Source organism: Jaculus jaculus, chromosome 5 (assembly GCF_020740685.1).
Source record: "Jaculus jaculus isolate mJacJac1 chromosome 5, mJacJac1.mat.Y.cur, whole genome shotgun sequence".
NCBI lineage: Eukaryota > Metazoa > Chordata > Mammalia > Rodentia > Dipodidae > Jaculus > Jaculus jaculus.
In genome coordinates, this window is record NC_059106.1 from 43,556,852 (window position 1) to 43,627,753 (window position 70,902).

Sequence of the window (70,902 nt, forward strand, 5' to 3'; positions counted from 1 at the left end):
CCCATGAGGTAATATCGTCAGCATTTATTGTTAATTTACATTCTTTCTTTATTTACTTATTTTTATTGAGACAGAGGGGTAGAGAGAGAAAGATGGAGAGAGGGAGAGACAGAAAGAGAGAGAGGGAGAGAGGGAGAGAGAATGGGCATGTTAGGTCCTCCTGTCAGTGAAAATGAACTCCAGATGCATGTGTTTCTTTGTACATCTGGCTTTACGTGGTTACTTGGGAATTGAATCTGGGTCTTTAGGTTTTGCATGCAAGCATCTTTAACAACTGAGCCATCTCTCCAGACCCTGCTTCATTTTGTTTTTAAGAGATAGCGAGAGTGTGTCTGGGGGTGGTGGAGCCTGGAGATTGGGGTAGGGGGTTGGAATCGGCATGCCAGAGCTTCAGCCTCTGCAAACTCCAGATACTTGCGCCACCTAGTGCACATATGCAGCCTTGCATTTTCATTACCTTTGTGTGTCTGGATTATGTGGGCTCTGCAGAGAGGTGGAACATGGGTACTTGGGCTTCACAGGCAAGTGTCTTAACTGCTAAGCCATCTCTCCATCCCCTTGCTTCATTTTGTTTTCCAAGGTAGGGTCTCACTCTAGCTCAGGCAACCCCGGAATTCACTATGTAGTCAGTCTCGGGGTGGCCTTGAACTCATGGTGATGCTCCTACCTCTGCCCCTGAGTGCTGGGATTAAAGGCATGTGCCACCACACCCAGCCCCTGCTTCATTAAAAAAAATGTATTTATTGGGCTGGAGAGATGGCTTAATGGTTAAAGCACTTGCCTGCAAAGACTAACAAGCCGGTTCACTTTCCTAGTACCCATGTAAAGCCAGATGCACACTGGTGCACGTATCTGGAGTTTGCAGTGGCAGGAGGTCCTGGTGCACCCATTCTCTCTCTGTCTCTCTCTGCTTGCAAATAAATAAATAAAAATATTTTTTTTCCTCAATTTTTATTAATATTTTCCATGATTATAAAAAAATTACCCATGGTAATACCCTCCCTCCCCCTTTCCCCTTTGAAATTCCATTCTCCATCATATTCCCTCCCCATCTTAATCAGTCTCTCTTTTATTTTGATGTCATGATCTTTTCCTTCTCTTATGAGGGTCTTGTGTAGGTAGTGTCAGGCACTATGAGGTCATGGATACCCAGGCCATTTTATGTCTGGAGGGAGCATGTTGTAAGGAGTCCTACCCAAAAATATTTTTAAATGTATTTATTTATTTGCATGTGTGTGTATGTATGTATGTGTGTGTGTGTGTGTGTGTTTGCACATGTGTGCCAAGGACTCCTGCTTCAAATAAATGCCAGATGTTTTTGCCACGTTTTGCATGTGGCTTATGTTGCTGACTTGATAATTAAACAGGGTCCAGCAGGCTTTGTAAGCAAGAGCCTTTAACCAATGAGCCATCTTCCCAGCTTCTCTCCTCACTATTTTTTCTTTTCTTTCTTTTTTTTTTTAAATATTTATTTTATTTATTTATATGAGAGAGAAAGAAAGAGAGAATCGGCATTCCAGGGCCTCTAGCCATTGCAAAATATGCATGTGCCCCCATGTGCATCTGGCTTATGTGGGTTCTGGGGAATGGAACCTGGCTTCTTAGGTTTTTCAGGAAAGTGATTTAACTGCTAAGCCATCTCTTGAGCCCATCTCCCCACTATTTTCTTTTTTTTTTTTTAAATATTTTATTTATTTATTATTTGAAAGAGAGGGAGAGGCAGATAGGGAGATAGAGAGAAGGGTGCTCTAGGGCCTCTAGACACTGCAAACGAACTCCAGACACATGTGCCACCTTGTGCATCTGGCTTACATGGGTGCTGGAAATTCTAACCTGGATCCTTTGGCTTTGCAGGCAAGTGCCTTAACCAGCAAGCCATCTCACCAGCCCCTCCCCACTATTTTCGTAGGATAGTGAAACTGCTCAGAAGTTTCTCCAGTGGACTTCTCTGTGTCTCATTGGCTCTGAATGACATGGCTACTTTCATCTACAAGAGGAACAGAGAAGGCTGGGGCAAGGGGGCCATTGGCCAGCTTCGGTGCCTGTCACAGTTGAGGAAATGAATTGGAGGAGGTTGATCAGCAAAAAGATGAAATTTAATAGAAGGAACCAAGAATGTCTAACAAGTAAAGGCTCAAAATTAGGAAACTCCTAAGAAGATGACTCACTCACTCACTCATTCATTCATTTACTAATTCATGGTTTGTATAGGATTATTTTTTTTTTAATTTAAACTCACAGATTATAATTTTTCTTTTTCTCGTCTTTGTTAAATTTTGGTGTCAAAGATAGATCGGCCTTGTAAAATGAGTTCTGTTCTGGCAAGCCTCTCCAGACAAGCATGTAACGGTAAACATTAGGCACGTTGGGCTCTGTGGCGCCTCTCCCCCCAAACCGCACCCCGCACACTGTTGTGACTGCCCTGGGCAGCTTCTGCTGAATGAGCCTGACCACAGACAGTACGTAAAGGATGGGCCAGCCACATCTGGCCCACAAGCTACGGTTTACCCAGCCCTGTCTGGGTTATGGTTTTTTCTTTTCTTTCTCTTTTTTTTTTTTTTTGTAAGTTTAGGGGCATTTGTATTTTTTTTAAATTTTTTAAAATTTATTTATTTGAGAGCGACAGATACAGAGAGAAATACAGATAGAGGGAGAGAGAGAGAATGGGTGCTCCAGGGCTTCCAGCCTCTGCATACGAACTCCAGACACGTGCGCCCCCTTGTGCATCTGGCTAACGTGGGTCCTGGGGAACCGAGCCTCGAACTGGGATCCTTAGGCTTCATAGGCAAGCGCTTAACCGCTAAACCATCTCTCCAGCCCGGCATTTGTATTTTAAATGCTTGGGAAAACTTGGACTCAATACATTATGGTGTGTGTGTGTGTGTGTGTGTGTGTGTGTGTGTGTGTAAGCTTATGTGTGTGTGCAGATACGTGTGCATGCCAGAAGACATCTTCAAGGTATCTGTGTTCCACTTTCTTTGAGGCAGGGTCTCTTGTCCCAGCAAACAGGTTGCCAGATTGCAAACAAATGTCACCCTAGCTGTCCCGCACGCTGCGGGTTCTGCTGGCTGCCTCCCATTGTCACAGGCACACTGGGATCACAGATGCATGTGCCGCTTTGTAGCTAGCTTTTTTGTTTGTTTGTTTGTTTTTCGAGGTAGGGTCTCACTCTAGCCCCTGACCTGGAATTCACTATGGAGTCTCAGGGTGGCCTTGAACTCACGGAGATCCTCCTACCTCTGCCTCCCGAGTGCTGGGATTAAAAGCATGCGCCACCACTCCCAGCTTAACTTTTTTTTGAGAGAGGGAGAAAAAGAGAAAATGGGTGCACAAGGGCCTTCAGCTGCTGTGAACAAACTCCAGATGCATGCGCCCCCTTGTGGTGCATGTCTGGCATTGTGTGCTTGCATCACTGGGCTTACATGGGACCTGAAGATTTGAACATGAATTCTTAGGCCTGGCAGGCAAGCCCCTAAGTGCTAAGTTATCTCTCCAGCCCTCATTGTGTTTTTTTTTTTTTCTTTTTTTTGTTTTTCAAGGTAGGTTCTCACTCCAGCCCATACTGGAAGGTATCCCACTCCTGACACTGAAATTTTTCTAGTAACAATCTATGGCTTCTGGGCACAACATTATCTGCCCCCATAAGGTACTTCTGCCCAAACTCTCTCTCTCTCTTCTTTTTTAGCCAGACAGGCCGAATGACTGAACAAGTCCAACAGTGGCATGTCTGCTCTGGGAGAAACCAGTTGCTCTCTAATTGGACTGAAGGCCTACTCTATGGGAGGGAATACGTGCCTGGTACTGAAAACCTAAACAAAAGCCTATGGCAGGGGAGGTCATAGCCTTAAGGGTATAAAGCCTGCTCTTGTCTGGATCAATACATAAAGATAAACCAAATTGCCCTGCAAGCACTACACTTAATGTTCATACTCATATATTAATGCTACTCTCACTTCTGCTTAGAGAAGCTTTTCTTCTCAGATGGTGATGACCACTGGGATGACCCAAAAGGCAACATAGTGCTGAGAGGAAGGGACGGAGAAGTGTCCAGCACTGAAACATCTCACACCCTCCAAGGCTCAGGGTCCATTGTGAAAGAGGTAGTGGAAAGAATATAAGAGCCAAAGGAAGGGTACCACTCCTTACATACAACTGTCTGGACAGAATTTGGCCTCAATATCCAAGACCTCGCAGTGCCTAGCAATACCTACATAAGACCCTCATAATAGGAGAAAAAGATGATGACATCAAATTAAAAGAGAGCCTAATGGAGAGAGGGAGGGGGTATGACGGAGAGCAGAATTATGAAGGGGAAAGTGTGTGTGGGGGAGGAAAATACCATGGTTTGTTGTCTGTAAGTATAGAAGTTTTCAATAAAAATTATATATATTAAAAAATTATAACTTTATTGTGCTAGACTGTTTTTGCACAAGTGGAAAATAAAGGTTTTCAACTTAAATATATCAATCATAAACTAGGTGTGGTGGCACACACCTTTTATCCCAACACTCAAGAGGCAGAGGTAGGAGGATTGCCTTGAGTTTGAGGCCACCCTGAGAATACATAGTGAATTCCAGGTCAGTCTGAGCTAGAATGAGACCTCTACCTTGAAAAAAAAAAAGTGATACACACACATACATCTCTCATATTCTTCATTTTCATATCAATATAGGGTTTTGTGTAAGCCCAAAGCAAAGGGATCTTTCTCTTTTTATTTATTTATTTACCTATTTTGTTATTTATTTGTAAGCAGGGAGACAGAGAGAGACTGATATAGAGAGAATGGATGTGACAGGGCCTCCTGCCACTGCAAATGAACTCCAGATGCATGCACCACTTTGTGCATCTGGCTTTACATGGGTATTGGGGAATTCAACCCAGGCCATCTTGCAAGCAAGTGCCTTTAGCTGCTGACCCATCTCCCCAGCCCCTTTTTATTGAAAATTTTTGTTTCCTGAGATAGTGTTTCACTCTAGCCAAGGCTGACCTGGAATTCACTATGTAGTCCCAGGCTGGCCTCAAACTCATGGCAATTTTCCTCCCTCTGCCTCCTGAGTTCTGGGATTAAAGGTATGCACTGCCATGCCCAGCAAAAGGGCTCTTTTTTTTTTCTTTTCTCTCTTTTTAATTAAACAAAAAAAAAAATATATATATTTAATATATATAATATAAAATATATATATATATATATATATATATATGAGAGAGAGGGAGAGAGACAGACAATGGGCATGCCAGGGCCTCCAGCCACGGCAAACAAACTCCAGTGCATGTGCTCCTTTGTGCAACTGGTTTAAGTGGGTTCTGGGGAATCACACCAGGGTCCTTTGGATTTTCAACTAACAACTAAGCCATCTCTCCAGCCCTCTTTTTAATTTTTTAAAACTTTTTAATTTTTTTATTTTTTGGTTTTTTTGAGGTAGGGTTTTACTCTAGTCCAGGCTGACCTGGAATTCACTATGTAGTTTCAGGGTGGCCTCGAACTCATGATGATCCTCCTACCTCTGCCTCCCGAGTGCTGGGATTAAAGGTGTGCGCCACCACTCCTGGCTCCAGCTAACTTTTTAAATTTTTTAAACCTTTTTTTGAGGTAGGGTTTCACTCCAGCCCAGGCTGGCCTCAAGCTCGGGGCAATCCTCTTACCTCTGCCTCCCAAGTACTGGGATTAAAAGCATGTACTATGCCTGGCTCTTTTCTTTTAATAATTAAAAAAAATATTTTTAAGACAGGCATGGTGGTACATGCCTTTAATTCGCGCACTTGGGAGGCAGAGGTAGGAGGCTTGCTGTCAGTTTGAGGCCAGCCTGGAACTAAAGAGTGATTTCCAGGTCAGCCTGGGCTAGAGTAAGACCCTACCTTAAAAAAAAAAAGCAAAAAATATTTTCATTTCTTTATTTGAGAGAGACAGATATATATACACGGAGAGAGAGAGAGAGAGACAGAGAGGGAGGGAGAGAGAGAGCGAGCAAGCATATGGACGCACCAGGCCTTGTATCACTGCAAACAAACTCCAGACAAATGAGCCATGTGTATCTGGCTTTGTGTGGGTACTGGGGAATTGAATCCAGGCTGACAGGCTTTTCAAGCAAGCACCTTTAAACACTGAGCAATCGCTCTAGGCCTCTTTTTTATTTTTGAGATTTGGTCTCTATGTTTTTCAGGCTGGTCTCCATTTCCTGGGCTCAGTTGACACACCAACCTTAGCCTCCAAGGAGCTGGAGACCAGAGGCTCATGCCATCCAAAGCGCTCATGGATTTTATTTTTTCAGGATACTGTTTCTATTGATGAGGCTTGTCTGTGTGGCAAAACGTGACCCTATTCAGAAGCCAACAGCTATTGCTTTCTTGAGTGACAAGGGCCACATTCAAGGAGTGCTGGTCCCACAGATTTATCATGTTGGGCCTTGGAGCCCCTTTCTTGGTTCTTTGCCCTTTTTCAGGTCCCTAGGTGCTTTGCTCTGTTTCAGTCCAGTCAGCAGATAGTCTTCATAGCACCATGGCCATTATGAGCTTAGAAAACTACCTGATATCAGGTGACCTCTGTCATTCATTTTTGTTTCTCTACAGTGTCTGCACCCTCAAGACATCATTGAGCTGTCATTTCACCATCTGAAGACTGAATCCAATTTCCAGCAATTCTTGGTAATTTAATGGTTGTTCCCTCTATCTTTTTTGGGGGTTGAATAATTGTCTGGCTCTCCTGGAACTTGAGGCTGTTACCTACTAGGACAAATGAGGTTTGCAGACATGATGGAGTTATGGGTCTGTGATGGGAAGATTACCGGGACGATCAGGTTGACCCGCATTGTGATCCTTGGGCAACCTTTATCAGACACAGGCAGGAGATCAAGGAAGAATGTGATAGGTGGGGTGAAGGAGAACAGAGATTGCAGCAATTTGAGGGTGAGGTCACAAGCCCAGGAGTGCAGGGGACTAGATTGTTTGCCCAAAGCCTCTAGAAAATACCAGCCTTATTAACACCTTGAAACTAATTTTTGATTTTGACTTCCTCATCTGTTAGAGAATGAGTCTCACTATGGAGTCTCAAGGTGGCCTTGAACTCATGGCAATCCTCCTACCTCTGCCTCCTAAGTGCTGGGATTAAAGGCGTGTGCCACCATGCCCAGCGAGTTTGTGGCAACTTCCCAGTGGAGTCAGAAAATCAATATAGGCCTCTACTTCCATGATTTGTTACTTGGGCGTAAGGGAAGGGATCTGAAATGGACTGCTAGTGGCTGTGGTGACGCACACCTTTAATCCCAGCGCTCTGGAGGCAGAGGTAGGAGGATCGCTGCGAGTTCGAGGCCACCCTGAGATTCCATAGTGAATTCCAGGTCAGCCTGTCTAAAGTGAGAGCTTACAAAAAAAAAAAAAAAAAAAAAAAAAAAAAAAAAGAAAAGAAAAGAAAAAGAAATGGACTACTGTTCAGAGAGAAGTGGAGAGGATGAGATGCACTCAGGGGCATAGCAACACATGGGCTTTGAGAAGAAACAGCGGCTCCAGCCAGAAGGAGAGGTCAGGGAGCACCCAGTCCCTAAGGCAGGACTGTACTTACAGGTTTGCTTGGAGAAGGAGTGTGAAAAGCAGGGAAGGCTGACATATATATATATATGTATGTATATGTTTGAATCCTATGCTGTATATACCTAAATAAAGAGTGGAGTCCCATCCAACTTATGGGTTGGGACATTTTTTGATGTGTGTTACTGGTGCCCACAAGGAAGAAAGGTGGTCTTTTTATTGATGTGTACGATGTATGTAATATGTGGGGGTGTGTGAACAAGTGCAGTGTATGGGCAGATGTGTATACCGTGTACACATGCATACAGAGGTCAGAAGAAGACATCAGGTGACCTTTATCACTTTTCTGCCTTATTTCCCTGAGACAGAATGTTTCACTGAACTTGGAGTTCCCAGTTTTTCCCTTAGGCTGGCTGAACAGAGAGGTCCCGCGATCCTGGTGTTTCTATCCTACAAAGCATGGCGGTTTCAGCCTTCAGTGCTCAGCTTTTTATGTGGGTGCTTGGGGTGGAAGTCAGGTCCTCATGCTTGTGTGGCAGGTGTTTTACCCATGAAGCCATCTCCCCACTCCCTTCTCGTTTTCCTTCTTCTTTTCCGAAGTAGGGTCTCGCTGTAGCCCAGGCTGACCTGGAATTCACCATGTAGTCTCAAGCTGGCCTCAAACTCACAGGGATCCTCCTACCTCTGCCTCCTGAGTGCTGGGATTAATGGTGTGGGTCACCATGCCTGTCCCCTTCTTCTTCTTCTTTTTTTTTTTTTTTTTTTGAGACAGGGTCTCAACTGGCCTCAAATTCCCTATGCTCCCTGAGTAGTTGAGGTTGACCTTGAACTCCTGATCATCACGCCTGCATTTCCCAAGTGTTGGGATTCTAGGCAGGTGCAACCATGTCTGGCAAGAAGGCAGGATTTGATGGAAGAAATAGCTGCTGGTACACACCCCTATGCAATAGGTGCTCAGTTGTAAGAGGACGTGGGAGACTGGTCTGCTCTCCGCCGGCACAGCTCATCAGCAGAGACAGTGGAGGAAAGAGAGAGCAAAGCTCCCTGATCAGCAAGAGACTCTGGCTCAAGTAAGAATGGGTGGAGGAGGGATGGAGCAGGACACCCAACATTTCCCTCCAGCCACTGTGGGCGAGCACACCTCTCTACAGGTGAGTGCGCGGGGTGTTGCATGGGCACACACGCGTGCATACATCACACTGTATTACTTATACACACAAACAAATAATAATAATAATAATAAAGGAAAGCAGGCGTCAAAGCACAGTGGATTAAAGATCTTGGTGGTGGACTGGAGAGATGGCTTAGAGATAAAGGCGTCTGCCTGCAAAACCAAAGGATCCGGGTTCAACTCTCCAGGACCCACGTAAGCCAGATGCACAAGGGGGCGCATGCATCTGGAGTTAGTTTGCAGTGGTTAGAGGCCCTGGAGCACCCATTCTCACTCTCTCTCTTTCTCTCTCTCAAATAAATAAGTAAATAATATATATATATAAAGATCTTGGTGGTTAGATAGGATTGAGCCATGTAGAAAACTCCCTTGTGTAGAATGACTCACTCGTCAGGATTTCAGAGAGCTATCTTCCCACATGGGACACACAATGGTCTGTCTGTGTGCCGTACGGCCACAATAGACATATTCTTGTGTTGTCAGATTCCGTCTTCTGTGCCCATCCTGTGTGAACCTCACCTGCCTCCCTGCTCACCTGGGTTGGCCACACCTCCTGAGCAGGTGGCGTCTCTGTTGACTTGGGCCCATCATCACTTCCCTGCTCTCCTGGGATGACCATGCTGCATGGTCCTCTTTGTCAGCCTCAGCGGGCCTTGCCACGGAGCAGCGGTAGAACCCAAGAAAAACAAGAGCTTCTTTCTCGCTCTTGACCTTGTGTTGCGTTGATGATGATCTACTTGTCAGCTCAGATCAGAGCCTTTCAAATCATGAGCACAAGAAAAACCGGAGCTGGGATACAAATCAGCCTTGATGAGCTGCGGGGGGTGGTGTTTGGATGAAGACAGAGGGAAGACATACTCTGAAACAACATGTCCCACAAATGCACAAAGAAAGACCTCTCCTAGTCAAAGTAAATGGAAAATTTTAAGGTCACAGAAGAGAATGAGTCAGAAATTAGGCAACAAAATTAACATTACCTGATTCTGTGTGGATTATGTCATTGGGAGTGTGCTACCATGAAGAGGGAGGGGACCCTGACTCTCATAATATGCCCTCTTTAGCAGATGGCTCTTCCGTTCCAAGGGCTGATCTGCTCCCCTTATTAATGTAATTGCTCCATTTAACAGCATCACCTGGTTGTGTTAGTGGGCAGCCCGGACTCTTACTTGAGTCAAAGACACAGAGAAATTCGTGGAGCTTTGGAACCAATGGATGGTGGGTGGCAGCAGAGCGTTTGGCTGTGGCTGTTGTAGTTACATATTCTCCAATGTAACCACGTGCAGCCTGCAAGGAGATGCTTGGGGGCAATAAAAGCATCCCACAGGGCTGGAGAGATGGTTTAGCGGTTAAGCGCTTGCCTGTGAAGCCTAAGGACCCCGGTTCGAGGCTCGGTTCCCCAGGTCCCACGTTAGCCAGATGCACAAGGGGGCGCATGTGTCTGGAGTTCGTTTGCAGAGGCTGGAAGCCCTGGCGCGCCCATTCTCTCTCTCTCTCTCTGCCTCTTTCTCTCTCTGTCACTCTCAAATAAATAAATAAAAATGAACAAAAAACTAAAAAAAAAAAAAAAAAAAAAGCATCCCACAATGTTATCCTTAGGGTGGCAGAACCCCATGGAGGATGGATGGTGCTGGGGAGCCCCCAGGAGTGGTGAATGGGTTCCCTTTTCCCACTTCCTGGAGCCCTCCTGCCTCAGTGACTGCTGTTTCCTCGGCCTCTCTCCCCCTCTCGCAGCCTTGCCCTCCCCTAGCTGACTTGCACTGCAGTCTCCCCAGGCACCTTCAGCATCTGTCTATCTGCAGCTTCTGACTGTTTCTTTTCCAAAGCAGATTTCCAAGAAAAAGTGCACATGGCCCATTTTGTGCCTGCTTGACTCTTGCCTGAGCCAGACCCAGAGAAATCACAGCAGAGCCTGATTAATGCCTGGCTTGTCTAAGGGTTGGTAGCATTTTTATTTCTTTTTCTTTCTTCCTCTCTCTCTCTCTCTCTCTCTCTCTCTCTCTCTGTGCATGCCACTGTGCTCATGTGGTGGTCAGAGGATAACCTCCGTACATCAGTCCCTGCCTTCCATCTTTTTTTTTTTTTTTTTTAATGGGTGCACTAGGTCCTCTACTTACTGCAAACGAACTCCAGACACATGCACTACTTTGTGCATCTGGCTTTATGTGGGTCCTGGGGAATTGAACTCAGGTCATTAGGCTTTGCAGACAAGCGCCTTAACCACTAAGCCATCTCTCCAGCCCTTTCCATTTTGTCTGGGACAGGGTTTTCCTTCGTGTTTGCCACTGCAAATGCCAGATTAGCTGCTCTGTGAGCTTCAGGATTCTCTTAACCCCTGCCACCCATTGTGGTAAACGCACTGGGATTATAGACACTTGCATCACTTTGCCCAGGTTTTATTGTGGGTTCTGGGGGTCTTATTCTGGTTGTCAGGCTTGCCCAGCTTTTAACCACTGAGCCCCCTTCTCAGCTCCTCCTCCTCTTCTTCCTCTTCTTCTTTTTTTTTGAGATAGGGTCCCACTCTGTAGTCTAGGCTGGCCTGAAACTTGTGGCAATCCTCCTGCCTCAGCCTACCAAGTATGATGAGATCTATATGCTCCTCAGCAGAGATGGGGGTTTATAGGGTCTACAAGATTCCCTTTGTGCAGGGCTGGGGGCTTAGGAGACAAGATTACCCTAGCAAGGACTGCAGAGTGGTCTCAGATTTGTGCAAGCATGGGAAAGTTCCCCGAGCTAGAGAACAAGTAATTTTTTTCATTTTTAAAAAAATATTATTTATTTGAGAGAGAGAAAGAGAGGGAGGGAGGGAGGGAGAGAAGGGGCACACCAGGGCCTCTAGCCACTGCAAACAAACTCCAGATGCATGTACCACCTAGAACAAGTAATTTTTTTTTTTTTTCAAGGTACGGTCTCACTCTGGTCCAGGCTGACCTGGAATTAACTGTGTACTCTCAGGGTGGCCTCGAATTCATGGTGATCCTCCTAGCTGTGCCTCTTGAGCGCTGGGATTAAAGGTGTGTGCCACCACACCTGGCACAAGTAATTTTTTTTTGTTTTTGTTTTTATTTATTTATTTGACAGCGACAGACAGAGAAAGAAAGAGAGAGAGGAATGGGCATGTCAGGGCTTCCAGCCACTGGAAACGAAATCCAGATGTGTGCGCGCCATTTTGCATCTGGCTAACGTGGGTCCTGAGGAATTGAGCCTCGAACTGGGGTCCTTAGGTTTCACAGGCAAGCGCTTAACTGCTAAGCCATCTCTCCAACCCACAAGTAATTTTTTAAAAGAAGTATTTGTTTATGTATTTATTAGAGGGGGAAGAATGGATATGCCAGGGCCTCTTGCTGCTGCAAACGAACTCCAGACACATGCACTGTTTTGCGCATCTGCTTTATGTGGGTAGTGGGGAATTGAACCTGGGCCAACAAGCTTTGCAAGCAAAGTACCTTATCTGCTGAGCCATCTCCTCAGACCCTTACATCATTTTTTAAAATCTCTCATTCTCTCACTTATTTTACTAGCACAGTGACAATGCTAAGTCACTTCCTTGACCACGAAATGATAGGTCCAAAAACAATGTCATTTTCCACATGCTGGGCCCTCCTCTAAGTATTACATACAATGTGCTGCTGCAGCTCCAGGAGGAGGCGCCGCTATGAACTCCTCTTCCAGGTGGGGAGACAGGCTTGGAGGAATTGGGTAACTCGCCTAAGGTCAGATGGCAGAGCTGGACTCTGAACGGGGCAGTCAGCCTCAGGGTCCTTGTTCATGACTTCCTCTGGGAGTCCTTTAACTCCTGATTTTCACTGGGATCTTTGCAGCAGCTGGTGTTCCCTAATTAAATAGCAGCAGGGAGCCCTTTGAAGTCGTCAAGACCCACCTTACTTTTACATCCTTGATGTGACCGCATGCCACTTTGGTATAACCTCAGACTAGGGGACGAGGAGCAATAAGATAAAGGATGCCAGCGGCGAGGGGACTCTGCCGGAATGGATCACTCCTTCTGTCTCTGGCTAGTGTGGCCGACACCGGGCAGGAAACCTGCCTGCCCTTCCTTACCTCTCTGAAGGGCATGGGAAATGATGGCCCGTCAGCAGGCGTAAATGCCAGTTTCTCCTTCGCTAGCCACGTGGATGAGCGAGGATTAGGTTGGGTGTGTACAAGTGCGCTGCAGCTGTCAGAACCAAGGTCTGCAGAAACAGGCGCACCTGTGCCACCTCCGCCTCCGATGGCCCCGAGGCATGTGTGGGAATGTGGCACACAGGCTGGGCTCCAAGGTCGAGGGTTGACTTAGGGCGAGGATAAACACATCACGGCCCCTAAGCCGGTATCTTCCATTTCTTGCCCCAAGAGAGAAATGCCAGGCCATTTCCCCAGGGGCAGGGCTAGGGGGCAGCCCCGCGTTGGCAGTCATGATTTCTGTGTCGACTCTGAGACAGGCAGAACATACCGGGTGGCATCTGGCAGGGTCTTCTTGGTGTTTCCCCTGCACAGCCAAGAGAAAGGGCAGAGGAAATACCATTGTCCAGGAAGCCCCTGCTTCCGGCTGTTGTGTGCCTTGGGCTCTGGACAACCCTGGACATCACTCATCCCCCGTGTCCACAATGGCTGCACTGTGCAGCCCTTCAGCTGAGTTTCCTAAGATGTTGAACAACCAGACATGGGCTAATTGGTTATGGTAATGCCTCGGGAGGAGATGAGGCACGTGCGCAGGGCACCAAGTCAGAAGGGCCATTGTGGGGAGGATGTTATTTATTGTTCAGTGGGTGCAGCAGAGGGTGGATCAGCCAGCTGGACGTTGTAAATTGTTATTTACGGTTTCCTGAGCTTTTAAAAAGAAGTGCTGCCCCAGCACCTGTCCTCCATCCAGACCTGCAGCACTGGCCATGAGGGCTCTGGTGACCCTGGCATCTGTGCTCCTTCTGGGCGCTCAGGCCCATGGCTGGTCCTACTCAGGTAAGTTGCCACCTATGCAGGTCTCCCAGGGTCCCCTGGCATTTGGCTGTAGGGTGGTAAGGCAGCCCACCCATGTTGGGTGTGGGGGTCTCTGTTGGGGTCTGCCTGCTCCGTTGGGGGGAGTTCAGATGCCTCCTTTTCACCATCTCCGAATGAATGGAGGACAAACAGAACGGAAGCCCTGATGAAGGTAAAGAGGAGGTAACATCTCTTTCTAGGAAGCTGCGACCCTTGCTGGCAGCTTTCAAACCTTTCCCGGCCAGTGCCGGCTGCTTTGAGAGCCCACTGGGGGCTTCTGACTGTGAAGGTGTTTGCTTTATTGGTCTGTGTAAGTGACAGATGAGGCTTCTAGAAAGGCTCTCCTGTGGCTTCAGAGAGGAGACAGGCTCCAGAGAGCCTCCTCCTTGCCAATGCTCCCATTCACATTTACTCAGAACACAGAGACTCCCTAAAACCCACTGACCTTCAGAGGGCCACCTAGTGCCCATGCAAACTTTCCAAGGAGAACTTGAAAACCCTCCCGTTTGGTACGGGTCTGGACCATTTGTGAGCCAGACAGGGAGCTCATGCCATGGTGCTTGTTGGCACCCACTGTGTGGCGGTGGAGGGACTCCTGCCTGCATGCCCACAGAATGGGCCCTAGGGAATGCTGTAGGCTGGTGCAGGAGGCAGGACCAACCCAGGACTGAGCCTGTTCTGCATGCCCTGTGTACCTCAGGCCCGTCTGGACACGCATCCCCGGCGGATGGTAAGTTTGCAGGGGGGACAAGAGAATGAGGGACATTACCGTGGGGCTCTGAACGTCCACATCCGGAGGGTGGCTCTAGCGACTCCCTCTGTTCTCTGCCCTTGCCTGGCAAGATGGGCTTTCTGCATCATCCAGCCAGCCTCACTGGGGAGGGTTCAGACGTTGTTGTGTGATGTGGCTTTCAGAGAAAAACAACTGTTGCCAATCTTTCTCAGAAGCAGCTGTGACAGTTCACGAGAGGCTCTTGAGTTTGGGTCTGCTGATGTTCCCCCATCAAAGGAGAGCTGTGGGGAGGGTCTTAGGTGCCCTTGGTCAGCTGTAGGCCATGGTGCACAGTGCATGCAGAGGGTGGAGGACCAAGAGACGGAGACCTCCATCTATGCAGCTATGGGAAGCCTACAGCTGCTTTAGGGTCTCTAGGCTCCATGAGTAACCCCTTATACACGCAATGTAAGGAAGCCCCCCAAAACTCCTTGGTCTGCCAGGTTGAACTTTGGTGGAATAGTACTTTATCTTGTCAGCATGTCCCCAGTGAAGTTCATCTTGAGGGTTTCTACACATCCACTAGAGGCCCCAAGAACATGGAGTGGCTTTTGCAAGTTCCTCCTTAGAAGACTTGTGAATTGTGCCCCCCCATTTTTTTTCGAGGCAGAGTCTCACTCTAGCTCAGGCTGACCTGGAATTCACTCTGTAGTCTCTGGGTGGCTTCGAACTCTCGGTGATCCTCCTACCTCTGCCTCCCGAGTGATGGGATTAAAGGCGTGCACCACCATGCCCTGCTCCCCCACCCTTTTTTTTATTATTCAGTGCTGAGAATGGAACGCGGAGCCTTGTGCATGCTAAGCAAGTGCTCTACCACAAAACTATTGTCCAAATTCCTGTCACGATATTGATAGGCCCTCAGGCCCAAACATTGATCCAAGGAGGGGCTGTGCCTACAAATCTCTTGTCTTTAGCTTGGCATCTTGCCTCTAGGAAGGAATTGTTTAAAAACTAGTTTGAATTATTAAGGAGTGAGAAGAACAGAAAATAGATTTTTCTATTGATTGCAAACCAATAAGCCCCAATCCAAGCCTTATTCCTCACCCCAAAACTACCCATGCAGGGGTACCATGTAAACTGGTGAGTAAAGACCTTTGGTGCTGTGGGACCGCCATCATCGGTAGTGACTGGCTTCTGTCATTACTCTGGCCCTAGGCTTGTTAGCCAGCTCCAAAAAGACAAATGTAAAAAAAAGAGAGAATTTTCCCTTCCTCCCTCCCTCCCTCCCTCCCTCCCTCCCTCCCTCCCTCCCTCCCTCCCTCCCCCCCCCCTCCCTCCCCCCCCCTCCCTCCCTCCCTCCCTCCCTCCCTCCCTCCCTCCCTCCCTCCCTCCCTCCCTTCCTTCCTTCCTTCCTTCCTTCCTTCCTTCCTTTGCCTGTGTTGCCCAATTTGTCCTTAAATTCCTGGGCTCAGTCAGGCCTGGGGTCACAGGTCTGTAATCCCCACACTCAGAAGGCTGAGGCAGGAAGATTGCTGAAAAGTCAAAGCCAGCTTGGGCTATGTAATCAGACCCTGTTTCAAAAAGCCAGACAAAACCAAACATCAGAAAGGAGCCTCTTTTGGCTGTTCATCTCTCCTGAATCTCCAGGTCCCTGCTCTGGGAAGCCCCCCTTCATCTCAGCTCACCTGGGCTGACATGGGGAGGGGACCCCTATTGTCACATGGGCTCCCTACTATTCTCCTGCCTTCCACATGGCAGAAGCTCTTTGCACTTTTTCTCTTTCCTTATTATTTTCTTTTGGTTTTTCTGAAGTCAGGTCTCACTCTAGCTCAGGCTGACCTGGAATTCACTATGTAGTCTCAGGGTAGCCTCGAACTCACGGTGATCCTCCTTCCTCTGCCTCCCTAGTGCTGTGATTAAAGGTGTGCGCCACCACACCCAGCTCTTGATAAAGTTGTTTTTTTTTTTAATTTTCTTGTCTTTTAAAATATTTATTTATTTATTTGACAGAGAAAGAGTGGGGGTGGGGGAGAGAGAATGGGCATGCCAGGGCCTCCAGCAACTGCAAATGAACTCCAGATGCATGCGCCCCCTTGTGTATCTGGCTAACGTGGGTACTGGGGAATCGAACCAGGGTCCTTTGGCTTTGCAGGCAAATGCCTTAACTGCTAAGCCATCCCTTCAGCCTCACCTCTTTAAAAAGATTTTATTTTCATTTATTTATTTATTTAACTTTATTTTATTTTTTGGTTTTTTGAGGTAGGGTTTCACTCTAGCTCAGGCTGTCCTGGAATTAACTATGTAGTATCAGGGTGGCCTCGAGCTCACGGCGGTTCTCCTACCTCTGCCTCCTGAGTGCTAGGGATTAAAGGCGTGTGCCACCATGCCCAGCTTATTTATTTATTTATTAGTGACAGAGAGAGAGAGAGAGAGAGAGAGAGAGAAAGAGAGAGGATGGGCACACTGGGGCCTCTAGCCATTGCAAACCAACTCCAGATGCATGTGCCACCATGTGCATCTTGCTTACATGGGTCCTAGAGAATCAAACCTGGGTCTTTAGGCTTGACAGACATGTGCCTTAACCACTAAGCCATCTCTCCAGCACCCTCCCCCCCTTTTAAAGAAGTCTGATGTGGTGGCACACACCTTTAGTCTCAGCACTAGGGAGGCAGAAGTAGGGGGATCATTGTGATTTGAGGCTAGCCTGGAGTGAGTTCCAGGTCAGTCTGGGCTAGAGGGAGAGCCTACCTTGGGGGGTGGAGGAGAAAGAAAGAAAGAAAGAAAGAAAGAAAGAAAGAAAGAAAGAAAGAAAGAAAGAAGGAGGGAAAGAAAGAAGGAGGGAAAGAAAGATGTTTTCCACTCACTTCTGCTTCCTGAGTAGCTGGGACTTAGAGGCCTGCAACACCAGGCCCAGGAGCCTCTTTTTTTTTTTTGGTTTTTCGAGGTGGGGTCTCATTCTAGCCCAGGCAGACCTGGAATTCACTATGGAGTCTCAGGGTGGCCTCGAACTCATGAAATAAATCCTCCTACCTCTGCCTCCCTAGTGCTGGGATTAAAGGCGTGCACCATCACGCCCGGCAAGGAGTCTAATTTTTAAAAAGTAGCCATTCGAGGTTCTTCTTGAACCTGATGTTTCTTCAGGCCACTGATGTGTCACCTAGGTGGCATATCATTGTGCAAAGCCATCCAGGCGACTGGAGTAATAATACAGGGGATGGGGGAGCAGCATGGGGAGGGGGGGCAGGGCCTCCAGTCAAGGGCTTGGGAGGAAAACTGTGTTATGATGAAAGGAGGAAAAGCCCCCTGAGGTCAGCCAGCAGCGCCAGGTCCGGGCTCCCTGCGGCTCGTTTCTGAGAGGGCAGCCAGCCTGCAGAGGAGACTCCCGCGCTTCCAGAGCAGTGCCTGGTGCCCAGCGCCAGTACGTGCAGCAGGAGGGTTAGAGGACGGAACCAAGGCTCTCCAGGTCAGGTCCTTGGGGTTGATGCCCCTTGGCCCTCCTTCTGGAGTCCTTGCTTCTATTTCCAGAAGACCACTTTGTGGGTGGAAAGGGTCTGGCCCTGGGCTTGGCCAGTTGCTTGCAGAGAGGGCTCCGTTGGGATACCGTTTAAGCTGCGCCCTACTTTCTCCTATTGCAGACGGGGAGCTGAATGAGTTGAGCTGGCCAGAGGAGTACCCTGAATGTGGGGGCCAGAGACAGTCACCCATCAACGTGCAGAGGAGAAGCGTGAAGTTTAACCCACTCTTGAAGCCGCTGAACCTGACGGGCTACGAGAAAGAGGGAGACTTCCCTATGACAAACAATGGCCACACAGGTGAGGCTGGGGAGAGGCTTAGGCCACGGGAGCCCTGGCTCTGCGGAGGAAGGCTGGTCACATGCCCAGCTGCCAGAAATGGTATGCCACAGAGACCCCGGCCCAGGGACAGGTGCCAAAGCTGAAAACCTGGTAACTCTTTCAGAAGTGAGAAGCAACTGTCTAAGCTCAGCTCGCTGCTGGCAAATTCAGCCTGTGATGTTCTCCCTTGAGCCTGCGCGTGCGCCGGCCCACCGGGCAGGACATTCAGCGGACACAAGCAGGAAAGGCAAGAGAGCTGAAGCCATAGTCCCCACCTGTGCTTCTGTTAGACTCAGCCTTGGTTTCCCTGTGTTCTATACCGAGTCTGATTGGCTCAAAGGGAGCCTGCGGTTTCTCAAAGGCTTAAAAAGAGCTCTCGTTTTCTGTTCTCTGCTAGAAAGAGGGTGAATGAAGAGGGGAGGGCACCACTTCAGCAGTCCTGTCTGGACAACTGTAAAATCCACACTGGATGTCCTAATTTCCCAGTGGGTTCATTTCTGAGTCTCCTGTCAACCCTTAGGAAGAGGAGTTTTTATTTAAAAAATTTTTTCTTTTCTTTCTTTTTTTTAATAGTTTTTAAGTATTTTTTAATAGTTTTTAAAAATATTTTAAAATTCATTTATATTTTATTTATTAGAGAGAGAGAGAGAATGGGCACACTAGGGCCTCCAGCCACTGCAAATGAACTCCAGATGCATGCGCCACAGTGTGCATGTGGCTAACATGGGTTCTAGGGAATCAAACATAGGTCCTTTGGCTTTGCAGGCAAATGTCTTAACCGCTACACCATTCCCTCCAGCCCCCTTTTTTTCTTTTCTTCTTCTTGTTTTTTTTTTTTTTTTTTTTTTGGTTTTCAAGGTAGGGTTTCATGCCAGTCTAGGCTGACCTGGAATTCACTATGTAGTCTCAGGGTAGCCTTGAACTCACGGTGATCCTCCTATCTCTGCCTCCAGAGTGCTGGGATTAAAGGCATGCACCACCAAGCCTGGCTATTCTTTTCCATTTCAAGAGAGAGAGTGAGTGAGAATGGGAATGCCAGGGCCACTAGCCACTGCAAACAAACTCCAGGCACATGTGCCACCACGTGCATCTGGCTTGCGTGGGATCTGGATAATTGAACCTGGCAAGCACCTTAACTGCTAAGCCATCTCTCCAGCACCTTCTCCACAGGATCTCTCTTGTTGCAACTGTTTTCAAGCATCTGGATTCCTCTAGCTCTCCCTCTCATTGACATATGTGTATTGGGGTTACAGATGCATGTACAACTTTGCACTTGGTTCTATGTAGGTACTGAGGAATTGAATTTAGGCCAGCAGACTTGTAAGCAATGCCTTTAACCATTCAGTCAACCCCTGAGGAGGAACACTTTTCTTCTTCATCATCATCATCATCATGATGTTCATTGTTTTGTTTTGGAGGCAGGGTCTCAGTGTAGCCCAGCCTGACCTGAAACTTACTCTGTAGTTCAGGCTGACCTTGAACTCATGGTGATCCTTCTACTTAACCTTCCCAGTACTGGGACTAAAGATGTGAACCACCATGCCCTGGATGCTGAAATACTTTTCAGGTATGATTCCTGAGTTCTCAAGAAGCAGAAGGAGAAGCTGGAGAGATGGCTCAGCAGTGAAAGGCACTGCTTGCAAATCCTGATGGCTCCGTTTTCATTCGTTGGCACCCATGCACCAGATGCACACAATGGTACATGCATCTGGAGTTTGTTCTGGTATGCCCACACTTCTTTCTCTCCCCTTATAAATAAATAAAAATAAAAATAAAACAGCAATGACAAGAAGCAAGGACTCACTTAAGGTCACCCAATCTGTAATGCTGAATATATGCTCTACCACCGAGCCATGGTCATAATGCCAAGCTTGCCTTGAGCTCAGTATGCAGCCCAGGTTGAGCTTGAGTCCCTGATCCTCCTGTCTCTACCCTGAATATTGGGGTGACAAATGTCTGCCACCACAGTTGGGTTTTTTTTTTAAATTATTTATTTATTTATTTGAGAATGGCAGACAGAGAGAGAAAGACAGATAGAGGGAGAGAGAGAGAATGGGCGCGCCAGGGCTTCCTGCCTCTGCAAACGAACTCCAGACGTGTGCGCCCCCTTGTGCATCTGGCTAACGTGGGACCTGGGGAACCGAGCCTCGAACCGGGGTCCTTAGGCTTCACAGGCAAGCGCTTAACCGCTAAACCATCTCTCCAGCCCCACAGTTGGTTTTATATCTATTTTACTTAAGATATTTATTTATTTATTTGAGAAACAGTGAGAGAGAAAGAGGCAGGTAGAGTGAGAAAGAGAATGGTCACACCTGGGCCTTTAACAACTACAAATGAACTCCAAACACATGTGCCACCTTGTGCATCTGGCTTTATGTGGGTCCTGGGGAATCTAATCTGGGTCCTTACGGCTTTGCAGGCCAGTGCCTTAACCACTGAGCAATCTTTCCAGACCACACTTTTTTTTTTTTCAAGGTATGGTCTCACTCTAGCTCAGGCTGACCTGGAATTCACTATGTATTCTCAGGGTGGCCTCAAACTCATGGTGACCCTCCTACCTCTGCCTTCTGAGTGCTGGGATTAAAGGCCTGCACAACCATGCCTGGCAAGACCCACACTTAAAAAAAATAGGTATTTGGGGCTTTAAAAATTTATTTTTATTTATTTGAGGTGGGGGAGAAGAGGCAGAGAGATAGAATAGGCATGCCAAGGCCTCTATCTCTGCAAAAAACTCCAAACACATGAACCACTTTGTGCATCTGGCTTACATGGGTCCTGAGAAATCAAACATTGGTCTTTTGGCTTTGCAATCAAGCTCCTTAACTGCTACGCCATCTCTCCAGCCACACTTCCCCCCACTTTTTTTTTTTTTTTTTTTAAGAGATAAAGGTCTCCTTATGTTGCTCAGGCTGGCTTTGAACAGGGTGCAAATAGTCCCCTCTAGACTCAGCCTCCCAAGAGCTGAGGTTACAGACGTGCCTGTATCTTCTATGTTAAGGTGCATAGTCACGTCTTCTGTTCAGGTTTAAATCGGCTTGTTCATTCTTTTTTTCAAAATGTATTTTATTTATTATTTATTTGCAAGCAAAGAGAGAGAGAGAGAGAGAGAGAGAGAGAGAAATGAATGAATATGGCTGCACCAGGGCCTATTGCCACTGCAAACAAATTTCAGATGAATGCCCCACTTTGTGCATCTGGCTTTAAATGGGTACTCGGGAATCAAACCCAGGCTGTCAGGCTTTGCAAGCAAGTGACTTTAACCATTGATGCATTTTCTCTAGCCCCTATTTTACTATTATTTTTAAATATTTTACTTGAGAGAGGGAGAGAAAGAAAGAAGCAGATAGAGTGAGGAGAATGGGTGGCTTCCAACCACTGCAAGGGAACTCCAAATGCATGTGCCACCTTGTGCATCTGGTTTACGTGGGTATTGGGGAATTGAACCTAGGTCCTTAGGCTTCCCGGCAAGTGCCTTAACTGCTAAGCCATCTCTTCAGGCCTACTTTATTTTATTTAAAAATTTTAAAATTTATTTGAGAGATCTAGTCCCCACATTTTATCTTAGCAAGCTTTTCTTAGTCATTCTTTGTTGTCACTATCTAGTTTTAGTTTAGTTCATTGCAAAAGACAGAGTTTTTTCTAAGGTCTGAACCAGTGGGAACTTTAATCACCGAACCCTCTCCCCAGCCCAGGTTTCTGGTCTTCTGAGAACAAACCATGCCACTCCAGGGTGGAGTATGATGATTGGAGATGGTAATGTAGGTTCTGGTTTCTTCTTTTTTTTTCTGAGGTAGGGTCTCACTGTAGTCCAGGCTGACCTGAAATTCACTATGTAGTCTCAGGCGTTAGCAGACTCTAATGGCCTAGAGACCCAGATCCAGGTGTCTGCTTCTCAACCCTTGGTAGCTCATTCTCACACCTGGGTCTGGTTAATCAGTGTGCTGCCCGAGCGTGGCTTATGCCACACAGCTGAGACAATAGAACCATTTGCCCACTATGGGCTGTGAGCAGAGTAAAAGAGAGAATAGAGCTTTATTTATAAAAGGCCTCAGGTGGCCAGGATCACTGAGAACTACAAAAAATTTAATGAAAGCCTCATTTTTTTTTTTTAAATTTTTCTCTTTGTGGTGCTGGGAATTGAAATGAGGGCTGTTGCAGTCAGATTCACATTGCTGGTAGAAATCACCTGACTGAGAGCAGCTTTTGGGGAAAAAGGGCTTATTTTGTTTTATAGACTCAAGGGGATGCTCTACAATGGCAGAGGAAAATGATGGCATAAGCAGAGGGTGGACATCACCTCCTGGCCAACATAAGGTGAACAATAGCCACAGGACTGGCTGTAACACCCAAAAGCTCACCCCCCACAATACACTGCCTCCAGGAGGCATTAGTTCTCAAATCTCCATCAGCTGGGCACCTAGCATTCAGAACACTAAGTTTATGGGGAACACCTGAATCAAACCGCCACAAGGGCCGTGTGCATGGTTTTTTGAGGTAGGGTCTCACTCTAGCCAAAGCTGACCTAGAATTCATTAGGGTGGCCTTGAATTTACGGCGATCCTCCTACCTCTGCCTCCCGAGTGCTGGAATTAAAGGTGTGTGCCACCACGTCTGGCTAGGAGTTTTTAATTGTAATGAAATCCAGCTCATGGATACTTTTTTTCCCCTCTAGATTATGTCTTTGGGGTGTATTTAATGTGCTAGCTCAGTGGTGGAGCAAGTATGAGGCCTTAGGTTTAATCTCTAGCACCGCAACAAACAGTTATCAATCATACCCACAATCCTCTACTCTTTTTTTTTTTTTTTTGAGGTAGGGTCTCTTGCTGTAGCCCAGGGTGACGGGGAACTCACTATGTAGTTGTTTCAGGCTGGCCTTGAACTCACAGTGTTCCTTCTACCTCTTCTTCCTAAGTACTGGGATTAAAGGCATGCACCACCATGCCCAGCTCTCATCTAAAATTTCTCTGAAGGGTTTGTGTTTTTTGGGTCTCACTCTAGTTCAGGGTAACCTGGATCTCACTCTGTAGCCTAGGCTGGCTTTGAACTCCTACCTCAGCATTTCTAGTGCTGGGATTGAAAGTGCATACCACCATGCCCACTCTCTCTCTGAAGAGTTTAATTAATGGTTTTGCATTTTACATTTAGTCTATGGATTATTTTGAGTTTTCTTTTTTGGAAGAATATAAGGTCTCTGTCATCCTTCTCTTCCTCCTTTTTGGTATGCATGTGAGTGCATGTGTGTGTGTGTGGGGGGGGGAGGTCAAAGGACAACCTTTGGGAGTTGGTCATAGCCTTCCACGTCTTTGAGGCAGGGACTCCCTCACTCATTCCTATTGCCTCTCACTGCTGTGCTTGCCACTCACCAGGCTGGCTAGTCCTTGAGCATGCTAGGATTACCGAAACCTCCCAGGGCTTCTGGATTTTACCTGGGGGCTGGGAATCTGAACACTGGTACTCAGGCTTGAACATCAAGCACTTTACCCACTGGGCCTGTTTTGTTTTTTTGGCATGTGGTCGCCCCGTTGTGCTGAAGACGTCCTTGCTGCATTGTGATGCCTTTGCTTCTTTTTATTTTTATTTATTTATTTTTATTTTATTTTTATTTTTTTTCCTTTGCTTCTTACAAAGACTAGCTGACCAAAGCTGAGCGTGGCGGTGCACACCCATTGCCCCAGCTCCCCAGGAGGCTGAGGCAGCAGAATGACTTGAGCCCAGGAGTTATAGGCTGCCTTGGACACAAACATGGCAAGACTTCATCTCAAAAAGAAAAAAAAAATGACTATATTTAAGTGGATATATTTCTGGGCTGGATTCTTCTGTCTATCCCATACTGGCTTAGTTATTATAGCTTTACAGTAATTCTTGAGGTCAGGTAGTATCAGCCCTCCAACCGTTGTATTTTATTATTTTTTGAGAAGGATGTCTGCTATATATCCAAGGCTAGCCTTGAACTTCTGATCCTCCTGCCTCCACCTCCCAAGTGCTGGATCATAGGCATGCCACCAAGCCAAGTTTATGTGGTGCTGGGGACTGGACTCAGGATTTATGCTAGGCAAGCACTCTGCCAACTAAGCTATAACCCTAAACAACCCTACAGATTTTTTTCTTTCTTTCTTTCTTTCTTTTTTTTTTTTCAAGATAGGGTTTCCTTTTAGTCCAGGCTGACCTGGAATTCACCATGTAGTCTCAGGGTGGCCTCGAACTCACGGCGATCCTTCTACCTCTGCCCGCCCCCCTCCCCCCCCCCCGAGTGCTGGGATTAAAGGTGCATGCCACCACTCCAGTTGATTTTTGAGCACAGCAAATGCTCAGGTGATACGTCTGTCATCTGATGAGACACCATTTAAATTTATTCCTCATGAAGGGAGCAAGCTCTTTTGGAGGCTGAATCCATTTTAGAATCTTGGAAGTTTTAGCAAGTGAATTTTGGGGAAAGATATTTTGGCCTCAGTTTTTGACAGCACAGTCACAAGCTGAGGATGACTGCTCCTTTCCAAGCTGGCCTGTCACTGGAAGCTCAGAATGGAGACACTGTGGCTCCTGGAAGCTGCATTGGAGGGAAAGGTTTTTGCCGAGCTCTCTTTTGCAGCTCCCGTGGGGCTGTTCATGCTGAAGCTCTGGCTGGGCCCTGGGCCCTGGGCTCCCAGGCTCCCACCTGCTCTCAAAGTTGGTTCTATACCCCACCTTTCAAGGTTCTTCCATTTTTTTTTCTTGCAAACAGATTTTAAGGTTGGCCACATTTGAAGCTCTGAACTAAAAGCGGCTGTTCCACGTAGGGGGTGTGGAACTCCTTGAGGCTGGGTTTCTTCCTGCATAATAGCATATTGCATGATAAGTTTAATCACAGCTCCTTGTTCTCCTAGAAAATGTGAGACAGAGAAGGAAGACACCTCAAATACTGTTTGCCCTTTAAGAAAACTTACATGTTTATAGCCATGTTTGATGACTTATAGGAAGAGTTGCTGATAGACAGGTGCTACATGCCCTCCCCCCACCTTTTTTTTGTTAAGGTAGGATCTCACTTTAGCTCAGGCTGACCTACAATTCACTATGTGGTCTCAGGGTGGCCTCAAACTCATGGGGATCCTCCTACCTCCGTCTCCTCAGTGCTGGGATCAAAGGCGTGCACCACCACACCCAGCTGCTGCATGCCCCTTCTAAATTCTCTCTCTCTTTCTCTTTTATTCTGTTTTTTTTTTTTTTTTTTTGAGGCAGGGTCTCACTCTGGCTCAGGCTGACCTGGAATTCACTATGTAGTCTCAGGGTGGCCTCGAACTCACGACGATCCTCCTACCTCTGCCTCCCGAGTGCTGGGATTAAAGGCGTGCGCCACCACACCCGGCTTGTTTTTTAAGGCAGGGTCTCACTCTAGCCCAGGCTGACCTGGAATTCACTATGTAGTCTCATGGTGGCCTCAAACTAATGGTGATCCTCCTACCTCTGCCTCCCAAGTGCTGGGGTTAAAGGCATGCACCACACACCTGGCTCTTTTTCTTTCTTTCTTTTCTTAATGAGAGAGAGAGAATTGGCATACCAGGGCCTCTAGCCACTGTAATCGAACTCCAGATGTGTGTGCCACCTTGTGTGCATGCATGCACATGTCACCTTGTGCGTCTGGCTTACATGGGTTCTGGGGAGTCAAACCTGGATCCTTAGGCTGCATAGGCAAGCGACTTCATTGCTAAGCCATCTTTCTAGCCACCACCCCCTTTCTGAGACAGGATCTCACTCGTAGCCTAGGCTGGCCTAAAACTCATGATCCTCCTTTTTCAGCCTTATAGGTGCTGAGGTTACAGGCATGTAATCATTTTGTTTTCTTTACCAGCACCAGGCTTGAACTTAGAGCCTTGTGCTTGGTAAGCAGGCAGGCTACCAATGAACTACATCTCTAGTCCCCAAATTTTATCTTAGCAAGCTTTTCTTAGCCATTCTTTGGTGTCACTATCTAGTTTTAGTTTAGTTCATTACAAAAGACAAAGTTTTTCCTAAGGTCTGAACCAGTAGGAACTTTAATCACTGAACCCTCTCCCCAGCCCAGGTTTCTGGTCTTCTGAGAACACACCATGCCACTCCAGGGTGAGGTATGATGATTGGAGATGGTAATGTAGATTCTGGGTTCTTCTTCTTCTCCTTCTCTTTCTCCTCCTCCTCCTCCTTCTCCTTTTTCTTCTTCTTCTTCTTTTTTGAGGTAGGGTCTCACTGTAGCTCAGGCTGACCTGAAATTCACTGTGTAATCTCAGGCTAACCTTGAACTCAAAGCTATCCTCCTATCTCTCCCTCCTGAGTGCTGGGATTAAAGGCATGTGCCACCATGCCCAGCTGTTTTTTATTTTACTTTATTTTATTTATTTATTTATGAGAGAGAGAGAGAGAGAGAGAGAGAGAGGTGGGGGGGAAGTGGCAGATAGAGAGAATGGGTTCACAGGGCCTCCAGCCACTGCAAATGAACTTCAGATGCATGTGTCATCTTGTGCATCTGGCTTATGTGGGTCCTGGGGAATCAAACCTGGGTTATTACAGGCAAGTGCCTGAGCTACTAAGCTATCTCTCCAGCCCCTATTTTGTTTTTTTGAAGCCGAGTTTTAGCCCAGGCTGACCTGGAACTAACTACAATCCTATCTCAGCCTCCCAAGTGCTGGAACTGAAGGAGAGTGCCACCATACCTGACCTTGCTCCCACCTGATGAAAGGCATGACTCTGAGGGTCTTCCACCTCCCTGGACCAGCTTCCTTTGTCCTCTGCTGAAGCCAGCGGGGTGCTACCTAACACCCCAGCAGAGGTAGTAGTTTGATGCATTAACTCATAGGTGCGTCCAACCTTTTGATACTGAGACATAGCATTGTCACCTGCAAAGTTCACACTGGAGAAGCGCACAATAGAGTTACCAAGAAATGCAAAAAAAAAAAAATTCATAATTTTAAGCAAGTTGACCATTTTGTGTTGGACTGCAAGCATCATTATGGTGGACCACAGACTGTGGGCTGGACACACCTGCTAGAAGTCACATGGGAGGAGGATTTTCACATACCATGAAGCAAAGACCTTACCCATAGTACCTCCTGGGTAGTAAGAGTATTTAAAATATCCTGGCCTAGTGGTACAAGCCTGTGATCCCAGATACTTGGGAGGCTGAGAACAGAGGATTGCAAATTCAAGGCCAATTTGGGCTACTTAAAGACCTTGTCTCAAAGTAAAAAAAGAAAGAATGAATGAATGAAAGGAAGGAGAGGGGGAAGGAAGGAAAGGGCTGCAGGCTTGATTCCTCAGGACCCATGTAAAACCAGATGCACAAAGTGGCACCCACATCTGTAATTCATTTGCAGTGATAGAAGGTCCAAGCATGGTATGTCCTTGTTGACTCTGGCAGGAAGGTGTCCTGGCACCCACCCTGACCCCATCCTGTGTCTTGGGTGCCAATGTCTCCTCCCCTTTGGGTTGTCTTAGGTGTGGGCAGGTGGGAGACGGCCAGAGGAGCTACTTCGTTGAGGGCCTGACACACCCACCTGCCCTGCTCCCAACTTGCTTTACCTCTTCCAGTGCAGATCACCTTGCCGCACACCATGCGCATGACAGCCTCGGATGGCACGGTATTCGCAGCCCAGCAGATGCACTTTCACTGGGGCGGTGGGTCCTGGGAAGTCAGTGGCTCTGAGCACACTATTGACGGGAGCCGACGTGTGATTGAGGTATGTGAAGACTCCCACAGGGTCCCCTTCTCGTCAAGCTTCATAGTTACTTTATTTATTAAGATAGCTAAAAAGACATTGTGCAGTGGCGTCACTGTAGTCACCCATGGTTGAGATTATTTTTCATTCATCCAACAATTATTGGTCACTGCTTTGTACATAGAATACAGATTGGGTCTCCATCCCACATGGAACTCAGAGCATGATAGGAATTTACAGCCCAAAGGGTTTCCACATGCCCCTCTGTTTGAGCTGAATTTCTTCATGTTTAAAATGATTTATTTATTTCTGAGGGGAGTCTGGAAAGAATGGGTGTGCCAGGACCTTTTGTGACTGCAAACCAATTCCAGATGCATGTCCCACATTTTGCATCTGGCTTTACTTGGGTGCTGTGGGATTGAACCCAGGCTGGCCTTGCTGAGCTATCTTCCCAGCCCCATTTGAGCAGAATTTCTTGCTAGATTTTTTTATTTTGGTTTATTTTTATTTATTTATTTGAGAGTGACAGACAGAGAAAGAGAGAGAGAGAGAGAGAATGAATGGGCACACCAGGGCTTCCAGCCACTGCAAACGAACTCCAGACGTTTGCGCCCTCTTGTGCATCTGGCTAATGTGGGTCCTGGAGAATCGAGCCTTGAACCAGGGTCCTTAGGCTTCACAGGCAAGTGCTTAACTGCTAAGCCATCTCTCCAGCCCATTCTTCTTAGATTTTTCTGGGTGTCCTCTTTGGCTGAGATCCACACAGGGGCAGGAGAGCTCTTGTCCCCTCCCTGCCCAAGCCCCGTTTAGGTCTCAGAAGGGTCCCTCCAGTCTCTACCAGCTTGGCTGACTGGAGGGAGGTGGGTCAGGGAGATGGCCTGGAAGTTTTAGCCCTCAGAATCCTATTTAAGCCTTTTCCATTCTGACAGGAGTTCCTGGTCTTGAGAGATAGGGTTGATAGCTCAGATGGAAGGAGACTTTATAAGTTACTTTTTTTGTTGCTGTGACAACCAGTTTAGCGAAGGAAAAATATTTTATTTCAGTCTACAGTTGGAGGGGAGGCAGTCCATCATGGTGCCTGTGGCAGCTGGTCACATTAAATCCATAGTCAGGAAGCAGCAACAGATGAAAGATGAGTACTGGCATTTAGCTCCTTTTCTCCTTAAAAAAAAAATTAGGGGCTGGAGGGATGACTTAGCAGTTAAGGTGCTTTCCTGCAAAGCCAAAGGACCACAGTTCTATTCTCCTGGACCCACGTAAGCCAGATGCACAAAGTGGCACATATGTCTGGAGTTCCTTTACAGTGGCTGGAGGCCCTAGCACACTCATTCTTTCTCTCTCAAATAAATAAAAATAAAATACTTTAAAACATTAAAACAATTTATTTTTTATTTATTTGAGAGAAAGAAAGAGGCAGATATATATATATGTTGTGCTATGGCATCTAGCTAGTGCAAATGAACTCTAGACACATGTGCCACCTTGTGCATATGACTTTAACTTTATTATTATTTTAGTTTTTTTTTAAAATTATTTATTTATTTATTTATTTGAGGGCGACAGACACAGAGAGAAAGACAGATAGAGGGAGAGAGAGAGAATGGGCGCGCCAGAGCTTCCAGCCACTGCAAACGAACTCCAGATGCATGCGCCCCCTTGTGCATCTGGCTAATGTGGGACCTGGGGAACCGAGCCTCGAGCCGGGGTCCTTAGGCTTCACAGGCAAGCGATTAACCGCTAAGCCATCTCTCCAGCCCTATTTTAGTTTTTCTGAGGTAAGGTCTCACTGTAGCCTAGGATGACCTGGAATTCTCAGGGTGGCCTCGAACTCTCTGCGAATTCTTCTACCTTTGACTCCCGAGTGCTGGGATTAAAGGCGTGCACCACCCCGCCCGTGTGCATGACTTTATGTGCTTACTGGGGAATCGAACCTGTGTCCTTAGGCTTTGCATTTGGCAGGCAAGTGCCTTAACCACTGAGCCTCCTTTTCTTTTTTAAAATATTTTATTTATTTATTTGAGAGAGAGAGAGAGAGAGAGAGAGAGAGAGAGAGAGGGAGAGAATGGGCATGATAGGGCCTCCAGCCACTGCAAATGAACTCCAGATGCATGCACCCCCTTGTACACCTGGCTTATGTGGGTCCTGGGAAATCAAACTGGGGTCCTTAGGCTTCTCAGTCAAATGCCTTAACCACTAAGCAATTTTCCCATCCCCTCCAGCCTCCTTTTCTTTTAATCTAAGACCCCAGTCCATGGGATTGTGCTGCCCACAGTTAGGGTGGGTTTTCCCATCTTAACAAACGTATTGTAGAAACTCCCTCACTGACATGGCCAGGAATTTGGTGTCTCTTAGGTGAGTCTAGATCAATCAAGTTGACAATTGAAATTCACCATCAACGAGGTGGAGGTCAGAGGGCGACAGCCTGAGGCCTTAGCTGCCAAAGCTTGCTTTCCTATTTTCATGCTTTCTTGAAAACCTTGACCTGCCCCGTCTCACTCCCACAGGTTCACGTCGTTCACTACAATATCAGATACGGGAGCTATGATGAAGCCAAGGATAAACCAGACGGTCTGGCTGTGCTGGCCGCCTTTGCGGAGGTAGGCAGAAATGACACATGGCTGTCTTCTTCGAGGCTAAGTGCTGATGTCCGAACAGGGTGTGACGCCTACATGAGGGTCTTCCTCATTATCTCTCTCTCCATCCCTTCCTGAGCTCAGGAGAGGCTGGTGCTGCATAAGATGGACTGTGTCTTTAGCCTTCTCACACTCCTGTGTTTCAATCTTGGGGGCTTTGGATAAGACTTAAAAGAGCTGGGCCTGGCATGGTGGCGCACGTCTTTAGTCCCAGCACTCGGGAGGCATAGGAGGAGGATCGCCGTGAGTTTGAGGTCATCCTGAGACTGCAGAGTGAATTCCAGGTCAGCCTGGGCTAGAGTGAGACCCTACCTTGGAAAGAAAGAAAGAAAGAAAGAAAGAGAGAGAGAGAGGGAGGGAGGGAGGGAGGGAGGGAGGGAGGGAGGGAGGGAGGGAGGGAGGGAGGGAGGAAGAGAGAGAGAGAGAGAGAGAAAGAAAGAGAGAAAGAGAGAAAGAGAGAAAGAGAGAAAGAGAGAAAGAGGGAAAAGCCTGGAATTACAGCAGTGTTGACTGGACACAGACTGGTAGACAGGACTGTGAGAAGATGCCAGCACAACCAGACAGTCTAGGACAGCCCTTCTGAGAAAGTCCAGATGGTAGACTTAGGACTAAGTGCCTACAAGCAGCCAGGAAGTTAAAAAATAAGCATTATGCTGAACAAAATTATGAACAAAACCAAAAAAACACCATCATTTTCACAGTACCACAAGTAAAAATGCTGGCTGTGGTGGCGCATGTCTATAATTCCAGCACTCAGGAGGCCGAGGCAGAAGATCACAGGTTGGAGGTCAACCTGGGCTAGACAGCGAGACCCTGTCTCAAAACAAAACAAACACAACAAAACAACACCCCCCCCCCTCAGTCATTTCAAGGCTCTAGAAATGAGGCAGAAGCAAACAACAAATTAAGGTATGTATCCTTGCAAAGTGGTCAGAATTTTAGTTGAGATCAGTATCAGTGGACTTCCTCCCTGGGCTCTTCCTATCCCTGTCCCCTGGCATGAACAGCCAGACAGTTTCTACAGGACCAGATGGCTTAGGAAAACCAAAAATATACCCACCTGGTGGTGGGGCCAAAATGATTCTGGGTGAAAGTTGAATGCCCAGGGACACTGTCAGTAAACCTGATAGAAAAGACAGAGAATGAGCCAGGCATGTTGGTGCACGCCTCTAATCCCAGCACTCAAGAGGGTACACAGTGAATTCCAGGTCAGCCAAGACCCTACCTGTGGGGTGGTGGGACTCGAAAACAAACAAACAAACAACAACAACAAAAAGGCAAACAAACAAACAAACAAAAAAACAACATGGAGTCACTTATTCTAAAGCGTCAAACCAAGCCAAAACTAAGGCCTTGTCTTAGTCAAGAAATCGGGACTGAGGAGAGACTGTAGTTGAATTTCCCAAATGGACCAGTTTTATTGGTGTGACAATGAAGCTCTTTCTGCATTAATCCTTTCACAAAATCCTGGGCTGGCTGACTTTGCAAGCAAGTGCCTTTAATCACTGAGCCTTCTCCCCAGCCCAACACCAGAGTTTCTTGCCACTGCAGACAAACCTAGCATTACCTGGGTACTGGGGAATTGAACCTTGCCTGGCAGGTTTTGCAAGCAAGGGCCTTTAGCCACTTAGCCATCTCCTCAGTCCCTATGATTTTTTTTTTAAGTTTTAAAAGACTTTTAAAAGTTTTTAAGTAATGTTTTTATTTATTTGCAAAGAGAGAGATGGGGGATGGGTACATCAGGGCTTCTTGCCACTGAAAGTGAACTCCAGATGCACGTACCACTTTGTGCATCTGGCTTTACAAAGGTACTGGGAAGTCGAACTCAGGCCGTCAGACATTGCAAACAAGTGTCTAACCACTCAGCAATCTCTCCAGCCCTTTTTAAAGTTTAAGAACCCATAAGATTGTTGATAGCAGTAAGTACACCATAGCATTATTGAGTTTGTAATAAATATATATGTAGTTTGGATGACAAAAGCAGAAAAGCAGGTGGGTAAAGGGTAGAGCTTCACTGGAACAAGATGTCTATGCTTTTCTGGAATTAAGTTAGTCTTAACATGAATTAACAAAAGGCATATTGCTGCCCCTAGAGTGACCACTAAGAAAATAAGTTTTAAATGTTGAATGGTGGAAGTGGAAAGGATATGAGAAACTGAGTGTGATGCTTATTATACCTGTAATTTCAGCATTCAGGAAGCTGAGGCAGGAAGATTACCAACATATTTGAGGCCAGCCTGGTCTACATAGTAAGTTCTTTGCTAGCTTGGGTTACATGGTGAGCCCTTAATCTCAAAAAACAAATTAAGTAAATGAGCAAACCAAACAACAAACAAACAAAAATGCCTTTTATACCAAAAGAAGCTTTTCTTCTAAGAAGAAAAAAATCATACAAAAAAGTGCTCCAGCAATGGTGTTTCTGGAATACTTTGACCTGATGTCCACCCCTGACAAAAGTTCTGAGGACAGGGCTGGAGAGATGGCTTAGTGGTTAAGGTGCATGCCTGTAAAGCCTAAGGACCTATGTTCAACTCTCCAGGTCCCACATAAGCTAGATGCACAAGGTGACACGAGTGTGCAAGGTTGCACATGCGCGTAAGACGGTGCACGAGTCTGGAGTTTGAGTGTAATGGCTGGAGAAAGGAACCAGAAGGTCTCAGTTTCCCTCGCAAAAACTGATGAGCTCAGGCAGTTGGTAGCAAAAGACAGCCCAGCTTGTCTCCCTCAGACACATATGGCTGCTTCCCTTGCTCTGTGCTGGGAAGCCAAGCAGCCAGCTTAGGCGCCACGGGCCCGGGTCTCCCCCTGTTTGCATTAAGCATTTTGTGTTTCTCCCCAGATCCAAGAGTATGCTGAAAACACTTACTACAGCAACTTCATTTCTGAGTTGGCCAACATCAAGTATCCAGGTAAGGCACATCTACAGGAGGGAAAGAGGAATGCATGCGTGAAGTGGGGACAGGGGAGGGAAAGTTGACCCAGAAACCCTGTCAAATGACACTGGGTGTCTCTGCCTGACACCACTTGTCCCAGCCCTTTCTACAGTGGGCTCGGGAGGGGAACACCCCCCTGAGGAGCCTGCTCATAAGCTCTTGCCCATTGCTGTGACTTGAATTTCTAGATGGATGAACTGGAGTGACTCTCGTCTCTGGCCCCAGCTGGTAGCAACAGTCTGGCCTCTAGTGAGAGGTGTCCAGCCCAGTTGTGAGCTGAGTGTCAGCAGGGCAGGAGCTCTTATTCCCACCCAGATGCATGGACACTGGGTGCTGCTCTCCCACCCACTCTGCCTCTGAAGGACAGAGTTCCAGTCAGTCATTACCCAGTCCTGTGGTCGGCTCCTGATGCTGTCAGCTCTGAAGCCTCAGCTTGACAGCCTCCCCCGACCCCAGGCCCAGGCCCACAGCTCACCAGCTTCGCTTCACTGCTGAGCGACAGTCCCAGCTCAATTTTCCTCTCCCTGTTCTTGGTGTGTGCGTGTATGTGTTGTGCACATGTATGTGTATGGATTCTCCTGTGTGTGGGTGGGTGTGTGGAAGCCAGATGTCAGCATTGGCTGTTCCCCTCAATTATTCTCCATCCTATTTAAAATTTGTTTTTCAATTATTTATTTGCATGTGTATGGGCATGGCAGGGCCTCTTGCCACAGCAGATGAATTCCCCAGACACTTGCACAACTTTAGGGTCTGGTTTTCTTGTTTGCTTTCAGATAGGGCCTCACTGTAGCCCAGGCTGACCTGCACTTCACTGTGTAGTTTCAGGCTGGCCTCAAACTTACGGTGATCTTATCTCTGCCTTCCAAGTGCTGGGATTAAAGGCATGTGTTACCATGCCCAGTTTGGGTCTGCTTTTATGTGAGTGGCTGGTGAATTGAACCTGGGCCTGGCATGCTTTGCAAGGAAGCATTTTTAATTGCTAAGCCATATTCCCAGCCCACATCCACATTATTATTATCATAATTATTATTATTTGTCTCTTCAAGGTAGGGTTTCATTCTAGTCCAGGCTGATCTGGAATTCACTATGTAGACTCAAGCTGGCCTCGAACTCATGGTGAGCCTCATACCTCTGCCTCCCTGAGTGCTGGGATTAAAGGCGTGCGCCACCACGCCCGGCTGAGTTTTCATTTTTGTTGGCCTGAAGCTCATGACACTCTCTGCCGGCCTCAGAGTCGCAAGTTCTGGGGTTACAAGTGTGCGTCACCATGCCCAGGTCTCTGTCCTTCATTCACAGAGTGGTAACCTGGGGGAAACATTATTCACTCACCAGTTCCTTTATTCTTCAGTTAACTCCAACATGAACAGGCTGAGGAGGGCCTGAGCTGCTCCCTGCCCCCTGGGGGAAAGCAGAGGATCTTCATACTCCATCTCCCTCCTGTCTCCTCTGTTAGGTCAAACCACAGCTCTGAAGGACAGCAGCATCCAAGTCATGCTGCCTGTGGACCTCTACCGCTACTACACTTATGAGGGGTCACTCACCACCCCGCCCTGCACGCAGAACGTCAAGTGGTTTATACTGGATGATTCCATCAAGTTGTCCAAGATCCAGGTAATGCACTGCGCTGTTTTACCACCACACCCACCCCACCTTTCCCCTCCCCTCCCCCCTCCCCTTTGGGTTCCTGGCTAACAAGAGCGGTCCCAGAATCCTGCCTGTGGCATTTGCCAGCACAGGGCTGTGGGGCTTCCCCTGTGTATGACTCTGGATGACCTCGCTGCTGTGGCAGAGACTGGTGTAAGAGGCCCCGGGGGATCCAAGGAGCTTAGAGGCCATCCAGTGAAAAGACTGGAGACTGAGCCATGTAAAAGTGCCACACAGGGGCTGGAAGGATGGCTTAGTGGTTAAGGCACTTGACTTCACAGCCAAAGGACCCAGGTTCGATTCCCCAGCACCCACATAAGCCAGATAGATGTACAAGGTGATGTATGCGTTTAGAGTTCATTTGCAGTGGCTGGAGGCCCTTGTCACACTCTCTCTCTCTCTCTTATACACACACACACCACATAAAAAAAAGTGCCACCCAGTGATGGTAAATATCTATACAGTGATACCTACCAGGCGCTGTCTTAGGTCCCCTGCAGCTTATGTTCTGACATCCTGAACACCTTGAGCCAAGTACTGCTTCTATTTACTATGTCGTTGTTGTTTTTGGTTTTTCGAGGTAGGGTTTCACTCTAGCCCAGGTTGACCTGGAATTCATGAGGGTGGCCTTGAACTCATGGCGAAAGGCGTGTGCCACCACGCAAGGCTTATTTACATTTAATTATTATCTATTTTGCTTATATATTTAATGTTATATTATTTATTTTCTTGCACTTATTTGTGTGTATGGGCATGTCAAGGTATAATCCAAGAGTCTGACCAGTTGCTGACCAAACTCTTTCAAAATTTCCAGCACCCTTCTCTTGCCATAATTCACTTTGTGTTACCTGCAGGTGTTAAACATAGAGAATTCCATCAAGAATCACAAAAATGAGACCTTGCATGATGGCTACCGCAGGACCCAGCCTCTGCACGGCAGAAGAGTGGAAGCCAACTTCCCGTACTTCGCTAATCACTGTGAGTGAGATCAACTCGTCGATTCTCTGTGGCTTGTGGCCCCGTTTTCCTCCCTTCTCTTGATAGACCAGCTCTTCTGGCAATGGTGAGGGAAGGAGCACTGTTTCAGTCGGGCCCACATTGCTGGCAGAAATCACCCGGCCAAGAGCAGCTTGTGGGAAAAAAGGGTTTATTTTGGCTTACAGACTCAAGGGGAAACTCCACGATGACAGGGGGAAATGATGGCATGTGCACAGGGTGGACATCACCTCCTGGGCAACATCAGAAGGACAACAGCAAAAGGAGAGTGTGCCACACACTGGCAAGGGGACACTGGCTATAACACCCATAAGCCCAGCCCCAACAATACACCGCTGCCAGGAGGCGTTAATTCCCAAATCTCCATCAGCTGGAAACCTAGCATTCAGAACACCTGAGTTTACGGGGAACACCTGACTGAAACCGCCACAAGCACCATCTCAGAGCAGGTGGCTGGCATGGACCAGTGTGTACAGGGATGGGAAGATGATGACCACTCATTTACCCAGCCCAGGCAGTGACACCACTAAGGGGAACAGAGGAGACAGCGAGGAGAGATACTCCATGGCCTGTCACCTGCCCAATCTTGACTAGACACAGCAGGAGAAACAAAGTGACCACAGTATCCACAATCTCTCATCGGAGTGGAGACTCACTTCAGCCTTATTGAACTCAGATCAAATTATTTCCCATGTCTTAATCTTCATGTATTGAATGTCCACTCCTGATTACTCCTATAATATCCTGTCAGGTTAGGGGTAGCCAGACCACACATTGTTTTCGGTATCTGCTTGGGGAGCAAGTACTAGGTCCTAGGAAGCTGGAAGGAGGCAAGAGCTGTTCAGCCTCCAGGCCCATCTGATTGCCAGTCAGGTCCAACTGTGACCTTAGATTCCCCACCAAGAATGCAAATATTAGGCCAGGCGTGGTGACGCATGCCTTTAATCCCAGCACTCGGGAGACAGAGGTAGGAGGATCCCTGTGAGTTCAAGGCCACCCTGAGACTACATAGTGAATTCCAGGTCAGACTGGGCTAAAGTGAGACCCTACCTCAAACAAACAAACAAAAAAGAATGTAAATGTTCTACAGCCTTTCCATCCTTACTTTACCTTGTTTTTTTGTAAACTGTATAATCTCTGAATTCATTGTCTTTTAAAAATATTTGTGTGTGGGTGGGTGTATGTGTGGTCCAGGGTCTCTTGCCAATACATGCAAGTGCCCATCTGACTTCATGTAGATTGGAAATTAAACCCAGGTTGGCAGGATTTGCAGACAAGCACTTTAACCACTGAACAATCAGTCCAGCTCAACTTTGTGTTAGTATTTATTTATTCTCAAGGAGAGAGAGAGAAAAATGGGTCTGCCAGGGCCTCTTGCCACTGCAAATGGACTCTAGATACATGCACCACTTTGTGCATCTGGCTTTACCTGGGTAGCGGTAAACCCTCAAAACCCTAGCTGGCTTTGCCTGCAAGCAAGCACCTTTAACCACTGGGCCATCTCCCCAGTCCCTAACTCTTCTTTCATTGAATGTATTCTAGATGCTCAGTGCCAGTATTACCTAAAAACTATTGATGACACGCTTGGTTACTTGACAAAATCTTTGGGACTGAAGAAAAGTAAGAAGAAAAACCACAACTAACGAGCTGGAAGTTGTGAACTGGCCCTGTGGACTCACCCTGCCCCGTTGCTAAGGAATCCTGGGATTCTGATCACATGACTCTGACCTGGTGAATTTCTGAGTAGACCAGGGGGAACCACCATCCATGGAAGGGTAATTGCGAAGGCTGAGACAAGTGGCATTTCCAGTGGGAATCATCTGGGATGGACATACAAAGGAATCCTGCCATGACTAACATCCTGTCAATCATTCACTTAAATTCCGGAGCTGAGGCTGTGTGGCCCAGTGGTAGAGTGCCTGCTTAGCATGCACCGGGCCCTGGTTCAACCTCAGCTCTGCAAAACAAATCAATCTCTTGGATCTAAGAAATTAATCAGCCTAAACTTTTCTTTAGTACTTAGATGTAATAAAGTGATTTGTCAAATTTGTAATATTTTGTTTCAGTGTTTATTTATTTATTTTGGTTTTTCCAGGTTAGGATCTCACTCTAGCCCAGGCTGACCTGGAATTCACTATGTAGTCTCAGGGTGGCCTTGAACTCATGGTGATACCTCCTACCTCCACCTCCGGAGCTAGAGTGAGACCCTACCTCAAAAAAACAAAAAAACAAAAAAAAAAAAAAAAAGATAAGTCACTGGCCAATTGCACAAGCTGCTAAGTTAGCAAATGGGAGAGAATCATGCAATCGTCCTGTCTTTCCTGCGTACACCCTGGTTCAGCATAATGTCAGAGTTGCCTGTGTTCGTTTTCTGTGGCTGCCGTAATGAATGACCATGCACTTAATTATGTCTGTAGAGACCCTTTTTCAAATGAGGCCACAATCACAGGTTCTGGGAGGACCCGTCTTTTGGCAGCCACTTTCCATCATCTAGGGTGGGTGAGGTCAAACTCTTCTTGGAGGAATACCAGCGAGTGAGGTCAGAAGGCATCCCTTTGCAATCTCTGTGAAATGGTGGGCCGAGGTGAAGGTCGTCGTTGGTTTCTCGGCCCCCACAGATGGAATGTGGGGGCTCATGGTGTCATTGTGTCAGTACATTCTGTTATATGGATCCGGCTGGCAGCGTTTGGAAACCCTGAACAGGGTTCACATCACGAAACATGAAATAAGCTGGCATGATACTCTTCAGGAAATTCAAGTCAGGGAAGAACGTGCAATTCACCACAAAGAAGGCGGTTCCACAAACCTGCAGACCCAGCAGGAAGAGTTTCAGTATAAGGCCAGCCTGGGCTACATAGTGAGGCCCTATCTCAGAAAACAAAAACAGGGGCTGGGGATGTGGCTTGCTTGGTAGAGTGCTTGTCTAGGGGCACAGAGCCATGTATACAATTAGGCAAGGTGGCAGGTGCCTTCAATCCTAGCACCTGGGAGGTGAAGGCAAGAGGTTCAAAAATTCAAGGTCATACTTAGCTACATAGCGAGTTCAAAGACAGCCTGGACACTATAAGACCCTATGTCAAAAATATTTTTTAATGATGGGCGTGGTGGTGCACGCCTTTAATCCCAGCACTTGGGAGGCAGAGGTAGGAGGATCGCTGTGAGTTCGAGGCCACCCTGAGACTACATGGCTAATTCCAGGTCAGTCTGAGCCAGTGAGACCCTACCTCGAAAAACAAAACAAACAAACAAACAAAAAAAAACACTTAAAAATATTTTTAAAAATTTATTTGCAAGAGAAAGAAGGCAGAGAGAGAGAGAGAGAGAGAAAGAGAGAGAGAGACACAGAGAGACAGGGAGAGATAGAGACTGGGCACTCCAGGGCCTCCAGCCTCTGAAAATGATCTCCAGACTCATAGGATCAAACCATGGTCCTTTGGCTTTGCAGGCAATCACCTTAAAACCAATAAGCCATCTCTCCAGCTCCGCTCCCCCCCTTTTTTTTTTCAGCCAGGTGTGGTGGCACATGCCTTTAATCCCAACACTCAGGAGGCTGAGGTGGGAGAGAGGATGTGGGTTTGAGGCCAGCCTGGGGTTACTAAAGGAGTTCCAAGTCAGCCTGGCCTAGAGAGAGACCCTGCCTTGAAATAAAATAATTTTTACAAAGAAACTTCACAGAAAAGTTTTAAATATACTTTTTAGTTTTATTAATTTTGTTTTTTGCACGTCTATGTACATGTGTGCACCTACCTGTGTGGGAGGCTAGAGGTTATCACTGTTTTCCCGATGGCTCTCTACCTTACTTACTGAGGCAGCATCTCACTTGAACCCAGAACTGATCTGGCCAGGCTTAGTTAGCCACCTGGCTGGCGGATGCCCTGCCTACACCTCCTGAGTGCAGGTTACAGGTGGGCTAGCACATCCACCCAGCACTTAGGGGGTCCACACTCGGGTCCTCATGCTTATGCAGCAGGGTTTTTTTTTTTTTTTTTTTTTTTTTTTTTTTTTTTTTAACTAACTCATCCATCTCCCCAGCCCCAAAGACCTCTCTCTCTCTCTCTCTTTTTTTTTTTTTTTTTTAAAACAGTAAACTGAGTTACATAAGAAGAAATACCTGGCTGGGACTACATCCTGAATTCCAGGTCAGCCTAGGCTAGTGCAAGAACCTACCTTGAAAAAAAAAAAAAAAAAAAAACAACTGGTATGGAAGGTACTTAGGGCAGATGTGCAGAACAAATGAATATTTTATGAAGACATGCTAGACACAGGGCCAGGGAAGTGGCTAAGTGGTTAAAGGCATTTGCTTGCAAAGCCTGCCAGCCTGGGTTCAAATTCCAAAGTACTCATATAAAGCCCTGAGTTCATAGACACACATACAAATTGTTGCAGTCTGGCTCGCAATTGCTGGTAGAAATCACACAACAAAGAGCAACTTCTGGGAAAAAGAGATTTTGGCTTACAGGCTTGAGGGGAAGCTCCACGATGGCAGGGGAAAACGATGGCATGAGCAGAGGGTGGACATCACCCCCTGGCCAACATAAGGTGGACAATGGCAACAGGAAGGTGTGCCAAACACTGGCAAGGGGAAACTGGCTATAATACCCATAATCCTGCCCCCAACCATACACTCCCTCCGGGAGGCATTAATTCCCAAATATCCATCAGCTGGGAACCTAGCATTCAGAACACCTAAGTTTATGGGGGACACCTGAATCAAACCACCACATTCTGCCCCTGGCCCCCATAAACTATTATCCATACATGATGTAAAATACAATGCATTCAGTCTGACTTTAAAAGTCCCCATAGTTTTTTATCAATCCCAATGATGTTCAAACATCCCCATAATTCAAGATCTTTTAACTGAGACATAATACCAAAAAAACCATAAAAAACCCAGAATGGCACAAAATAAATATTCACACTGCAAAAGATGGCATTGAACATAGCAAAGAAATATTCAACCAATACAAGATATAAAATGACCAGGGCAAACATCAAACTCTGTAGCTCCAAGTCCAACAACTCTACTCAGTGACAAATCTCCAAGTCCAATAATTTTAACCAGCAACAAGTCTCTGGCATTCCAATTCCACCCCTCCAGCTAGGCTACTCACAGTCCTGGAAAACTTCATTGGGGCCGGCAGCTCTCCTTGGCAGCCATCTTGTGGTCCTGGCATCTCCACTGGGTCTCCACTGCAAGCCATGGTTCATCCTCATGGCCCCATGGGGTCTCCATGCAGGCATCCAGCAAACCTGCTTCATAATGCCCATGACCATTTCCAAAACACAAGACCATGTTGCAAACTCAATGACCCTCTTTCCAGCATTTCTTATACTCCACAATACCAGGTAGGGTGCCAATTTGTCAATCCAGGGGGGAATAAAGCAGACTTTGAAGAGCAGGACACTCCTTGAGCACCCAGACCCCTTCAAAAGAGTCGACATTCTTCCTGTTACCCCAGCGCAGGTCAGCTAGCCCAGTCTCAAAGGTTGTAAATCTCTCATTTGCAGCTGAACGGACAACAGTTCACTGAAAGATTTTTCTTTCTGTGCCATTTCCCTCTGCTCACACCAGTTCATTTCTATGCAAAGCAACCCTGTACAACTTCTCAGGACATGGGCATAAGAGCAAGTTGCTCACACAAACTGCTAGCCCAGTCCAAGCAAAGCTTTCTTACCCTCATAAGCCAAACCTCACAGTCCATAGTTCTTACTGTATTCAAGTCTTGCAGCTCAGACCAGAACAGTCCATCAAGCTGTACTTACAGCACTGCAAGGCATCTCTTAGGCCAAGGTTTCAAATCCTCCCACATTCCTCTTGAAAATCAACTCCAAAAGGCCAAAGCCACACAATCAAGTGTCTAGCAGCAATCCCACTCCTTGGTACCACTTTACTGTTGCAGTCAGGTTCACATTGCTGGTAGAAATCACCCAACCAAGAGCGACTTCTGGGAAAAAGAGGTTTATTTTAGTTTACAGGCTCAAGGGGAAGTTCCATGATGGCAGGGGAAAATGATGGCATGAACAGAGAGAGGGTGGACATCACCCCCTGGCCAACATAAGGTGGACAATAGCAACAGGAGGGTGTGCCAAACACTGGCCTGGGGAAACTGGCTATAAAGCCCATTAGCCCGCCCCCAACAATACACTCCCTCCAGGAGGCATTAATTCCCAAATCTCCATCAGCTGGGAACCTAGCATTCAGAACACCTAAGTTTATGGGGGACACCTGAATCAAACCACCACACAAATAAATACAATTTTTTTTGTTGTTGTGTTTTTTTGAGGTAGCGTCTTGCTCTAGCCCAGACTAACCTGGAATTCACTCTGTATTCTCAGGCTGGTTTTTAACTCACAGCGATCCTCCTGCCTCTGCCTTCAAAGGGCTAGGATTAAGGGCATGAGCCACCACATCTGGCAATAAATACAATTTTTTAAAAAGAAATCCTAAAAACCTGACGTAGTGCACACCTTTAGTCCCAGCACTTGGGATGCTGAGGTAGAAAGGTTACTTGGACTTTAAAGCCAGCCTGGGCCTACAGAGTGATTCCTGGTCAACCTGGGCTAGAGAGAGACTATGCCTCAGAACCAACCCACCCAAAATTCTAAAAGCCATTAAGAAAGGCTTGATGACCTACATAATAAAAAGGAATAAACTGATAGTGTGAAAGAGGAGAAATAGGAATTATCAATGTATTTGTGGAAAGACTCCACCTCACTGGTGACTCAGGCAATGACAATTAAAATGAGATACCATTTCACACCCCAGACTGCACGGGAGGCCCGGTATTAGCACACACTGCTGGGGCATGCCACGTACACCCACTCAGGGTTTGGTAATGCCCTGGGAAGCAGGCTGTGTGTACACTGTCAGGTCCAGAGATTCTGCTCTTAGGCATTTGCCTCAGAGAAGCTTGCAATATGAATAAGAAACAAAAGCCAGGCGTGGTGGCGCACGCCTTTAATCCCAGCACTCGGGAGGCAGAGGTAGGAGGATCGCCGTGAGTTCAAGGCCACCCTGAGACTACAGAGTTAATTCCAGGTCAGCCTGGACCAGAGTGAGACCCTACCTCGAAAAACAAAAAAAAAAAAAGAGATTTTTCTAATGGGCTGGAGAGATGGCTTAGTGGTTAAGCGCTTGCCTGTGAAGCCTAAGGACCCCGGTTCGAGGCTCGGTTCCCCAGGTCCCACGTTAGCCAGATGCACAAGGGGGCGCACGCGTCTGGAGTTCGTTTGCAGAGGCTGGAAGCCCTGGCGCGCCCATTCTCTCTCTCCCTCTGTCTTTCTCTCTGTGTCTGTCGCTCTCAAATAAATAAATAAAAAAAAATAAAAAAAAAAAAGCAAAGAAACAAAAATGTTCAAATCAAAATTTCTTTTAATTGAATAATATGAGAAAAAACAACAAGTGTTTGTGAAGAGTAGTGTAAAATCAGGATATTTTACAGATCACACACACGGGCAGAAGGTGAATGAACTCAGCCCTATCGACAGGGCAGAAATCCACAATGCTGCGCACCCAATGTTGACAGCAAGAAGAAGATATCGCTTTATAAACTATTCTCTTTTTAAAATTTATTTATTGAGAGAGAAAGATAAAAAGAGAAGAGGCAGACAGATATAGAGAGAATAGTAATGCCAGGGTCTTTAACCACTGCAAACGAACTCCAATCACATGTGCCACCTTCTGCAACTGGCTTATGTGGGGACTGTGGAATCAAACCTGGGTCCTTAGGCTTCAAGGCAAGCGCCTTAACTGCTAAGCCATCTCTCCAATCCTACAGACTATTTTCTTTTGAGGTAGGGTCTTGCTCTAGCCCAGGCTTATCTGGAATTTACTATGTAGTCTCAGGGGCTTACCTGACCAACAAATTTACTGGGTGATATCCCACCCCGAAACTAACATTTTTCTGTAACAATCTATGGCTTTATATAATCTTGAGATGCAAAATATACAATAAGGTCATGAGAAAAGTTCCTGACACAGAACAGTGGTTACATCTGTTAAAAGGAGGGGTGGGGGCTGGAGGGATGGCTTAGTGGTTAAGGCACTAGCTTAGAAAGCTAAAGGATCCAGGTTCAATTCCCGGGACCCACGTAAGCCAGATGCAGAAGGTGGCACATGGTTCTGGAGTTCATTTGCAGCAGCTGAAGGCCGTGGCCCACCCATTCTCTCTCTCTGTGTCTTTCCCTCTCTCTCAAATAAAATATTAAAAAAAAAGGAGGGGTGGGAGAAAAGAATGCAAGATCTTAGACTGTGTATGAAATGACATATTGCTTATGATGGGTAGCAGATTGTTGGGTATTCATTGCTCTTTATTACTATTTATCCTTTTGAAATACAAATTTAATCATGTCATTTTCCTAAATGAAAACCCTCCCGTGGTTTCCAGTCTCGGGGAATTAATCCCAAGGCCTTAATTGTGGGCTGTGCCATTTGGTCCCTGGTTGCTTTCTGAGCATCACCTGTCACCTCCTTGCTTTTGCTCACTGAGCTCAGCAGATGAGCACGTGTCTGCAATCACAGGTCCTGGGTTTGGTCCTCAGCAGAAAATAAAAATACAAAAATAAATAAAAATCACGAAAAAGCACAAAACACAAAACAAAACAAGGAGACCAACCTCTGGGCCTCAGCACATATTCTTTGCACTGAAAGTAGAGGTTTCTTTCTTTCTTTCTTTTCTTTTCTTTTTTTTAGGTAGGGTCTTACTCTTAGCCCAGGCTGACCTGGAAATCACTATGTAGTCTCAGGCTGGCCTCGAACTCATGGTGATCCTCATACCTCTGCCTCCTGAGTGCCGGGATTAAAGGCATGCACCACCATGCCTGGCTACCTTTTTTTCTTTTTCTTTTAGAATTTTAGTTTATTTTTATTTATTTATTTGAGAGAGAGGGAGAGGCAGAGAGAGGAAGAGTGAGAATGGGAACACTAGTGCCTCCAGCCACTGCAAATGAACTCCAGGAATATGCGCCCCCTTGTGCATCTGGCTTACGTGGGTCCCGGGGAATCAAACCAAAGTCCTCTGACTTTGCAGGCAAACACCTTAACTGCTAAGCCATCTCTCCAGCACCCCCCTCTTTTTGAGGTAGGGTCTCACTCTAGCCCAGGCTGACCTGTAACTCACTGTAGCCCAGGTTGGCCTTGAACTCATGATGTTCCAGAACTGGGATTATAGACAAGAGCCACCACGCCCCAAAAAGCATTCTTGCTTGCTGTACTTCTCCACCCACAGCGCCACAAAGACCCCAGAGATTAACAGAGAATTTGAGATGAACCTCGCTCTTTCTAGAAACTGTGGTGAAAACCTTTTCATCACTGGACGACAGAAGCAGGGCGAGAAAGGTCAGCAGGAAATGCCTGAAGGACGGAGCCATAGTCTTTAGAGAGGTGGCCCACAGCTACCCAGGCCTGCCCCTTACTTGCCACCTCAGCTCTAAGGTGTGGCCTCCATCAGGCCAGGTCCTCTCAGGTCCCTGAAGGAAAAGGGCCGGGGGCCTGCTCCTGTCCTCCCCTGAGGCCTCTCACACAGTGAAGTGAAAAGAAGAGCCCATGCTCCCCCCCACCCCAGGAGGGCAACCAAGGAACTGATTGGCCAAGCTGTACCACTTGACAGCAAAAACCTTCTTTTTTTTTTTTTTGAGGTAAGGTCTTACTCTAGCTCAGGCTGATCTGGAATTCAGGTTCAGGGTGGCCTCAAACTCACGATGATTCTAGCACTTCTGCCTCCCAAGTACTGGGATTAAAGGCGAATGCCACCATGCCCGGCTAAAAGTTCTATTTTTAACGTTTATGAGGGGCTGGAGAGATGGCTTAGCAGTTAAGATGCTTGCTGGCAGAGCCTAAGGACCCATGTTCACCTCTCTAGATTCCACATTAGCCAGATTCACAAAAGTGAGGCAAGATGTGAAGCCTAAGGACCTCAGTTCGAGGCTTGATTCCCCAGGACCCATGTTACCCAGATGCAAAAGGAGGCGCACGTGTCTGGAATTCATTTGCAGTGGCTGGAGGCCCTGACATGCCCATTCTCTTTCTCTCTGCCTCTTTCTCTCTCTGTCACTCTCAAATAAATAAAAATAAACAAAAATGATTTTAAAACGTGATTATGGGCTACAGTGATGGCTTAGTGGTTAAGGTGCTTATCTGCAAAGTCTAAGGACTCAGGTTTGATGCCCTACTACCCATGTAAGCCAGATGTGCAAGGTGGTACATGCATGTACAGTTCATTTACAGTGGCTAGAGGCCCTGGCACACACATGTCTTCTCTCTCTCTCTCTCTCTCTCTCTCTCCCTCTCCTCTCCCTCGCACACAAAATAAATAAATAAATAAAATACTTAAAAAATTTTTAAAATGAAAAAAAAAAAGTGAGGCAAGAGCAAGGTGGCATATGCTCACTAGATGGCACAAGCGTCTGGAGTGCCATTTCAGTGCCTGAGGCCCTAGTGTGCCAATTCTCTCTCTCTCTCAAAAATAAAAAATAATCTGGGCGTGATGGTGCACACCTTTAATCCCAGCACTCAGGAGGCAGAGGTAGGAGGATTGCCATGAGTTCGAGGCCACCCTGAGACTCCATAGTGAATTCCAGGTCAGCCTGGGCTAGAGTGAGATCCTACCTCGAAAAACCACAAAAGAAAAAAAAAAAAGTTTATGGGGACCAGAGAGATGTCTTAGAGGTTAAAAGCACTTGCTTGTGCTAAAGGAAGTATAGGATTGCTTACAGTGCAGTCTTCCAGACACAAGTGGCCTTGATATTCAGGACATCTCTGTACCTGACACTACCTACCCGACCTACAGAATAGGAGGAAAAGATGATGACATCAAAACAAATTGGAAGGGGGAGGGGATTCGATGGAGGGTGGATTTGAGAGGGGGAATAGGAATGAAGGGGAGAATTATCATGGTTTTATTGCCTATACTTATGGAAGCTATAAATAAAAAAATTAAATTATAAAAAAAACCTTGTTTGCTTGCAAGGCCTAGTGGCCCACGTTCTATTCCCCGGTTTCATGTAAAGCCAAATGCACAAAGAGGCACATGCATCTGGAGTTCATTTGTAGTGGCAGAAAACCCTGGCACACCCATATGCTCTTCTTACTCTCAAGTAAATAAACAATTTTTTTTAACTTTTTCTTTTTCAAGGTAGGGTCTCACACTATCCCAGGCTGACCTGGAATTCACGATGTAGTCTCAAGCTGGCTTTGAACTCATAGCGATCCTCCTACCTCTGCCTCCTGAGTGCTGGGATTAAAAGTTATGGATTGGTAAGATTGCTCGGTGGGTTGAGTGCTTGCCAAGCAAGCATGAGGACCTGAGTTCAGAAGCCCAGGACCCATGTAAAAGCCAGGCATGAGGCTGAAGCTATGACTCAGTCTCTGAGGGCTTGCTTGCAAAGCATGATGGTTAGAGTTCAATTCCCCAGAACCCACATAAGGCCAGATGCACAAACGGGCACATGCATCTGTAGTTCATGTGCAGTGGCAAGAGGCCCTGATAGGCTAATTCTCTCTGGCCTATATCTCTCTCTGCTTGCATATAAATAAGAAAAAATATTTCTAGAGACAGGCATGGTGGCACACACCTTTAATCCCAGCATTTGGGAGGCAGAGGTAGGAGGATTGCCATGAGTTTGAGGCCACACTGAGACCACATACTAAATTCCAGGTCAGCCTGGGCTAGAGTGAGACCCTACCTCCTACCTCGAAAAACAAACAAACAAACAAAAAAGGTAGGTATGGTGGCGCACACCTTTAATCCTAGCACCTAGGAGGCAGAGGCAGGAGGATCGCTGTGAGTTCAATGCCAGCCTGAGACTACATAGTGAATTCTAGGTCAGCTTGGGCTAGAGGGAGACCCTGCCTCAAAAAGAAAATAAAAATATATATAAATAGGGTAATAAGTGATTGAGGAAGATACTTGATATTGACCTGTGGCCTCCATGTGCAAATACACATGCATACCCAAACACGTGCTTACATACAAACATCACACACACATACACATGCGAAAATAATTTTTAAATACTTTTAGTAAAGTTTAGATTATGAAGCATGCTCAGTTTTGAAATAGATATTATCTGTTTGGGTATGAGGACAGACCTGAAATGTGTGTGTTTTTGTGTGCATACATCTAGAGATCTAGAAGAAAACCAGTTAAAAAACATCAATGGATATTTTGTGTTTCTATGGAAACTATAAATATGGCTTAACTGTGTTATTGTTTATTTATGGTTCCAACTTTTTGCTATGACAAGTCACACTGAGGAGGAGTTGGGGCTCTTCAGATTCACAGCAAAAACCAAAACCCACCCAAGATAAAAAATGAAAAGGTTTCTGATAACATGAGTGTGATATTTGCCTTTTAAACCAAATCGCTTGGGACAATTTTTTTTTTTAAATTCTCTCAGAGCCTGCTGGGTACCTGCTAAGAATTATGTTCTTCAAATAGTCCAAAGCCAGCTTCAGTCAGTGGGAATAAAGTCACCTGGCCAGATGCCCCTTTCAGGGGGGACCCGCCACTGGAGACAGGACCCTGGATTAGGCCCTTTAATAAGCCCTAGGCTTTCAATGCTCAGGACTGGTTGTGGTACACCGTTGAAAGACAGGGCATCCCTCAGAAAGAGCTCACAGGCTTTTCTCAGTTCGTGCTCCTCTCTCCAGAGCTATGAACCTTCTTATGTTGATGTCATTTTAGAAAACACCAAAGCAAGGAAGGTCCTGGCAGCCAGGGACTGGAGGGGCAGAGGGCCCAGCAGACTGCCTTTGTGGGGATTGTAATGCCCTCCAGTGGCCACCATGAGAAGGGCAGGGCCTGTGCAACCAAGAGACTCTTGAGACCTTTCTAGCCCACCTCTACCACTTTTCTGGCGGAAAGCTAGGAGCATATCAAGCACAAAGAGCCGATGCAGGTCCCCGGATGTTCCAGGGAGACGCTGGATCGCACTGGGCTTTGGTTCCTCTTCCTCTCGGTGCTGTTTTCTGAGTTTCATTCCTGGATGGCAGATGCTCAACCTCCCTACTCTGACAGCTGAGTGGATCAGCCCTCTCACAGACCAGGTTAAATGACAGCTGAGAGCCAGGATCACACAGAAGAGGCCTGGAGGTCCCTGGAGACTGAACCTCACCCAGGCAGGTTGGGCGTAGGCGCTGAGCACTTGCTGGGACAGCTGCTGCCGGGAGGCTGGTGACTGTAGGAACACACACACACACACACACACACACACACACACAGTGGTAGAAAAGAAGTTATAAGTTGAAATGGGGCTGGAGAGGTGGCTTAGCAGTTAAGGTGCTTGGCTGCCTGTCAAGCCTAAGAATGTATGTTCGAATCTCCAGGTCCAGATGCAGTGATGCAATAGTGCAATGTTGCACGTGAGTCACAAGGGGGCGCACGCATCTGAAGCTCATTCACAGTGGCTGAAAGGCCCTGGAGTGCCCATTCTCAATCGTTCTCTCTCTCTCTTCCCCTTCTTTCTTTTTCTCTCTCAAAAAAAAAAAGTTTAAAAAAGTTAATCAATGTACTGAGTTACTGTAAGAGTTAATTGCCAAAGAGCTAAACTTACCTTTGCCAGCAGATGGAAAAATCCCAAACAGGAACTGTCCAGAAAGGGCCCAGAGGGAAGATAAGAAAGAAAGACAGGGCTGGAGAGGTGGCTTTTAGAACTTAAGGCACATGCCTGTGAAGCCTAAGGACCCAGGTTTGAGTCTCCAGGTCCCATATAAGCCATGTATTTGGAGTTCATTTGCACTGGCTAAAGGCCCTGCTGTGCCCATTTTCACTTACTCTCTCTCTCTCTCTTCCCCCCCTCTCTGTGTCTAATAAATAAATAAAATAAAAATCTTTAAATAAAAAGAAAGGGGCTGGAGAGATGGCTTAGCGGTTAAGCGCTTGCCTGTGAAGCCTAAGGACCCTAGTTCCAGGCTCGATTCCCCAGGACCCTCGCTAGCCAGATGCACAAGGGGGCGCACGCGTCTGGAGTTCGTTTGCAGTGGCTGGAAGCCCTGGTGCGCCCATTCTCTCTCTCTCTGTCTCTATCTGCCTCTTTCTCTCTCTGTCTGTCGCTATTAAATAAATAAATAAACAAAAAAAATTTAAAAAAAAGAAAGAAAGACAGTTTAGGCTAAAACAACATAAAATAAAGTTCATTGTTAGGGTGGCCTGACAATAAAAATAATTGATACACAAATTGTCACGTCTTATGTGTTCACTTGCCCCTCCCCTTGGCTATGTAAAAACTATAAAATTAAAATAAAATAGATATCAAATAAAAAGAAAGGAGGGAGCCACACCTGCCTTACAAGACTCCAAGGGTCCTGTGGGAAGTATTAATAAAATAAAAATGGATTGTAAAATCCCCAAACCATGGCTACAAAAACTGAGTCCAGTTAATGGCAGCAAGGCAGCCTTCTTTTTTTTTTTTTTTTTTTTTTTCCTGGTAGGTAGGTAGCTAGAGACTGGCCTATGGAAACAGATGCCACCTTGCCCCGCAGGGCTGGAAGCTGCACCGCGCCCACTCCCACCCAAGATGGCCGCGAGCCGCAGCTCCTCGGCACTTCCGGTTTTCTCGGCTGAGCCCTCCTGTGGGCCGGGCCATCCTGGGCCTATCGACCAATCAGGTCTCTCCCTTACACGCCTCGGTCTGATGAGGAGGCTTTTCCTGATTGGATGGCACTTGTGCATTAGCCTCCTGGCTTCTTAATCCCACTTGGCTCCCTTGACCCTTTTGGTAAACTCTTGGCTCTTTTGCTATGTGAGGAGGGATCTCTTCTGTCTCCCTACCCTCTTCCCAGCCTTGCTGGGAGAATTTATTTTTTAAAACATTAAAATATTTTGGGCTGGAGAGATGGCTTAGCGCTTGCCTGTGAAGCCTAAGGACCCAGGTTCGAGGCTTGATTCTCCAGGACCCGCGTTAGCCAGATGCACAAGGGGGCGCATGCATCTGGAGTTCGTTTGCAGTGGCTGGAGGCCCTGGCATGCCCATTCTCTCTCTCTCTTTCTCTCTGCCTCTTCTTTCCTGTCACTCAAATAAATACATAAAAATGAACAAAAAATTAAAATATTTTATTTATTTATTGGAGAGAGAGAATGACATGTCAGGTACTCCAGCTACTGCAGAAAACCTCCAGATGCATGGGCCACCTTGTGCAGCTAGCTTTCCATGGGTCCTTGGGAATCAGACCTGGGTCCCTAGGCTTTGGAGGCAAGCACCTCAACCACCAAGCCATCTCTCCAGCCTGAGAATCCCCTTTTGCCTAGGTGCTTCTGTAGGAAAAAACCCCCGCAGGGGGCCCCCACGCTCTGCCCGGATAAGGCGACACCCCAAATCACTCATGAGAAGCGGTCTTGATGCAAAGGATTTTATTCCAAGCGCGCTGGGGCCCACAGTCGTACACCTCACAGGGGTAGAGGACTGCAGAGCCCCAAATGCAGGAACAGGACAGTTTTTATAGGGTTTCTAACAAAGCCTGTGCATTAGACCAATCGTTTTCTAATATTAGGAGCCCTGCAGGGTGTTAGCCAGTCAGTTTGTGCCACCCCATAGTTTCTAAGCCAATTAGTTTATGACCTTGGTGGTCAGCATTTGCGCAGGTCCTTGGGTGGGAGTAGCAGAGTGTGGTACCAGTCTCCTATGACCTTGGAGGTCAGCCTTTGTGCAATTCCTTAGGTGGGGGTAGCAGAGTATGGTATCAGCCTCCTATGACCTTGGTGGTCTGAGGCAGGCTGTTACAGCTTATGGTGCGAGCTACTAAGGCTTACAGTGTGGGCTATTAAGGCTTATAGTGTAAGGCTTATAGTGCAGGCTATTTACAGAAACCAAATAAGTGGTTTACTTTATTACTCATTTCCCATCCTTGAGGGCTATCTCATGCCCTTTTACCTAGTTTTATATTAGGAGCGGGCTCTGATATAATGAGAAGAGGGATTCTTTACTTGCTTCCAACAGAGAGTAAAGCCTGGAGTTTGAGGTATGCAGTGGCCCGTTTAAGCTCCCCTTGGAGCGTGATAGTATTTCTGAGCTTCTGAATTCTTGGGCCTTTCACTTCCTGCTTGCTTTCTCCAGGGGTGAGCCCCTCCCCCAGAGGTCTTCCCTGGAGATCTTGCTCTGTGAGGGAGATTTTCTCCATTTCCCCACCCTTCCTAGCAAGGCTGGGAGAGGGGAGATACTCCTTTGGCTTGGGCTTTCCTGCTTTGCCTTCCTTCTGGATCCTACCTCTCTCTAAAATAAATCTCATAATTAAAAAAAGTGCGCGGGGGGGGAGGGAGGTTATTACCATGGGAAATTGCTTACAATCATGGAAATTGTTAATTAAAAAAAACTAAATTAAAATATCCAGGTGTGGTGGGTCACACCTTTAGTCAAAGCACTTGGGAGGCAGAGGTGGGAGGATCACGGAGTTCCAGCTCAGCCTGAACTAATGTGAAACCCTGCCTGGGGGAGGCAGGGGAGATTAAACAGGTGTTTTATGGCAAATTCCTCTGCATTAAAAGCAGTAAATAAGTATTTTCGCTTTGCCCAAAACAACTGGGGGCTGGTGAGATGGCTCAGTGGTTAAAGTGCTTGCTTGCAAAGCCTATAGACCTGGGTTCAATTCCCCAGTACTCATGTAACTCCAGATGCACAAATGGTACATTCATCTGGAGTTCCTTTGCAATGGCTAGATGCCCCGGTGCACCCATATTTTCTTTCACTCTTTCCTTGCAAATTAAAATGTGTGTGTGTGTGTGTGTATGTGTAAAACATTTTTTTGAAATAGGGTCTCACTGTAGCCCATGGTGACCTGAATTCACTATGGAGTCTCAGGGTGGCCACAGACTCTTGACAATCCTCCTACCTCTGACTCCCAAGTGCTGTGATTAAAGGTGTGTGCCACCATGCCCAGCAAATAAAATATTTTTAAAAAACCCACCTAGGACAACTAACAAGCAACTTAACAGTTTGGACCTCTTGATATCTGCCCCCCTCCCCCCTCGCTGCCCCGTGAGAGGAAGGGCATGGGAAAGGTTGGTAGATGCCCACCTGAGATCTCAGGCACCCCTGTGCCAGCTGTATGCCATAATGTGTGAGTTCTTGGGGACACAGAAGAGATAGGGTATATCGAGGATAAAAGACCAAGGGAAAGTGGACCCCTTCAAAGTGGCTGCTTTGGGGTCTCCACGCTCTGTAGGTAAGTCCTCACCCCGAGGCTGGGGGAGGAACATCTGTGGGGTAATCCCAACACAGTGAGCTCCTCACAGTAGCCATGGGGAGGTTGGCCTCCAGGCCGGGATGAGATGTTTCAGTGGTGTGGCAGCTTTGGGGGTTCCACGTTCCTGTAAGTAACCTTCACTGTGCTCTGTAAGAAACCCCATTAAACTCACTGGCTCACCAAAACTGGTTTTGGTGTAACGGTACTTTGATCTGCCATCTGTATCCTATGTGGAGTGACTAACTAGGTGTGTGTTCATATCTCCCCAGGGAAAAAGTTTCACACGGCAGCAGAACATATAAAGAGGTGGATATATGATTGTTACAGGAAACGGAGGCTCGCAGACCCAGCGCCAGAGACAGAGTGGAGAGTCAGTTTATTTTCACACCAGCCTGGGCCTCTTCCAAAGCCTGGACCCTGGTTCTCGGTGGTTCAGAGTTTATATCTTGGACTACTTTCATTATTGTTGAGCCCCAGAGCTCCTGCCTACTTCCAGGGACCTTCAGTAAGGTACAGGCAAGTTTTACAGAGACAGGAGAGTGGTTAGTTAGCAGACAGATGCCTGTAGCCGTGCTATGGAGATGAAAAGGAAACACAAGACAATTTACAGTTTGGAATAGGAGCTGAGTACAGATCATGACCTTGAAACAGTACAAAAGCTACAGTGTTAGGCTTAACCAGCACAAAAGTCTACACAGTACGGGATGTAACCAGCACAAAAGTCTATATGGTACAGGATGTAACCAGTATAAACTCTATATGTTACAGGACGTAACCAGCACAAAAGTCTATATGGTACAGGATGTAACCAGTATAAAGTATATATGTTACAGGATGTAACCAGCACAAAAGTGTATATGGTACAGGATATAACTTTGGGGCAAGGATTTCCAAATTTTCTTACCCCTCATGATGAAGTGAGCCAGCCCCTTCCACCAGGATGAAGCTTCCCAGGAATCTATCTGTAAGCCTGAAACAAACCTTTTCTTCTGATAAGCTGTTTCTGGTTGGGTGTTTGTCCCAGCAACAAGAAGGTAACTGCATTAGCTGGTATGCTCACACACCCGGGGAGAAAGTAACTCAGTGGCACCTCCTGGTGCCTGACAGAAGCAATCACAATTATTTTGGGACCAATTGCAGATATTTGAAAATGTAGAAACTGGATGATATTAAGGAATTATTTAAATTTTCTTCTTCTTTTTTTAAAATTTTTTTGTTCATTTTTATTTATTTAGTTGAGAGCAACAGAGAGAGAAAGAAGCAGATAGAGATTGAGAAAGAGAGAGAGAGAGGGAGAATGGGCACGCCAGGGCCTCCAGCCACTGCAAACAAATTCCAGACGCGTGCGCCCCCTTGTGCATCTGGCTAATGTGGGACCTGGAGAATCGAGCCTTGAACTGGGGTCCTTAGGCTTCACAGGCAAGCGCTTAACCGCTAAGCCATCTCTCCAGCCCTCTTCTTTTTTTTTTTTTTTTGAGTTAGGGTGCCACTTTAGCCCGGGCTAACCTGTAGCTCACTCTGTAGTCTCAGTCTAGCCTCAAACTCACAGTGATCCTCTTACTCTGCCTCCGTACAGCTGGCATTAAAGGAATGTGCCACCATGCCCAGCTTTATTTGAAATTTTGATGTGTGAAATATAGATACTATGCAGAACAGTCCTTTATTTTTAAAACATCTGTGATAGGGAGCTGGAGAGATGGCTTAGCAGTTAAGGTATTTGCCTGCGAAGCATAGGAATCCAGGTTGATTCCCCAGTGCCCATGGAAACCAGATGCACCAGGTGGTGCATTCATCTGGAGTTCATTTGCAGTGGCTAGAGGCTCTGGTGCACCTATTTTATCTTTCTCTGCCTTTTTCTCTGTCTTTTTATCTCTCTCAAACAACTAAATAAATAAAATTAAAAAAATAATATCTGTAATAGGATGCTTAGGCATGAAATATCATGATTTCTATAGTTTAAAATATTTCTGCAGGGCTGGAGAAATAGCTGTTAAGGCGCTTGACTGCAAAGCCAAAGGACCCAGGTTTGATTCAACAAGACACACATAAGCCAGATGAACAAAGTGGCGCTTGTGTCTGTAGTTCGTTTATAGCGGCTAGAGGCCCTGGTATGCTCATTCCCTCTCTCTCTCAAATAAATAAGGTAATATTAAAATATTTCTACAAATGCTGAACATGGTGGTATATATGTATAAATTCCCACCACTTGGGAGGTGGAGACAGGAGGATCAGATGGTCACATCTATCCTTGGCAACATAATGAGTTCCAGGGCAGCCTGGGCTACATGAGATCTCATTTTGAAAAATGAAATCAGGGCTGGAGAGATGGCTTAGCGGTTAAGCGCTTGCCTGTGAAGCCTAAGGACCCCGGTTCGAGGCTCGGTTCCCCAGGTCCCACGTTAGCCAGATGCACAAGGGGGCACATGCGTCTGGAGTTCGTTTGCAGAGGCTAGAAGCCCTGGCGCGCCCATTCTCTCTCTCTCCCTCTATCTGCCTTTCTCTCTGTGTCTGTTGCTCTCAAATAAATAAATAAATAAATAAATAAAAAAGAAAAATGAAATCAGCAAAGAAAGAGGAGGAAAGAAGTTCTAGCAAATGTTTGGAAGTTTTTTGTTTTGCTTTTGTCCCCCCACAAAAAACAAAAACAAAAGCAAAAGCCATCACTGAAGCAGGTGTCTGTGGGATGTGTCTAGGAGGTTAGAAACACTGGGGTCTTTTAGTGTGAGAATGGAAAATAGGGATGAGAATAGGTGTGAAAGGAAACAAGAAATGGAGTTCAGGACTCCTGTCCAACTAAGGCTTGCGGTATTGGGACTGTCCCTCTGAGACTTAAGGGCTGGGGACCTAGCATTCAGAACACCTAAGTTTATGGGGGACACCTCATTCAAACCACCACACTACACTGTCCCTCAGAGGCTGCTGTCAAAGTCCAAACCTCTCCACAGTGCAACTAGTCAGTTCCCAGGCCCAACCCCTTGCCCTTCCTGAACCCCAGGAAGCCGTGGGTATCAGGGAGGTGCCTTGACCTGTGTGTCACTTTTTATCTGCACAGTCATGTCTCTGCAGCCCTGGGCTTTGGTGTTAAGGTTGTGAATCCATACAGCCAAGCAAAGTGCAAAGACCTGGGATTCAGTTCCAAAAGGACACACGAGACAGGGCACATGCAACGACTCAGCTCTGTCCCCAACCTCAGCACAGCATGCTGCCGAGGCCATGTGAGGAGCGGCTGCAGCTGTGAGGACATGCAGCCACGGCCACCTGACCCCGCGGAACAGCTGCTAGACCCGCTCCCAAGGCTCAGAGCTAAGCACGGTCAGGACTCACCGCCTCTGAGGCAGGTGATGGGAGGGATGCTGTTTGCCGAGCCGCCCCGGGAAGAAATTCCAGAGAAAGCAGGGGTGCCTGTGAGCCCTAACATCTCTGATGAAGTGAAGGCCTGGTTTCAGCTGTCTAGATTGTCAGGGACACAATCACCAGCAGACAGTGTGCTTAACTTGTGTGAATTAAAAAAATTTTTTTTCTTCTTTTTAAAATTAAAATATTTAACTAATTTGTTTGAGAGAGAGAGAGAGAGAGAGACAGTGAGGGCATGTGCCAGGGCTTCTTGCCACTGCAAATGAACTGGCTTTAAGTGGGAAGTGGGTAATCGAACCTAGTGTGTCAGGCTTTGCAAGCAAATGCCTTCAACTGCCCTAGTGTGCCCATTCTCACTCTCTCCCCCCTGTTTCTCTCTCTCAAATAAATCAAGTATTTTTAAATTTTTAAATATTTTCATTTTCATTTATTTATTTGAGAAAGAGAGAGACAGAGAGAGAGAGAATGGGCCTGCTAGGTCCTCTAGCCTCTGCAAGTGAACTCTGGATACATGTGCCACCTTGTGCATGTGGCTTACGTGGGTACTGGGGAATGGGACCTGGGTCCTTACATATTTCGGGCAAGTGCCTTAACCACTAAGCAATCTCTCCAGCCCCCCCAAAATATATTTTTAAAATACTTTATTTATTTATTCACTTGACAGAGAAAGTGTGGGAGAGGGGGAGGGAGAGAGAGAGAGAGAGAGAGAGAGAGAGAGGGAGAGAATGGGCATGCCAGGGCTTCCAGCCACTGTAAGTGGACTACAGGTGCGTGCACCCCCTTGTGCATCTGGCTAATGTGGGTTCTGGGGATTCGAACCTGGGTCCATTGGCTTTGTAGGCAAATGCCTTAACTGCTAAGCCATCTCTCCAGCTCCCGAAAAATATATTTTTTTAATGATTTTATTAGCCAGGTGTGGTGATGCATGCCTTTAATCCCAGCACTCAGGAGGCAGAGGATTGCTGTGAGTTCAAGACCACCCTGAGAGTTCATAGTAAATTCCAGGTCAGCCTGGGCTGGAGACAAACCCTACCTTGAAAAAAAAAGGAGTTTATTTGGTGTGTGTGAGTGCATGTATGTCTCTGTGTCCCCGTTCTGCGACATGCTCGTCATGAGGTCAGAGGGCCACTTTCTGGTCAGTCCTCATCTTCCACATCATTTTGAGGCAGTGTCGCTCAATGCTGCTTACTGTTCTGTTTATGAGCTTCCAGGAAATTCTCTTGCCTTCTCTTCCCTTTTTGCCATAGGAGCTCTGGGATTTCAGAAGCCTGCCACTGCTTCTGGCTTTTACGTGGGATCCGGGGATCCGAACTCAGGTAGTTGTGCTTGCCCAGCCAATGCGTCATCTGCTGAGCCACCTCCCCAGCAAGCAGGAGTACCTGCGTCTGGATCCTCAGACTCCACATAAAAGCCCGAAGTGGTGGCAGGCTTCGGTCATCCCAGCGCGCCTGCGAGGAAGTGGGAGAAAGCGACAGGAGAATTTCCTGGAAGCTCGGAAGCTCGCGGCCCTCTGGCCTGGCGAATGGAGTGAGCAGTGCCCCACGGGAGACCCTGCCTCAAACCAGGCAGAAGAGGGGGACTGACCCCTGGAAGTTGTCCTCTGACCTCTGCATGAGTGTTGTGACATGTGTGTGCCTGCACTCACACATGTGAACATACGTACACATCATATACACACAAGAGTAGAAAAAAAAAAGCTTTTACTAAATATCTCACATATGTCTGGCATGCCATTACAATGGCAGAGACCCTGGCATGGCCCCCTGCCTCCATGCAAAAAAGACAAAATAGCATAACATAAAATAAAATAGTATAATCTGGTGCTTTGACCTATGAATTTGTGAAATTATAACCACAACCAAGATACTGAGCACTTCTATTATCCTAAAATCCCACCTAGGGACCTAGCCACCCAGCTTCTATAACTGCAGGTTATTTTGTATGTTTTAGAATTATATGTAAGTTTAAAAATTACACCATATACTTTAAAAAATTGAATTAATTTATTTATTTTTGGTTTTTCGAGGTAGGGTCTTGCTCTAGTCCAGGCTGACCTGGAATTCACTATGGAGTCTCAGGTGGCCTTGAACTCACGGCAATCCTCCTACTTCTGCCTCCCAAGTGCTGGGATCAAAGGCGTGCGCCACCAAACCCGGCTTGCTTTATTTATTTATTTATTTGACAGAGAAAGAGGGAGAGGGAGAGAGAGAATGGGCATGCCTGGGCCTCCAGCCACTGCAGAAGAACTCCAGACGCATGCACCCCCTTGTGCATCTGGCTAACGTGGGTCCTGGGGAATCGAACCTGGGTCCTTTGGCTTTGCGGGCAAATGCCTTAACTGCTAAGCCATCTCTCTAGCTCTGTACTTTGTTTTTGTTTTGAGGCAGGGCCTCACTATGTAGCTCTAACTAGCCTGGAACTCTCTGTGTATCAGATTAGCCTTGAACTCCTGATCCTCCTACCTCCACCTCCCAAGTACTGGAATTATAGGTGTACACCACCATGCCTGGCTTATGATGTTCCATTTCATCATGGGCCTCAAAGCAATTGGTCAACTGACCATGAACTGAAAACTGCACCTTGAGCAAAAGTAGACCTTTCCTCCTTTTAAGCTGTTTATCTCAGGAAACTTGTCACAACAATGGCAAAGTAACACAGGTTAAAAAAACCAAACAAACCTGGGATCAAAAGAAAGACCTGGGGGATGAGAAGATGGCTCAGTGATTAAAGACACTTGCCTGCAAAGCCAAAGGACCCAGGTTCTACTCTCCAGATCCCATGTAAGCCAGATGCACAAAAGGTGAGGCAAGTGCAAGGTTGCACATGCCCACTAGGTAGCGCACAATCATCTGGAGTTCAACTGCAGTGTCTGAGGCCTTGGTGTGCCAATTCTCTCTGACTCTCTCACGCTCTCTAAAAAGATAAAAATAAAAATAAATTTAAAAATTTAAAAAAGAGGGGCTGAAGGGATGGTTTAGTGGTCAAGGTGCTTGCAAAGGCAAAGGACCCAGGTTCAATTCCCCAGGATCCATGTAAGCCAGATGCACAAGGTAATGCATGTGTCTGAAGTTTGTTTGCAGCAGCTGGAGGCCCTGGCGCACCCATTCTCTCTCTTTCCCACTCCTTCCTTCCTTCTGTCAAATAAATAATAATAATAATAAAAAGAAAGACTTGGGCGCTGAGGAGATGGCTCAGTGATTAAAGGCACTTGCTTTCCAAGCCTGCTGGCCTGGGTTCAGTTCCCGAGCCACCTATGTAAATCAGATGCAAAACGTGATCAAGGGGTCTGGAGAGATCCATTAGCAATTAAGGATTTTGCCTGCAAAGCCAAAAGGACCCAGGTTCAATACCCCAGGACCCACGTAAGCCAAGATGCACATGGTGGCACATGTGTTTGCAGCAGCTGGAGGCCCTAGTGTGCCCATTCGCTCTCTCTTTCTTCCTCTCTCTCAAATAAATAAATACATAGAAATAAAAATGTTTAAGGAAAAAGTGGTATGAGGGCTAGGGAGATGGCTCAGCAGTTAAGGTGCTTTCTTACAAAGCCGGGTGGCCTGGGTTTGATTTCCCCGTACCCATGTAAAGCCAAATGCACAAAATGGCACATGTGTCTGGAGTTTGTGTGCAGTAGCAAGAGGCTGTGGTTCTCCCCTGCTCATTCTTGTGTGCCCTCTCTCTTCCTACCTGCTTACACATAAATAAAATATTGTTTTAAAGGTGATGTAAACATCTCATGTTTTTTGCAGCAGTAAGAGGGCCTGGCACCTCCCCCCCCAAATTAAACATGCAAATCAATAAAAATAAAGACTTGATTTTAGTTTTAAACCATTTCTGCAAGTTCTTTTCTTCTGCTCAAATATGGCAGTCTGATCCTAACCTTGACAGTATGGGCCGGGGTGAATGACCTGATGCTATGCTGCCAACCCCAAAGCTGGAGTGCGTGTGTGTGTGTGCGTGTGTGTGTGTACATGTGTGTGTGTGTACATGTGTGTGTGTGTGTGTGTGTGTGTGTGTGTAAGCCTGACTCCTGTCTCCTCCTGCTTGCCTCCCACCCCTGGGTTTGACAAAGTGCAGATCACAGGTCAGTCTCACTGACATCTAACATCAACCATCACAAAGTCGTCTGATGAGTGTTCGTGGGACTCCGTTCCTGGGTGTTCAAATGTCCCAGCTGCAGCCCCAGATGCCAAGTAGCAAAGGACAGCCATTCCTGCTGAGTTCTGTCTGAGTTCCTGTCCACAGACACCTGGACAAACATGATGCAGCTATTTTAAGCCACTACATCTGGAAGCAATTTGTTATGCGGCAATAAGCAAATGGGTGGGTTGGAGAGATGGCTTAGCGGTTAAGCGCTTGCCTGTGAAGCCTAAGAACCCTGGTTCAAGGCTCAGTTCCCCAGGACCCACATTAGCCAGATGCACAAGGGGGCGCTTGCATCTGGAGTTTGTTTGCAGTGGCTGGAAGCCCTGGTGCGCCCATTCTCTCTCTCTCTACCTGCCTCTTTCTCTCTCTGTCTGTTGTTCTCAAATAAATAAATATAAACAAACAAAAGGGCTGGAGAGATGGCTTAGTGGTTCGAGGCCACCCTGAGACTACTACATAGTGAATCCCAGGTCAGCTTGGGCCAGAGCGAGACCCTACTTTGAAAAACCAAAATGAAAAAAAAAAAAAAGGGCTGGAGAGATGGCTTAGTGGTTAAGTGCTTGCCTGTGAAGCCTAAGGATCCCAGTTCGAGACTTGATTCCCCAGGACCCATGTTAGCCAGATGCACAAAGGGGCGCATGCGTCTGGAATTTGTTTGCAGTGACTGGAGGCCATGGCGTACCCATTCTCTCCCTCTTTCTCTCTCTATCTGCCTCTTTCTCTCTCTGTCTATAGCTCTCAAATAAATAAATAATTAAAAAAAAACCAAAAATGAAAAAAAAGAGTTAATTGTCTCAGGTATCTTGTTATAGTTACAGGAAACTAAGACATTGAACTTATAAAGTTTTAATTTAAAAAGCCTAAGGACCCCGGTTTGAGGCTCAATTCCCCAGGACCCATGTTAGCCAGATGCACAAGGGGGCACACACATCTGGAGCTCGTTTGCAGTGGTCGGAGGCCCTGGCATGCCCATTCTCTCTCTTTTTCTCTCTATCTGCCTATTTCTCTGTCTGTCACTCTCAAATAAATAAATAAACAAAAAAAATTTAATGTGGAACTAGAGAGGTGGCACAGTGGTTAAAGTGTTTGCCTGTAAAGCCTAACAACCTGGGTTTAATTCCCTAGACTTGGGTTTGATTCTGCAGTACCCATGTAAAGCCAGAGGCACAAAGTGGTGCATGTTTCTGGAGTTCATTTGTAGTGGAGGCCCTGGCATGCCCCTTCTGTCTCTGTGTCTGTCTCTGCTAACAAATAAAAAAAAAAAAAAAAAATCAGCAGGATGTGATGGTGCACACTTTTAATCCCAGCACTTGGGAGGCAGAGGAAGAGGATGGCTCTGAGTTTGTGGCCAATTTGAGATTACCTAGTGAATTCCAGGTCAGCCTGGGCTAGAGAGAGAGACCCTACCTTGAAAGATGAGAGAGAAAAAAAAGTAAAATCCTTAGGGTAGGGAGTGGTCTGTGAGGCATTGTCTTCTCCTCAGGAGCTGATGGTATAACCATGATCCTGGCCCCACAGTGAGCACCCACACCCTACTGAAGTGCTCCCTCAGTGGGAAGGGGAGAGGGCACATAGAGAATAACTAGCAGAGACAATGACCAGTTTAATATGTTTATATATTAAACTTCCAAATACATTTTTCCCCCAAGCAATGTGTTCATTCCAGGTGTGGTGGTACACACCTTTGATCCCAGCATTTGGGAGGCTGAGGTAGAAGGTTCATTGAGAGTTCAAGGCCAGCATGGGCTAGAGTGAGACCCTGCTTCAATTTCCATCCCTAAGTGTGGTGTGTGGTGCACGCCTTTAATCCCAGCTCTTGGGCGGCAGAGGTAGGATGATCACTGTGAGTGCGAGGCCAGCCTGAGACTACAGAGTGAATTTCAGGTCAGCCTGGGCTAGAGTGAGACCCTACTTCGAAACCTCCCCCTCCAAAAAAAATTTTTTTGCATTTAAAAAAAAATATTTTATTTATTTATTTGAGAGAGAGAAAGAGGGAGGGAGGGAGAGAGAGAATGGGCATGGCAGGGCCTCCAGCCACTGCAAACGAACTCCAGATGCATGTGCCTTCTTTTGCATCTGGCTTACGTGGGTCGTGGAGAGTTGAACCAGGATCCATTGGCTTTGCAGGCAAAGGCCTTAACCGCTAAGCCACCTCTCCAGCCCATCACATGGCATTTTTACATGGGTACTCAGGTCCTTATGTTTACAAGTCTAGCACTTTACCCAGTAACCTATATTCCCAACACCAGATTGTGCTTTATTCTTTTAAACAAAAAAATTAAAAAAAAAAAGTATTTACATATCATTTAAACTTCGGAACCAATGTAGACTTACGGCCTCAAGCACCTGTTTCCTGCCCCGTGTTTCTCCCTTGCCTGGCCTCAGAAGCTGACCGCCTTTCCAGTTCTGGGGCTACGCTCTCCAAAACCTTCTGGATACCACAGGAGCTCAGACATCTCAGAGGTGGTCCCCTCCCTCCCTGGTGCCTGTGCCTGGAGGGTCCTCCTTCTCAAAGAAGGAAGCTCAAGTGTGGGCCACGGTGACACACAAAGGGATTAAAAGGATGTCTCCTTGGCAGGCACCGAGGGAACGTGAGCCTCTGATACTTCTCTCTCTTCTGGGAGCTCCACTCCATTTCTCTTGGCAAAAGCTCGGTTGATCTCCACAAACGTCTTGCCCTTAGTCTCCGGAATGACCAGGTAGATGTAGATGGCAGTGAGGGCACAGAGCGCAGCGAAGATGACGAAGCTGTAGGCACCGGCCGCCGCCTAGACCGAGACGGGGCAGGCGGGGACGGGAGTCACAGGGCCTTGCTTGATAGCCAACTTTGCTCCACTCCCGAGAGAGCAAATGGCTGGATTCTACCCTAACCTCCCAAAGAAACCATTAAGTTTGGGGACCTGAGTAAAAGGATCTTATAGGCTCTGCGGCCTCCTGTGTTGGAAGTCTAGAATCTGTGTGTCCCCAGCAGACAGAGAAGTGGCAAGGAGTCTGCTGCTCGAGGTCTCGAACTTCACAGCCCAAAGGCCCTCCTAGCAAAGAGCCATTCCCAACGTGAGAGGTGGACTCCCTTCTATAAGTGGGGCAGTTAATGGGTTGTGTATCGGCCACGGTGGTGTGCTCCTGTGATCCCAGCACTAGGAAGGCTGAGCGCAGAAGGAATTTGAGTTAGTGAAACCCTGACTCAAACACCCGAGGGCTATGCTAGAAATGTGTCTCAGCACATAGAGTGTGTTTGTGATTTCCCACATCCCATAAAGCCAGGCATGGTGATGCATGCCTGAAATTCCAGCACTTTGGAGGTGGAGACAGGAGGACCATAAGTCAATGTCCTCTTCCAGCCACATAGCAAGTTGGAGTTCAGTCTGGGGCCATATGAGACCCTGTCAAAAACAACCACCAAGGCGGCTGGGGAGATGCTCAACAGTTAAAGATGCTTGTTAGCAAAGCCTGGAGCCCTTGGTTCAATTCCCCAGCCACTAACATAAAGACAGATGGGCATTTACAGCAGCAAAACACCCTGGTGCACCTCTCCCCAGATGTGCAAATAAATAAAAATTAAAAACCATAACAAACAAATAAACATCTTTAATCCTAGCCCTTAGGAGGCAGAGGTAGGAGAATCACTGTGAGTTCAAGGCAAGCCTGGGCTATCGAGTGAATTCTAAGTCAGCCTAGGCTAGATTGAGACCCTGCCTCAAAAAACAAAAACAAAAACCAAAACAAAAACAGAAACAAAAACAAAAACAGGACTGGAGAGATGGTTTAGTGGTTAAGGCACTTGCCTGTGAAGCCTAAGAACTCATGCTCAAATCTCCTTATAGCCAGACCCAAAAGTGACGCAAGCGTGCGGTGTTGTACATGCGCACAAGGGGGTGCACGTGTCTGGAGTTTGCTCACAGTGCCTGAAAGGCCTGGTGTGCCCATTCTCTCTCTGCTTCTTTCTCCCTCTTTCTCTCTCTCTCTCATAAATAAAATAAAATAAAATAAAATAAAATAAAATAAAATAAAATAGAATAAAGGTTTCTTTACCTTAAAAAATTAAAAAACAAAAACAAAACAAAAAAAGCACACAGAAATAAAAACAACAAAAGTAAATAAATAAAACAAGGGCTGTGGATATAGTTCAGTGGCAGGGCCCTTCCTGAGCATGTGTGAGGCTCTGGGTTTAATCACTAGCACCAGAAAAAAAAATTGAAAGGAAATCACACAAGAAAAACAACTGGGGGCTGCAGAGATGGCTTAGCAGTTAAGGTGCTTGCCCACAAAGCCTAGGGATCCAGGTTTGAGTCCCCAGTGCCCATGTAAGCCAGATGAGCAAGGTGGCGCATGTGTCTGGAGTTCATTTGGAGATGCTGGCTGGCCCTTTCTTTCACTCTTTCTTTCTTTCTTTCTTTCTTTCTTTCTTTCTTTCTTTCTTTCTTTCTTTCTTTCCTTCCTTCCTTCCTTCCTTCCTTCCTTCCTTCCTTCCTTCCTTCCTTCCTTCTTTCTTTCTTTCTTTCTTTCTTTCTTTCTTTCTTTCTTTCTTTCTTTCTTCCCTCCCTTCCTTCCTTCCTTCCTTCCTTCCTTCCTTCCTTCCTTCCTTCCTTCCTTCCTTCCTTCCTTCCTTCCTTCTTTCTCTCTCTCTCTCTCTCTCTCTCTGAAATAAATTTAAAAAATATTTTTAAAAACCAGCTGGGCTGCAGCATGTCTCTCATGAACATGGAGCATCACCTGTGCCCTGATGAACTGGCAGATCTTCTTAGAAGGGAAATCACTCTTGATTCCTGGAACCCCACCTGCCTTGCTGGGGGGCAGCGTGGCTGGGAAGGGTACAAGAGGCTGCTCACCTGGATGGAGGGAAACACCAAGCCCACGATGAAGTTGGTGAGCCAGTGCACAGCCCCGTCCACCATGAATGCGGCTGGCCGGGAGGACTGCAGGAAGATTTCGGTCCTCACTATCGAGGGGACAGGACCTGGGCGTAGGGAGCAGAAGATGCAGGATGAGTGGAGAAAGTCTCTGAGGGTCCCTGGTCCCCGCCCAACCTTGCCTCCCACCTTAGAGCCTGGGAGCGCCTCACTTCCTGTATGGGCCACCTATGCTGGGACTATGACAGGAGGCCCACCTTTACTCACAAAAGCAAGGCGGAAGCTAAAAGGCCTTCTTTGCAAAGTCAGCTAGAGAAGCCCAGAATATCATTCTACCAGTTTCCTCTACCCAATGCTAGCGAAGTTTTGTAGAAACGCAACAGACAGAGCTGGGCATGGTGGTGCACGCCTTTAATCCCAGAACCTGGGAGGCAGAGCTAGGAGGAACACTGTGAGTTCGAGACTCCATAGTGAATTCTAGGTCAGCCTGGGCTAGAATGAGACCCTACCTTGAAAAAAAAAAAAAATAGACAGAAAGAAAGAAGAAATGCAACAGAAGAACAGCTTCTTAGGAAGAGAAGACAGTGAATCTCACTGGTGGCAGTCCTCTCAAGCCCTTGCTCTACCGTGTGACCAGCCTGACATTCTGTCAAGGGATTGCTGCACCTACGGAGTCCCTGGTCATGTGCAGTGCTGCCCTGAATGCTGTGTGTGGGGATAACTGTGCCAACCCACCACCCCTTTCCTGGGTCCAAGTCTTTCTCAGCTGTCTCAGTATGGCTCCCTTAAAGAGCCTTGTCTCAAATATCTGATGTCATGATTTTCCATAATCTTGAAAAAATTTTAAATGTTTTATCGACGACTTCCATAACATGAAATTTTAATATCACAGATCTGTATGTCTTTCTGTTCATGTCCTGTTTTGGTATCTGGTGAAGGAAGAATGACCTAGTCTCAGTGGCCCAACACAGAGAGGAACTCCAAGGCCCCCAGTGCAGGGAGGTCACCTGTTAGGACCTGGCTCGAGCGTCAAGCCAGCCCCTGATCTAGTTCCTCGGGGTGAAAGAGAAGGAGCCTGTTGTATGGGGAAATTCCTCCGCATGGAAAGCAGTGAACACCTTTGCCAGCTTTTATCAGAACAGCTGGGACAACTTGTGAGAGAAGGTTTGGGACGCGTCACCAGAGCCCCACCTGAGATCTGACACCTTCTGTGCTAGCTGCATACAATGACACATCATAATCTTAACAGAGAAAGAGAGAAATCACCAGTGGAGATGCTAACAGTGGACCCTGCAAGCCTTGTATTTGGCCAGCCAGGCCAAATGAGCCAACGGGTGCAATAGTGGCACATCTGTCATGGTGGAAACCAACTGGCCTCTGTGCTACAGAACCACAGGCCCAAAAAAGTACAAGGGTAAGTCCAGATGACTCATAAAACAAGGACAGTATAAGGGCCCAGAACCAAGACCCTCTATACATACCAACACCAACCTCACTAGGCACCCTGTACTGGGGCTTTCTGCCAAACATCCCGATTGTCACATAACCTTAGATATCACCATGTGGGTCTCGTGCTGTGTGTATCTCCAGGGCCAGGCACAGCATGGTCTACAAGGTGTCTCCAGAAGCTGTGTCAAAGGGATCTACAGTGCATTTTGCTTTATGGCCAGCTTTTCCCAAGCCCAGATTCCATGGGGCAAGCTACTAGCCTTAGGCATGAGAGGTATGTGTGTCCCTAGGCAGGGAGAATGAGGTTCGAGTCTCAGGAGAACATGTGGAGAGGGGAGTGTGGAGTCTGCAAAGCTACCCAAGAATTCAGCCTGGGAAAGAGCCTGAAGCCACTGACAAGTGGATGTGGGCATCAGGCAGCTGGGGATTTTAGCCGGAGGTCAGTGAGGAGCAGAGGCCATTGGGTGTGGGTTGGCCTAGAGGCCAAAGTGAGCCTATGAAGGGTTGGATAATACTTTGGGTGCCCACAGGATGTGGGTGGTACCAGCTCCCTGTCTGCAAGGGTCTTCTCCTTCTTGGGTAGCAGACCTGACCCTTGGTACCACTGGGAGCCATATTAGTGGGACACCAGCCTGTCTGTGGCCCTGAATGATACTAGTAAATATTTGTTGAATAAATAAATGGCCATCAAGCAAGAGGGAAACTGAACAAGGTCTTTAAAAGTATGGATCCCGGGCTGGAGAAATGGCTTAGTGGTTATGGCTCTTGCCTGCAAAGACAAAGTACCCTGGTTCAATTCCCCAGTACCCACATAAGCCAGATGCACAAGGTAGCACATGTGTCTGGAGTTTGTTTGCAGTGCCCAAAGGCCCTGGCGTGCCCATTCTCTCTATCTCTCAAGTAAATAAAAAAAAAAATTTATTTTAAAGTGTGGATCTGAGCTGGGCATGGTGGTACATGCCTCACTCCCAGCACCTGGGAGGCAGCGGTAGGAGGATCACTGTGAGTTTGAGACCAGACTGAGACTATATAGTGAATTCCAGGTCAGCCTAGGCTAGAGCGAGAGTCTACCTCAGAAAACAAAAACACACAAACAAACAAACAAACAAACAGTGTGGATCTGTCATTCCTGGACAGGCAGGCCAAATGTGCTAACTGGTTGTTGGATTTGAGACCCGGTCCAAAGGAGGGAATTCATGCTTGGTACTGAAAACCTAATGAAAAGCCTATGGTTGGGGAGGTCATAAGCCCTAGAGGGAAACTACTATGGTTGTTTGGCTAAATGGATATAGTGTGACCACTAAACTGCTGTCTAAATATTTATGTTTATGCCCATGTATTAATGCTACTCTCACTTTTGGATAGAGCAGCTTCTTTTTCAGATGGGAAGACTCAAAACACAGCATAGTGCTGAAAAGAAGGGACAGTGGAATGTTCAGCACTGAGTGAAACATGTCTACCACACCCTCCAAGGCTCAGGGACCATTGCAGAAGAGGTGGTGGAAAGAATGTAACCTCCAAAAGAAGAGGGGAAGTGCTTTGCAATACTGCATTCCAGACACAAAGGAGCTATAGCACCCATGTCCCCACAGTGGCTGACACCCCACTCTACAAGACCTGCAATAACAGGAAGAGAAAAACAGTGACATCAAACTAGAAGAGAGAGTAGTTGGAAAGAAGGGATTCGGTGGAGGGAGCATAGGGGAAGGGACACAAGGAAGGGTAGTGGGAGGGATTATGATCATAGTATATTTTGTATATGTATGGAGGTTGTCAATACGTTTTAGAGCCGGGCGTTGTGGTGCACATCTTTAATCCCAGCACTTGGGAGGCACAGGTAGGAGGACTGCAGTGAGTTCGAGGCCACCCTGAGACTACATAGTGAATTCCAGATAAGTCAGAGATAAGGTGAGACCCTACTTGAAAAACAAAAAAACAACAAAAAACCCCCACAAAACAAATAAATAAATAAAGGCAAAATAAAAATGTTTTTTAAGGGCTGGAGAGATGGCTTAGTGGTTAAGCGCTTGCCTGTGAAGCCTAAGGACCCCGATTCGAGGCTCGGTTCCCCAGGTCCCACGTTAGCCAGATGCACAAGGGGGCGCACGCGTCTGGAGTTCGTTTGCAGAGGCTGGAAGCCCTGGCGCGCCCATTCTCTCTCTCCCCCTCTATCTGTCTTTCTCTCTGTGTCTGTCGCTCTCAAATAAATAAATTTAAAAAAATGTTTTTTAAAAAATGTGTGGCTCTAGAGCTGGGAGTAGTAGCGCACTTAGAGCCCCAGCACTTGGGGGATGGAGGCTGGAGGACTGCAAATGCAAAGCCAACCTCAGTTTTATAGGAAGATTTATTCCCAAAAAGCCACAAAAGAAAACTTGAATGAACTGCAGAGAGGTAAGTGTACCAGTACTCACTGGGCGGTGGGGGGAGGAGGTGGGATGTTCTCATGAGGGTTAGGGTGAGGAGGTGTACAGGTGTTCACCGGGTGGAGGTGGGCATAGGTAGGCAGGTACTTACTCGGTCCAATGGAATGTCCTGCGATGTAGACAAAGACACAGATGACGGCCAGGTAAGACAGCTCAGGAACCTTGTTCTGTGAGGAGAGATGATTCGTTTCTCTGGGCCTCGCCTAGAACTGCTCTCCCCCCCTTTTTCCTTCCTCCTTCCCACTGTCTCTCCCTTTTGTCCTTCCTGATTTAAAAAAAAATTTTTTTGTTCATTTTTTTTATTCATTTGAGAGTGACAGACACAGAGAGAAAGGCAGAGAGAGAGAGAGAATGGGCGCGCCAGGGCCTCCAGCCACTGCAAACGAACTCCAGACGCATGCACCCCCTTGTGCATCTGGCTAACGTGGGTCCTGGGGAACCAAGCCTCGAACCGGGGTCCTTAGGCTTCACAGGCAAGCGCTAAACTGCTAAGCCATCTCTCCAGCCTTCCTTCCTGATTTTTCTTTGGCTTTTTTTTTTTTTTAATTTATTTGAGAGCAACATACACAGAGAGAAAAACAGGTAGAGGGAGAGAGAAAGAATGGGCGCGCCAGGGCTTCCAGCCTCTGCAAACGAACTCCAGACGCGTGCGCCCCCTTGTGCATCTGGCTAATGTGGGACCTGGGGAACCGAGCCTTGAACCGGGGTCCTTAGGCTTCACAGGCAAGCACTTAACCGCTAAGTCATCTCTCCAGCCCTTTCTTTGGCTTTTTGAAACAGTGTCTTAGTTTAGCCCAGGCTGACCTGGAACTTACTCGGCAGTGCAAGCTGGCTTTGAACTGCCCACCCCTTGCACTCTTGCCTCCATCTCTTCAGCATTTCCTACTAGCATGTCCTACCACAGCCAGCATTTAAATTTTTATTTATTTTCATGTATGTATGCATCTCTCTGTCTCTCTGTCTGTGTAGGGGTGTATTTGAGCCAGGTTCCCTTTCCCACTGCAAATGAATACCAGATGTTTGTGCCACTTTTTGCATCTGGGTTACATAATCCTCAGCTTTCCAAGTGATGGGATTCTAGGAGTGTGCTACCAAGCCCGGTTTATTTCAACAGGAATAAATGTGGACAGCAAGCAGATCAGGGGCCACTTCAAAACTCTGAGCAAAAGAGGAAATGAGGGCTTAGTGGTTAAGGTGCTTGCCTGCAAAGTCCAAGGACCCAGGTTCAATTCCTCAGTACCTACATAAAGCCAGATGTGCAAGGTGGTGCATGCATCTGGAGTTTGTTTGCAGGGGCTAGAGGAGGCCCTAATGCTCCTATTCTATTTGCTTCTCTCTCTCAAATAAATAAGCAAAATATTTTATTTTTAAAAAAGAGGGGGGCTGGAGAGATGGCTTAGCGGTTAAGCGCTTGCCTGTGAAGCC

The 70,902-nt window shown here is 46.9% G+C and overlaps 2 protein-coding genes across 2 annotated transcripts in view; one reads left to right on the forward strand and one right to left on the reverse strand.

Moving 5' to 3' along the window:
- The first annotated feature begins 13,554 nt into the window (after window positions 1-13,554).
- Window positions 13,555-38,070, forward strand: Ca6 (carbonic anhydrase 6). The gene is made up of 8 exons (XM_045150806.1): window positions 13,555-13,645; window positions 18,011-18,187; window positions 27,746-27,894; window positions 30,378-30,470; window positions 33,346-33,415; window positions 34,893-35,050; window positions 35,938-36,061; window positions 37,622-38,070. The coding sequence occupies exons 1-8, from the start codon at window positions 13,576-13,578 to the stop codon at window positions 37,720-37,722; spliced, it is 942 nt and encodes a 313-aa protein (XP_045006741.1). The 5' UTR covers window positions 13,555-13,575; the 3' UTR covers window positions 37,723-38,070.
- Window positions 38,071-63,310: 25,240 nt separating this feature from the next.
- LOC101600633 (solute carrier family 2, facilitated glucose transporter member 5) overlaps window positions 63,311-70,902 on the reverse strand; it is a 56,449-nt gene continuing 48,857 nt past the window's right edge. The window contains exons 18-20 of the mRNA XM_012948560.2: window positions 69,569-69,644; window positions 65,585-65,712; window positions 63,311-63,523 (exon numbers count right to left, since the gene is read on the reverse strand). Coding sequence (XP_012804014.2) covers window positions 63,311-63,523; window positions 65,585-65,712; window positions 69,569-69,644 — 417 coding nt within the window. The remainder of the gene's footprint in view (window positions 63,524-65,584; window positions 65,713-69,568; window positions 69,645-70,902) is intronic.

What these genes read in the sequence shown, in the direction of transcription:
- Ca6 (XM_045150806.1), top strand. Translation starts at nt 13,576, where the DNA reads ATGAGGGCTCTGGTGACCCTGGCATCTGTGCTCCTTCTGGGCGCTCAG. An exon ending in CCATGGCTGGTCCTACTCAG is followed by an intron (nt 13,646 to 18,010) that starts GTAAGTTGCCAC and finishes CTCCTATTGCAG; the next exon opens with ACGGGGAGCTGAATGAGTTG. An exon ending in GACAAACAATGGCCACACAG is followed by an intron (nt 18,188 to 27,745) that starts GTGAGGCTGGGG and finishes TACCTCTTCCAG; the next exon opens with TGCAGATCACCTTGCCGCAC.